At 41.6% G+C, this 71,456-nt stretch overlaps 5 protein-coding genes and 1 long non-coding RNA gene across 7 annotated transcripts in view; 4 read left to right on the plus strand and 2 right to left on the minus strand.

Annotated features, from left to right (window-relative positions):
- Positions 1-1,556, minus strand: part of fam241a (family with sequence similarity 241 member A) — a 6,842-nt gene extending 5,286 nt beyond the window's left edge. The window contains exon 1 of the mRNA XM_070842999.1: positions 1,214-1,556. Coding sequence (XP_070699100.1) covers positions 1,214-1,441 — 228 coding nt within the window. The 5' untranslated portion in view covers positions 1,442-1,556. The remainder of the gene's footprint in view (positions 1-1,213) is intronic.
- A 1,225-nt stretch (positions 1,557-2,781) lies between these two features.
- Positions 2,782-9,674, plus strand: lrit3b (leucine-rich repeat, immunoglobulin-like and transmembrane domains 3b). Its single transcript, XM_070842998.1, has 6 exons — positions 2,782-3,118; positions 6,631-7,005; positions 7,100-7,185; positions 8,297-8,590; positions 8,682-8,741; positions 8,886-9,674. Exons 1-6 carry the CDS (start codon positions 3,009-3,011, stop codon positions 9,347-9,349), a joined length of 1,389 nt encoding a protein of 462 aa, XP_070699099.1. The 5' UTR covers positions 2,782-3,008; the 3' UTR covers positions 9,350-9,674.
- Positions 9,675-16,738: 7,064 nt separating this feature from the next.
- enpep (glutamyl aminopeptidase) lies at positions 16,739-40,247 on the plus strand. 2 transcript variants are annotated; one of them, XM_070842474.1, is made up of 20 exons: positions 16,739-17,576; positions 20,551-20,692; positions 22,090-22,221; positions 22,375-22,495; positions 23,353-23,507; positions 24,897-25,010; positions 25,128-25,262; positions 25,408-25,473; positions 25,576-25,641; positions 27,458-27,618; positions 29,398-29,480; positions 29,664-29,800; positions 30,499-30,554; positions 30,636-30,786; positions 32,867-32,940; positions 33,086-33,190; positions 33,570-33,740; positions 35,222-35,362; positions 38,984-39,065; positions 39,499-40,247. In XM_070842474.1, the coding sequence occupies exons 1-20, from the start codon at positions 16,945-16,947 to the stop codon at positions 39,640-39,642; spliced, it is 2,868 nt and encodes a 955-aa protein (XP_070698575.1). In that variant the 5' UTR covers positions 16,739-16,944; the 3' UTR covers positions 39,643-40,247. The 2 variants fall into 2 exon arrangements, with proteins under 2 accessions (XP_070698575.1, XP_070698574.1); XM_070842473.1 differs by having other exon boundaries at positions 16,740-17,576; positions 33,567-33,740.
- Positions 40,248-40,803: 556 nt separating this feature from the next.
- rrh (retinal pigment epithelium-derived rhodopsin homolog) lies at positions 40,804-47,787 on the minus strand. Its single transcript, XM_070842958.1, has 7 exons — positions 47,676-47,787; positions 46,090-46,280; positions 44,575-44,674; positions 43,778-43,931; positions 42,987-43,155; positions 41,098-41,276; positions 40,804-40,909 (listed from the first exon to the last, which is right to left on the minus strand). Exons 1-7 carry the CDS (start codon positions 47,785-47,787, stop codon positions 40,804-40,806), a joined length of 1,011 nt encoding a protein of 336 aa, XP_070699059.1.
- Positions 47,788-52,015: 4,228 nt separating this feature from the next.
- On the plus strand, positions 52,016-53,995 carry LOC139212248 (uncharacterized). The gene is made up of 2 exons (XR_011585304.1): positions 52,016-52,161; positions 53,656-53,995. It is a non-coding gene; the product is annotated as an uncharacterized lncRNA (long non-coding RNA).
- A 1,485-nt stretch (positions 53,996-55,480) lies between these two features.
- LOC139211852 (glucosamine-6-phosphate isomerase 2) lies at positions 55,481-60,086 on the plus strand. Its single transcript, XM_070842267.1, has 7 exons — positions 55,481-55,535; positions 55,830-55,965; positions 56,083-56,184; positions 56,982-57,164; positions 57,318-57,502; positions 57,595-57,769; positions 58,901-60,086. The coding sequence occupies exons 2-7, from the start codon at positions 55,842-55,844 to the stop codon at positions 58,957-58,959; spliced, it is 828 nt and encodes a 275-aa protein (XP_070698368.1). The 5' UTR covers positions 55,481-55,535; positions 55,830-55,841; the 3' UTR covers positions 58,960-60,086.
- The last annotated feature ends 11,370 nt before the right edge of the window (positions 60,087-71,456 follow it).

The raw sequence follows: 71,456 nt of genomic DNA on the forward strand, positions 1-71,456 counted from the left end.
AGAAGCTAAGGAAAATATGCTTTTTAAAATGAGATGATAGTCGTGTTAACTATTCACGTGTCTACCCGCGCTGTATGATCTGAGACCCGACCTGGGGTCCCTACAGGTTGGGGGGCAGATTATATCATAGACGATCGAGTCCAGCTTCCACTTACATTGTATTAGCACAAATCCTGGGTCTGTTTATCATAATGTGCAATACTACACTGGATTCGAACACCCACGATCAGCTCTGGTCTCAAGAAAAAGTGATGTGTATTGGAAAGTCCTCCTGTTATTCTGATCTCTTTTTATTAGACCATCACATGTTGAGTCAGACATGATCAACATTCTGCTAGAACAGCAGCAGCTTTGGCAGCAATTTGAATGACTGGGTTTGAGATGTATACATGCAGTACTCCGGCGAACATATCTGGCTCTCTCAAATCCAGGGTGAGAGCTCGTGGCACTTCAAAACCTGATCACATCCAGAATGCTTACAATGGCTTTATCAGGTACTTGTAAAGCCCCTCTCAAAATAATATGAAAAAGTAATGCTGACTCCTAACACAAGCAGCAAAATCTGAAAGTCCCATTGTCATTTAATACCCCCCCCCCTCCTTTGTTGACTGTCAAATGATCAGTGAGCTCCTGATACAGATCACATGACGTTCTCCCCTGTGAGAGGAACATGCTGTAGAAGTCCAGTTTGAAGTTGCTGTGCTGTGCTGTGCTGTGCTACAGAGAAGGTTTAGAACACACAGCTGCTCTTTAAGCTGCTGTTATTCTACTGGAGGCATCACGCCAGGCCGCTATTGACTGTGGTTATTAACACGTCACCGGTCATTTATCTATGGAGCTCTCTCTCACACACACGCACGCGCACACGCAAACTAGCACGCACACACACCGATTTGAACAGTTACTGTGACTTCCTAATGTTACTTAGTCATGTTCTACCCGCTGTGCGTCGCGTGGCTTTGAAAAAGAAACCTGTATTTCGGAATGAAGTTTGGCTCACACGCGGGTGCTAATAGGACACCAGCTAACAGTGAACTGTTAGAAGTGAGCTCCAGGCAGTGAGGAGCTCCTCCACCAGCTCCCACGGGAGCGGAGCGCCGACACAGTGGAAGCACTCGCGGGTCTCGCTCGACGAGTGTCCCGTTTCACGGTTAAGGTTAGCACGGACTCTCATAAAAGGTCCCGGCTAGCTCGTCGGTGTACTTCCCCCTACCCGGTGTCGCTGGTGCGGTGCTGCGGCGGTCTGCCTCGCGCCGTGGACCGGTTGAGGAGTGTGCCATCTTCTCTGGCTGCCTGGCGGCGGCTCCTCGAGCTCAGGCCGGCGGAAAACAACCTGGTCGTTCACAGGCGGCGTCACGGCAGACATTTTCCACGTAGTCCTGGGACAGTAACTTTCAGGTACCACACCACGCGAGTGAACCGATTGATCGTCCACTCCCATAGCCCGCCCCCTCCTCCTCCCTCCTCCTCCTCGCGCCGCGCGTTCACGATAAATTCGCGAGAGCTCAAAGCCGCAGCGCCAGCAGTTTGAGGCACGCGCCACCTCCTGGCCAGGACAGGGATTACAGGGTGCACGTGTCCACTTCTCTGCACCCTCACACACATCTATAGATATAGATCTACAGATCTATAGATCTATAGATCTACAGATCTATAGATCTATAGATCTGTAGATCTATAGATAGAGAGATGTGGAGGAGAGAATATGAGGAATATGTCTTCACTAGTTTTGTTCATTTGACATGTTTGCGAAGATCATAGTTTAGATGTTAACTCCAAAAATGTGATCAATACAGAATCTCAACTAAACTTTAAGATCATGGTATTCGATCCTGTGTTAATAATCATAATCACACTTGTACAAGTTCTGCTACTACACCTTCACTTAAATACTATCAAGGAGCTATTTCCTGCATCCATGTTTACTTTGGACTGGCTTTATTATGTATCTTATATTCTACAAGCCTAATGTCTGTATAAGTGCTGTCGAGCTCCTTGAGCACTTATGTCAGTGGATTAGAAATGGGGGGATCTGCTGCACAGCTGGCGGGAACTTTAGTTTACTTTTAGTGCTGTTATTTAGCAGCTCCATGGACACCTCTTCTGTTGTGCCATTCTTCAGAACATTGTTTGGTCGCTTCAGGTAGGCACTCACAGAAAAATACAACTCAGACGAGCTTTCAAATGGTGCTATTCAGTGATGGAAGACATTTATTTATCTTTCAACACATTTTATTAGTTGTGTTTGTATCTTGTTATGTCTGCTTTCATTTCTATAACCTTACTGTTTCAGTCTTTAATTTCCCTCAATATTTGCTCTAAGACAAATAGCACATAAACATAATATTCTTAATAATAATAATACTGTTGCTTAAAGCTTAAAGTGGGACTGAACTCGTGCCATGTATTGCTACTTTATACTTCTTATCGACTATAGGCTACATATTTAAAGAAAATACTTTGACTTTCTACATTTTGCTGACAGTACTTCAGTACTTTAACCACTGAGTCCAATCATGAATGCAGAGCTTCTATTCGTAATGGAGTAAGGAGTATGTTTTAAATTGTGGTGTTGCTTTTTTGTCTTAAGTAAAGAATCTATATACTTTTCCCAGGGCTGTACTTCACTACGTCATTACTAGTGTTGCATTCCTAATGTTAACATGACTGTTAACTTTCAGCAATACTTCAAATAATAGTAAACACTGAGACGAAGGTTAACAGTACCATTTTTGTGGGACGTATAATGCGCGATATAACATCCTTCATAGGATGGGTGGTGGGGTGAAACTAACCTCACTGCCCAAAAGGCTCGGCCTGGCCCTGATGTTGTGATTTGTTTTTCTGACAGTGAAGCGTGGGATTACATGGTGTTTGTGAGCAGCGTAATCCCAGCTAATCTGGGATTCAGTTTAACTCTGCTCTTTGGACGCAACCTCAGACTGGAGAGGACTGGGAATATGGAGACACACGGGGCTCGTCTGTGCACAGGGTCTGTCTGATAAAGGATGTATCTGCTCGCCATCGTTCACATCTTGCAGTCCACTTTGTTGGCGGTCCACTCCTGTCCAGCTTTATGTGCCTGCTCGTATGGGAACAGTGGAACAGCGGAGCTCAGGTCGAGTGAGGCTGACTTCATTCTCATGTCTGTGTGTTTCTGTGTGCAAGTGATTTCTCTCTCTAGGAACATAAGTCATTGTATTTGTAGAATCATTGTACTATTGAAGAAACACAGTAGTGCTAATATGAGAAAAAACACAAGAGTCAACGCTGACTTAATATTTTCATTCAAACCATGATGTTTTCTTACACCTATGCAATTAGTTTTGGTGCCTAAACCTAAACCCAAATACGTTTACTCCCTAAACCTAACCAAGCTGTGACTGAAAACTGAAAATTATATTTTTAAAAAAGAAAATAATAAATCAAATAATTATAAAAATAAAAGGTCAGCGCTGACTTCACTCAAGACATAAACTCTAATCTCCTGGTCCTTTGTCATCCACCACAGCCTCCTCTCTACGTGGAGTCTTTATACTACACCACCTGATGTCCTAATGCTTTAAGGCTCTCTGCCAGAAAGCCCTGAGGACAAACTTATACCATGGACACAGTGCAGAATGTTATGTCACATCATATTCTGTTGATTTAGGAAGAAAACCTATCCAAAAGCAAAAGATTCCATTAATGACTCCAATTAGCAATTTTTCCATGCTGGACATCATCTTCACTTATGAAGGCTGGAAGGTGCCATAAGAAATGTTTCACAATTTACATATAAATGCATAGCAAATACATTGTTCATTTTTATCATAATTATTATTATTTCTTAAAATTCATTTAGTTTTGAGCATTTGGTGGTAATAATGTGGTGCAAAAGTATGGAGTCTAAAGAGAGCCACAGGAAGAATTAGACTTCAAAAGCATTTAGTCAATTAATACATTAACCAGTCAAATAAAGATTTATAAAGCTCCAAGTGAAGAACACATTTAAGAAACATTAAATGTATTACATGTAATTTTCACGTCAATCAGATGGTCTTTGTCACGTGAGTCCCTTTGTCTGTAGCTGTTCCTGTGATTACGAAGCAATGTGGGCACGTGGATGTCTGTTAAGCCTGGACTCTTATCCAGCATTTGATGTGTGGAAGAATTATTGAGTCGGTTAAAGAGATAAGATAAGATAGAGTCTGACAGCTGCTGGAAGGAAGGACCTGTGATATCGCTCCTTCACACACTGAGGGTGGAGGAGTCTGTCGCTGAAGGAGCTCTCCAGTGCTGTCAGTGTGTCCTTCATGGGGGGGGGGATTGGTTCTGTCTCATGGATGATAGCTTTGCCATCGTCCTACTCTCTCCCACCACCTCCACTGGGTCGAGGGGGAAACCCAGGACAGAGCTGGCCTTCTTGATGAACTTGTCCAGTCTCTTCCTGTCCACAGCTGTGATGCTGCTGAACCAGTCAACCACTCCATATAAAATGGCTGATGCCAGAACAGAGTCATAGAATGTGTCATTATAATTCTCTTATAGTGTGATACTATTAAATTATACAATATCAATAGCAAGTATAGAGAAGATTACACTGTACAATGCAAATTGGGGCTCAGCAGACAAAGGGCATAAGAGTGCTTTAATGGGCATTCATGAGGCTGACAGCTCTTCCACAGAGGTTTACATCCATTAGAAAGCCAGCACTGTCCTCTGGTGGCCCATGAAATAAGTGCAGAATAAATATAATAAGGAATATGATTTATAATTTCACCTCCCACGACCACACTGTTACACTGAAACAAAAAAGATTCAAAATGCAGCATTGTGAAGGATTTAAAGGTTAAAATAACCATAAATGAAGTCAGTGTAGTTAATCTGCTTGGAGGATTTCAGACAGGCATGGAGCCTCTTTTAAGACACTTAATTCAAAACAACGCTTTTTCTGTTGAGTTTAGTACATGGATCCAAGAGACTATTTTTTAGGTCTTGCCATGGGCCATATACACAGTGAATTTCATACATGTTGGGCAAACATAGCACGGGGACTGCTTCTATGGAATCTTACTGAAATTTTGAAGGGAGCGCCATTGAGCTGTTTTGACAAACCCAAACCCATAAACCAGATCAGATTGCGCAGTTTAGGCCTCTGGATGTGTGTGCCAATTGGTGAAGGTTCAACCATGCCTGGCCATTCTACAGCAACTCCCTGTTTGGGAAATTTGACGCTTGAGTTTTGCAAAGATCTCTGATAACTTTTTATCATTAAGGTGTTGGCCACACACTGACCAAGTTTGAGGTGGATCTGACTAACCCCCTCGAGGAGTTGACAATTTACTACCCCTTCACATGGCCAAAAATCCACCAAACTCTGACACTTATTTCAAAATGGCAGTCTTCCTGTTGGGTTTATGATATGGCTCCAAAAGACTTTTCTAGGTCTCAAAAAGCTCTATATACTCAGTGAATTTCATACATGTAGGTCAAACATAGTATGGAGGCTGCTTTGTTGAAGTATTGTAGGAGGCGCTGTAGAGCCGTTTTGACACATTCAAACCCATAAACCAGATCCGATTACTCATTTTACGCCTCCTGATGTGTGTGCCAAGTTTGGGGAGGATTTAATCATGCCTGGCCATTTTACAGCAGCTTCCTGTTTCATGGTGAACACGGCGTTGCCACAGTGACGAGCGACAGACGAAAACTCAAAAGCTTCATACATAGCATCATCAAAATCTTGGGAATGTTTTGACTAAATTTGAGGTGGCTGTGGTTAACCTGCTGGGAGGGAGACGTCCGAGAATAGAACACTTCCTCTCGCCAGGTGGTGCTATCACTATGATTCAAAATTGGCGTGTACATGTGTTCAGACCTGGACTGTCATCAAGCACGTGGAATTTGGTAAAGATAGGACCTTGTGGAGTCGAGTTACAACAGTTTGTCCATGGCAAAGGATCGAAATTCGCTGCGCTGCCGCACCCAGGCCCTCCTCACTCAGTATCAGTGAATATTGTCATATAGATCTGTTCAGGGCGGGACTCACATCAAAGCATGGGGAGACACCGAAATGCGAGGCCCTGCCACGTCCACGCTGCTTGAGTTCTGCACAGACCTTTGATAACTTCTCATCATTAGGTTCTCAACTACAGGCTGGCCAAGTTTGAGGTGGATTGGATAAACGGCCTTGGACTAGTCTGACCGTTTACGACCCCTACAAAAGGCCCAAAAAAGATTCCAAAATGGCCGACTTCCAGTTGGGTTTTATGTCTTCGCACCCACAGACTGTTTTTGTAGGTCTTGGAGAGATGGATATGCCTACTAAATTTGGTTCATGTAGGTCAAACGCAACCGGTGATCCCAAAATAGGTGGCGCTATAGAGGCATTTCGCTACACCCATGTCCATAACCCATAAAATCTGAGAGCCTTTAATGATTCAGAAATGCTTGCAAAGTTTCATGAGTTTTCGAGCACCATAAGCCCCTCAAAAACAGGAAAACATGGCAGAATAATTCTTTGAATTACAATAGGGTCCTCACTGAGCTTTTAAATGTAACTCTTTGATTCATGCTTATGCCTGCATCTTGTGAACTCATTCATATAAACACAGCTCATTTGTAAGCATTTGTAACCCTAACATGCAGGTTGGTGCAGTGCAGTGACTCTGGAATCTCAGCTGTTCCCATCAATGTCCCAGCTGACACAGTCAAATTGCGTTTAGAGAAGACCTGGATCTCCAGGGTGCCCCGAGCAGCCTTCTACAACCTGTCAGAGCTGCGGTTCTTGTGGCTGACCTACAACTCCATCACATCCATCCACCCCAGCAGCTTTGTCAACCTGAAGGCCCTGCGAGAATTACGTCTGGATGGAAACCTCTTGACATCCTTTCCCTGGGAGGGGCTCAGGGATATGCCCCACCTCCAGACTCTGAGTCTCCATAACAACCGTTTGTCTAGCCTTCCTGCGCACGCTTCACTCTTCCTCCCCAACATCACCTACCTCGACCTGTCCAGCAACAGGTACATCCAGATACCACAACAGAACCATTTAGCATTCAGTAGATATATTCTTCCCTCCTTCCCTCCTCTCTCCTCCTCTCTTTTCTCTCCTCAGGTTGACTATATTACCTGCTGAGATGCTGGACCTCTGGTTTCCTCTCCCAGGACAACAGGGAGGACCAGTTCAAAGAAGAATTTTAGGTACAATATGTTTTAGAGCAGTAGAGACACATTAGTGAACATCCATGGTGTTAAAGCTTTTCTTATAGAGTGAACTGGTTTACCTATTCATGTCAGATGTAAAAGTTGTTGTTTTACTTTATGTGTATGTATATGTTTGTGACATTATGCTGAACCCAGTCTTTGAGACTAGCTTGTTATACCACAGTTATGCTATTATCAAATGGAACTCTTGAATTCTGGTCTTGGTAAGTCAGTATTTGTAGGAGATGGTCGGTTTCGAGTAGAGTAGAGTACAGGTGACAACATTCTTCAATTCAAATGGTGACATTTTTAAAAACGGCAAAGCACAACAGCACTTAGTTGCCTTTGTGGTCCACTCTTGATCCTCCCATATTCTGTTAAAATGCAGAAAACGTTCAGTCTTTTAGTTTTTTAGATAAAACATTAAGTGTTTGTATTTGTCATCATATGATGTACATGACTTCTCATGTGCAAAAGAGCCCCCCCACATAACTTCCATTTGAAGGCAGCATAATCCTGTAAAGATGATTAAAAAGTCGTTTTATACAAACCATTCACATCAACTCTTCAGGGACTGGACGTCCGTCAGGGTGCTGAGAGAAACTCAGTCTATATATGACGTCATATATATGGCATAAGATTTTTGTGTTCATTTGAATAGCCAGGATAATTTACCGTGAATAGTTGTTAATACACCAAGTTTACTCCAAGATTATTCCACACTACGACAGACAGCAAACTTGAACACCAATATAATATATGTCAAAGAAACCACATACGCTAGTCTGGCAACAACATACTCTAGCTGTGGCTGACTGGACTGAACTCTTTCTAGGGGTCTGTCGCATCATTTTGACAGAAGTACTACAAACAGGCTAAACATATAACAGATGTGAAACTAAGTGAAACCTCTTTCCTGATACAAATATTGGTGTAAAACACATACAATATATCTCCCAGTAAAAAAGGGGGAAAGCATTATGTTAACTTTTAATTAAGGGATGGTTTTTATTCTTTGTCCGATTTTAGGGATTGCCATTACAGCCCCTTATACACACTTATCAAACATGACAATGATGTAACAAATCAAATTGTCCTGGATACCTAGGTCTTCATGACAACCCCTGGTTGTGTGACTGCCAGATCTCCATGCTGATGTCCTTGTCCTTGTCCCTGGGGAGTCCCGTAGTTCTCATGGACCAACTACTGATATGCAGCAGGTCTCTGGGTCAGTCAGGGATGCTGCTGACCCAGGTTGAGCTCTCCCGCTGTATGAGGCCCTCAGTCCAGCCTGCAGCCACCAGAGTCATCTCTCCACTGGGCAGCAACATAATCCTCCGCTGTGATGCCACCGGCTACCCAACACCAACCCTGACCTGGATCAAAACTTCAGCCTACAATGGTTAGCAATCCAGGGTCATTCTCAGGTGATGTAGTGATGTTACTAACTGAGCATCACTCAAGTCATGTTGATGATTTGGTTCTCTATACAGATTGTTGCCAAGAGGACATCGTGGAGAACTCTGAACAGCTACCCAAGCATTTGGACAGTTGTAAGTGGCACTAGCTTGTCTCTTTTAGGACAAAGGTTAAATAGGGAACAGGGTTCATGTTCACATACTCTAAGCTATACGTACAGGGCAAAGAGTGGTATTGTGTGCTGAAAGCTAAGATTGGGCACCTTTTTTATGTTCAAGTTATGCAGGAATCTCCTCGAGTGGGGGTTCGCTGGTCGATAATCAGCCTGAACGGATTATCATACAAGGATGCTGGTGAATATCGCTGCCAGGCACGGAACATGGCAGGAATATCTGAAGCCCAGATTAAACTGAAGGTGGCTGGCATCACAAGAATATTTCGTATTCCAAAGAGGAAATCCCAAAAGACTCCAGCCAAATCATCATCAAAATACAGGAAGCCAAACCAGTCTACAGCTACTACCAACACCCCCGCAGTGAAGGAAAACCAGATATTCCAAAATATCCCACCACCTCTCATTAACAAGACCCAGACTGCTTCTAATCTTGTGTCCAAAGCGTTTGCTATAGACAAAACATACAAAACGAACATAGCAGATGCAAAGAAAAATACCCAGACATCCATCAAGTCCAAGCCCCTAGAAAACTCTACAACCGCTCTGTTGTCAGAAACGCTTGTATGAAACACTGAAGCTGGTCTCGGTCAGTTGCTTGACAGACTTCAATGAGGGGATGGGATAGCAAAAACTATGTGTTCCAGGTTATGCACTGCAAAATAATATACAATTTGTCCTGTAAATTTAGTGTGCTTGTTAAAATAAAATGTATGCCATAGGAACTTGCATGTAGTGCCTGTAATGTGACTTAGTTTCTGAAAGGAAACAGTCCAGTTCATTCAGTTTGATTGTATCTATGAATTTTGCTTCCAAATAAGCAGTGTATGAAAACTGAAAACTGAATGACACTAAACATGTAGAGGGGAATGGTTGTTGCAACACAGAACAAAGGGAAGGATGAGTTGCTCATACTTTATGTGTATGCAACTGATACATACAGCTGACATACTGTTAACATGGGGGTTTCACGCAGCTCCTTTAGAAGAGGACGATCTGTTTGGCCAATCTATTTTACATGACTCTGAGCAAGAGATTTTTTGATGAATGTTTTTCTATGTAAGTTTCTATGTAAATGTAACATGACCAGTAGGTGGCACCAGCAGATACAATAGTTAACTTACTGAAACATGACATCATCACTGGACTTTATAACAAGTATGCACATATTACATGTATTTGCTTTGGAAAGATGGTCAAAAACTACTTGTCTGGTCATCTGACTAGTGAGCCATGTCTGCAGGAGCACCATGACATCTATCACACGTCTCGTCTAAATTAGGATATATAGTAGAGTGTGGCTTTGAATACTGCATATGACAGAGAACATCATATCACATTAAGCTCCGAGATATATTTGAATGACCCCTAAACAGCAAACCACCTTGGACTTGTTGGGTGCAGCTGATTAAGACCCTGACAACCAAAACCATCCAACAATGTTTGAACTTGGAACGTAGATTCCAATTGTAGATTCTGCACACACCTCCAAAGTAGTTTTTCTGGATACTCTTGGCTGGAAACCTCCAACTGTTAGTTGTGTCAGCTTCCATCAGTGTCTCTTGATTGCATATTTATGAGGTGAGTTCACCCTTTACGAAACTCTTAAACATTTTGGGAAATGTGTTTACTTGCTTGCTTTTTGAGAGTAAAATGAGAAAATGAGAATGTGCCTGTCTCTGTGTTAAGTAAAGAGTGTAGGTAGACTGGTTAGCATAGCTTAGCTGCTCTATTTTGCATGAGTCTCTCTCTCTTCCGGCTATACTGAACCGGAAGCCACGCCAAGGAGGAGGGGGGGCGAGGGCCTAAACCTGCCACAACTATCTCAAGATGTGCTCCTGTTCTCAGGTTAATTGTGCAAACCTGAGACACACGGTAGACCAACAAGTCGTTTTAACAAGACGTTGAGGTTAACCTAACTTTGTGCTAAGTTAATGTTTAGGCTTGTTTAATGTTAATGTTTAGGCTTTTCCACCGTTTCACTTCACCAAGTGACCACCACCAGGTGTCTCCATCTGGCTCAGAAAGTATCTGAGTTGGAAGCGAGAATATCCACCTTGTATCAAATTAGTGATGAAGAACGGATCCTGAACTCCCTGGTCAGTGTGGGACAAGCTGTCACTACATCGACGACTTCCATCGAGAACTGGACTAAACTGTCCCATGTCGGGATGCTGCCGCTGCCCGGGCTGCTGACCTCTGGACCGAGCTGGGAGCTAAGCCCAAGTCACTGCTTAGCTCCAGTCCGAGCCAGGAGAAGACATGGACATGGACTACTGCCCGTAAGGGTAAGCACTCTCAACGTCACACTCCCATTTCACAACCCAGCTGTGACTACAGTAATAGTTGGTGATTCAACGTGGTCACACACTGCTTCCGTGGTGCCACTGTCCTGGACATCCTGGTAAACTCCTGGGGCTGCTGCACACACTCCCGCCCACCATTACACGTGTACTAGTACATGTGGGGGTGTGTGATGTAGCTTGTCAGCAAGCTGAGCTGGCCAAAAATTGTTATTACGAACAGGGTCTCTGCCCCAGTGAGACGTTCTGCTGCGTGCATCGCAGACGGTCGATACCTGCATCCCTTAGCTCGGGTCCCTGCAGTTATAAACCGAGAGCCTGTGCCCCTCAGGATGGCACTGATAAATGCCTGCTCCATTGTAAACAAGTCATATTAGCAGTTACTTCTCTTCTAGAAGCCTGGATTTTCTGTTTCTGAGCATGGAAGACAGCCCCCTTGAACACTGTCTGCCAGATTGTTCTTTTATCAGTACTCCCAGGACCTTGGGCACTCGCTGTGGTCTTCAGGTTCCATTTCCCTAATCAGACAATGACCACTAGGGTTTTCTCTTCATTTGAGGTGCAGATGACTAAGGTTGGGCAGTCAAATCCATTTTATTGTATTTTAACTTATTATTATTGTTTAATTGCATTTTAATAGCTCCTTTATGTCTGATTTTACTGCTAGTTATTATGGTTGGAGATTTTAATATTCATTTGTGTAACTGAGTCTTTTAACTTCGTTCAACATGCCTGGGTCCACACACAAGGGTCATGCATTGGACTTTGTTTTTACGCATGGTTTAAATATTTACTCCATTTGGTCTGAGGAGCTGCATGTTTCTGACCATGATTGTGTCTTGTTGTCTTTTAAGTTTTATTCTCTACCCAGTAAACGTGTGTTGCTCCAGTATTTTAAACCACCTCTGCTGAGAAGTTCTCTGCAGCCTTTAACCCGAGTGTTGTACTGTCTATCTAAAATATCGATTGATCGATACCAACATTGGTATCGGTATTGATCGATACTTGCGTGATGAGATCGATACTTAAGCTTCAGTTTCTCTTCTTTACGTTCAGTACACAAAATAAATATATAAATAAATGAACAAACTAGTCCAAGGGGGTTGAACCGATTCACTTCAAACTTGGTCAGCTGGTAGAAGTTATTCAAAGTCTCTGAAACGGCGTGCCCGTGGCGAGCTGTCAAATTTCACTGTCTCGTCATGAAACAGGAAGTTGTTAATAATTAGACTCTACATGATCCAATCAGCACCAAACTTGACATGTTTGATAAAACTCGTGCCCTGAAGAAGTCTACATGTCAATATTTATTTACAGTCATAGCGCCACCTTGTGGTGACAGGAAATGCTATGTTTTACGCTATTAAGGGCTGATCATGGTTGACTCACCACATTTGGCTTACATGTCAGGAGGCCTAAAATGAGTAATCTGATTTGGTTCATAGGTTTGGGTGGGCCTAAATGACTCTACAAAACTTCGGCGAATTAGCCCCTGGGCTACATTTCACCTACATGTACAAAATTCAGTACACATATGAAGCATGATGAGACCTATAAAAAAGTCTCTTGGTGCCATGACCTATGAATTGTGCCATGAAGTGTTGACAACACCATGAAAATGTCATGCAAATCAAATGATGATTGCCACAGAAGTCATACTTCCTGTTGCCACTGGGTGGCGCAATGACTGTGGTCGCTAATTGGCATGTAGATGTCTTCAGGCCGGGACTCTTATTAAGCATGAGAAGTTTGAAACAGATTGGATAATGTGCACTGAAGTTACAAGGAATTCCTGTTTCATGGCAAACAAGGCGTCGCCATGGTGACAGTGTTTGACGAAACCTCAAGAGCTTCATAAGTTAGCATCATCCATGTTTTGGGAATGTTTTGACCAAATTTGAAGTGGCTGTGGCTAACCTGCTGGGATGGACACTCAGACTGTCATCAGATGTATTCAATTTGGTAAAGATAGGACCTTGCACAGTCGAGTTACAGCACTTCAAAATCTTCATGGCAAAGGGTCGAAATTCACCGCGCTGCCACGGCAAAGCCTTTCGACAAGGGCTGGTAGTTGTCACCGTGGAACATCATCAAGGTCTTGAGGCTTTTCTGACAAAACATGAGAAGTTTGACTTCCGGTGACCCCATGTTCTGAGATACACGCATGGAGTGTTGGCTCCTTCTAAACTCGGTGGTGTTTGGCTGTTTGTAAGAATATATAATATTCTGAAAGTAAATGAGATAAGTTAACTCCTAAGGGAAGACATGAGCACGTCCAGAGATACATGAAATGCAGGAAAACAGCAAAAAGTCCAAGAAGAGGCAAAAGGAAAAAAAAGGGCTGCCATTTAACATTACCCCTATCATGGCGAGTGGAAATGAGGGCGCAATGAACGTGGCAGAGATACTTCGAGAGCTGAGAGAATTAAGGAAAGAAAATAAAGAGTCATTTACCAACACCAAAGCTTCGTTATCTAGACTGGAAATGTCGGAAACAGATCTAAAACAACGGATGGAGAAACTGGAACAGAGAGCCGAAGAGACGGAGACCAGAGTCAGTGCAGCTGAAGACACTAGCCAGCGACATGAATGGGTGCTCTGACACCTGGTGAGACGCGAGGCGGCCCTCACTAACCTGTTTGACAATCTGCAGAACCGAATGCGCCACAACAATTTGAGAATCTATCAAGTCCCTGAAGAAAGTGAGAAAGACGACATGGTCTTTTGTTTAACAACTTATTAAAGCCACGCCGCAGCTATCACCGGAAATCAACATACAGATTGAGGGCACACAGATCTTTGGGGCTAAAACCAGACGACAACGCATCTCTGCGCTCTATTATTGTGAGATTTCTGGACTACACAGTGAAAGAGGCGGTGCTACAACAAGCCTGGGTGCAGAAACAAGTCAAGTTTCAAGGAAAAGTCATATACTTTGATCAAGATTACTCTCCGGAGGTACAGAGGAAAAGGGCGCGGGTGCGTGGAGTGATAAAGCAGCTGAAGGAGAAGGGGATCCAGGCCAGATGTCGCCTCCCTGCGCAGCTGAGACTTACCTTGGTGACTGGAGTGAAAACTTTCCCAACACTGGTCGAGGCTCTGCCGACTTTAGAGAAGTTGGGCATTGCGGTGCAGGTGAGCGAGAGAGAAAGATGGAACGTTTATGAGCCATTCTATTTATCCCTTACTTGAAATGGCTAATCACGCTGAATATAAGTGATAAGTATATGTGAGTGTTAATAAGGGTTGGAGGGAGTGAAAAACTCCATTTTCTTTGTTTTATGATGAAACCCAAGATGGGACTAAAACCTCACCAGGGAATTTGTTTTTTTCTGTGGTCTGTGGTTTGGTTGGCACTTTGTGCATGTTCCCCAGAGAGAGTTAGAGGTCACAACTCTCTGCCTATAATACAACAGGGGCTGGTGAACACATTTCTACAGCCAGCTGGGCTTTTGGAAGTCAAGTGTGTTTATTTGGTTAATTCAAATGTGTTTGTTCAAAGTTCTTATATCCCTGACATGTCTGCTGAGTCCACACAAGTTCATGAGGTAATTTCTGAAGTAGAGCTATTTATTTTAAATAAAGGGGAAATTAGGGGAAGGAAAAAAACAAGAAAGAAGTATACTTTATGTCTGATTTAGGGGTTATTAGCTATAATGTTAAAGGTATTAATCATCCCATAAAGAGGAAAAAGATTCTAGCTCTAGATGGGGGGCATGATGCATAGAATATCGTTGTTCGCGGACGACATTCTTTTATTTATAAGAAATGCATTGTCGTCTCTACCGGCGGTTATCTGCACGATGAGAGATGATATAGAATTATCAAGTATTTTTATTTACATTTTATCTTAAAAACTCTTACATAATATAATGGATGTTTCCCTTAAATGGTTCCATCATGAAAAACTATCAATTCAGCCTGCCATCAGTGGGAAAGATCATCACTGTCTGTCGGCTAAGACATTGGATCAGATTCACAAAGTTTTATTCAGTTAACCAACAGCTGTTAAAAGATCTAAGTAAATTGCTCTATTTTGAGAAATATTATATGTATATGTTTGTCTCCGGTGGGATTTCGGGGTTACTCTCCTGGCTCCAGTCTGCAGCTCCGCCCCCTCACCTGTCCCCAGGCCTACACCTGCTACCAGTCATCTTATCAGCCTGCAGTATATCTACCACTTGTCGTTTCAACCCTTCTAGCAGCACTTGCTCTCGGCTGCTCTATAAATTGTGCCTGTCAGAGCACAGATTACTTGCTTCTGACTAACCTGCTCTAAATCTGTGCCACCAGGAACACTCTCCATCTGCATGCCTGCGTCGCCAGCTCTCTCTCCATCCACGTTCATTAACTGGTCCGCCACTTCGCCTAATACACCAGCCACGTTCATTCCTTCATCTCCCTGCTTCGCCCCCTTGCAGCCCCTGCCTCACCTCCATTACCCAATCAACTGCAATGAATCTGCTTTGGAACTGTAAATCCGCCTAAGCAAAGGTTCATATATTGACAAATTAGCAATTTAAACTAACTTTAACCTAACTGTGAAATCGTTGGTGCTGAAAATGTAAAGTTTGTCCTGAGGATGGCACTAAAGGATAAAACATGGAATCATTAAGGTAAGAAGGGATTTTCCTGTTGGCAGCACTAATGTTCATCACCATTTGGCTAGTAGGCTCCTCAAAGTCAGCATGTTGAAGTGTTCTTCGGTGAGACACTGAACCCCAACTTGCTCCTGAAGCGTAGTTTCAGTGTGTGTGTATGAAAGAATAGTCTCCTCCAACTTAGACTCCTCCTGAATGAATGATGTGTGAATGGGTGAATGAGGATGTGATGGAAAAGTGCTTTGAGTGGTTGAAATGACTGGAGAGGAGCTGTACAGATACAGACCATTGACCATGTTCAACCTGACATTAGTACTGTGTGAGAAAATCAACTCCATTACCTTGGAATGACGTTCATATTGGACAGTTCCTCACCTCACAGTTTCTTCCAGTACCTTAACCACACCGTAGCTGGCATGCTCTGGAGGTGAGAATTTAGAAAACACTGGTATTGGACATACATTTAAAGAAAAACAAAAACGAAACAAAGCAAAAAAAATAAAAAAACTTGCCGTGATAATCATCACACGCACATCACACACCCAGGCCCTGCTGTGACTGAAACAAGGAGAGAATCCTTCTACTGTGGAGCAACACAATACACACTGTTTTGTTTTTCTGTTCCCATGACACTCGGTTGCAAATTTGGAAAACACACTCTATTGTGTTTGGCAAAGAGCAAATGTTACAGCAGGCAAATAATAGACCCATTACTCTTTGTATCTGCTGTCAGCGGGACAGTTTCCACTGCATCCTAACATACACACACACACACATACACACACACACTTATGTAACTGTTGGGAATATTACATATACTTAAAATCATTTCCTGGAAACTTACCCCAACACCATAATCACTACTTACTACTTGAGGACATGGCCTTTGTTCCCAATTCTGTGCCAATTTAACTGCATTCCATTTACATGAATGTACACAGGAAGCAATATATAGCATTTCTGAAACCGTACACACATAAAGTTGAACTTTAGTTGTTGATTTACAGGCAGACTGTAGATGTTTATCAGAGGGAGGACTTCACAGCACATAATAAATCTCTCGCTTAATGTGTGAGATTCTTAACACTGCCTGACAGATTTCCTGTGTTCACTTCTCCTTCGTCTTCTCCCCACCCCTCAGCACCACTGGGGCAAGCATTGGATCTGCTCACACAGCTAATGAGAAAAGCCTGCAGCTCTGACTTCAGGTCAGCTGTGTTTCTGTTTTAGTCCAGTGAAGTTTTCAGGTCTGGAAGTTACTATGGTTGACAGCATGGAGTTGGAGAAGCAACAGAAGCGTTACTGCATCCGCACTAAGCATGCAGTTATCATCTGTGTGACGGTGGTGGTGTGTTCTTTGGCAGTAGGCCTCGGGGTGGGCCTCTCCAGGCCGAACACCACCACCACTCCCTCTACGCCAACCCCAACAGAAGAGCCTACCCAGCCCCCGCTGCCAGGAAGAGGGCCCTGCATGCCTTCCACTGACTCCAGCGGGGACTGGAAGAATTTCCGTCTGCCCGGCTACGTGAACCCAGTCCACTATGACCTGCACCTGGAGCCAGACCTGGGTGATGACACCTATACAGGTACTGTTGACATCCATGTGGAAGTCAGCAAACCAACCCGCCACTTGTGGCTCCACATTAGGGAGACGTTTGTCAGCACCATGCCCAGGCTGAGGATGCTGAGCAGCCAGGTCGGTCACAGGGAGGTGGCAGTGAAAAGCTGTTTTGAATACAAAGATCAGCAGTATGTGGTGGTGGAGGCAACCAAGGACCTGCCCGCCACCAACCCAGGAGAGGTGTACGTGCTCAGCCTGGACTTCCAGGGCTGGCTCAACGGCTCTGTGGTGGGATTCTACAGGGTCATCTACACAGAGAACGGTGTCACCAAGTAAGTTCTTTGATTTGATTTCAGTGACTGCACACTATAAAATAGTAAGCATATTTATCCATAACATTATTATTATTATGCATGCACAGATAATGAATAATAACATGACATAAGATAGTAATAGTATATAATGGCATGTTTCCATGTGTTTTAAATTCATTTTAACAGTTTAAAATCCACCTGTGAATGATTTGTACATTTGTACAACAGCTGATAAACACTTTGGTCAAGAGTCAGTCTTATGTCTTTATACATGATGATGACTATGTTATACTATGCAACAATTATTGACTGTTTAAACAGAGGCTATGGATGCTTCAGTTGAGGAGTTGTCATTGTCAAGGTATTCAAAACATCTTATATATGTTAATGACTCTATAGTGGTACGGTAAAATTAAAATAATAACAAACAGAAACACCAAAAAATATGCAGAGTGAAATTCATAAAACTGAAATTTTTTGGACAAATCATTTAAGGTGAAATTGAATCTTTGTCAAACTACTCTTCAAGATCAAGAATGAACGGGCATGCTTGACTAAACTAAAGATCAAACAGACCTTTCTACGGAGAGATTTAACTTCTGGAACCCAACATTTCCCTCAAGTAACTTTCAAGGTAGAATAACAAACACTGACAGTATATTATGGTATCTGGCGGCATGTGATATAAGGTCTTAGGGGTTCAGTCAACGGCTGTGAATAATTGTCATTGTCCTATAGAATTACACATCTGATAAGAAAATGATGTGAATAGTAAAGGTTAATGTTTGCCATGAACAATAAAAGTTTATGTCTGTCATAAGCACTATGATAAGCAAAAAACCAAGCAACACTTCCTCTTCAATTTCCTCTGCAATGCACACAGCGCTGTGTATGCACAGTGTAGATCAGATGATACATGGACCCAACATCGGTAACAACAACAAGGGGGGAAACGGAGGCACAAGAATCAAGTCTGATCTGTTCAAGAACTCCACTAACACCATGTACAGCATTGAGTCAGATGCTCCATGGAGTGTACTGTCCTGAATTCATTCAGAGGTTTTGTGACAGTGTTTACTGATGTGTTTTCAGTGGCCAAGGGTTGAATCCCATCCTCACCATGTTTCCTGTCCTTTCTTTCTTTGCTCTCTCCGGTATATTTGATTCAAGGTAAAACAAAAGCTCAGCAAAGTTCAAAGCAAAGTTCAAAGTTCAATAATGATGCTCTGATCAGAGGAATCTTTGGAAGCCAGTTGCAATTCATTCTGTTATTAAAGTTAAACAAATTAAAAACAAATGAAAGTAATTCTGTCCCTGACAGAATTAGTCTGGGTGCCTAAACCAGACTTGTGTTCTGCACTTAATGAACAGAGTTTCTAGTTGGAAATGGCAGCACAGCATTTTCCCAGCTACCCTTAAAGACATAAATAACGCTGCTTACTGTATAAGCTTTGGAACAACAATCATTAACTTCCTGTCAACATATTAATAAACTGTTCTAATAAGTTAAGATAAGATAAGATAAACCTTTATTCGTCGTACATTGGGGAAATTTGCAAATTTGCAGCAGCAAAGAACAAGAACAACAGGTGCCTATAGAAGTAGAATATAATATAAATAGAGTAAAAAAGCTATGCAGTTTATACAAATATAACAAAGTGACTGCACTGTGTTTCATTTGGTGGCTATAAAATACAGTACATCCCACAAAACCACACATTTCCACAACATATTGAACAAAAAGTGACAGTCCAGTGTTTCAGTATTATACTGTTTCAGTCAAAGCTTGAAGCTTCATTCTTGACCTTGAAGATAGCAGTTTGACAAATAAACCCCACATACGCTTTTTGGCTTTTTCTGTCTCTGGTCTCCAAGAGCAAACAGATCTTGAGTTGGGGTTACATCACTTTTTGTTGCCCCTGGTGTATTAAATTGTAGCTAAGTCATATTTTGATAGAAGTGATCCTCTGAGAGAGAGACTAACACTCCTCAGCTTTAAGGTGAGGTGTCTGCAGAAGCTGGTGGCAGCAAAAAAAAACGGTGTAGTTTGCTTCTTCATGGTGAACAGCACGGCTCAGCTTGGATTTGTGTCTGTTACAATGGATTCCAACGCTGACAGGTGTTTAGACTGCAGAAAAAAATGAGCAACACATCCAATAAACTCTGCTCCACTCCAGAGACTTAACCCACTCGGTTCTTTAGATGTTAGACGCTCATTGTTTAAATAGCTACCTCATATTTAGTGAGCATGTGGACGAACAGCAGAGATGTGGATTACGCTGCAGAAGTGAAAACTCAACTGACGTCATTTGAAGCCACATTTAAGTCCTTGGGAGCGTTAAAATGACTCAGACACCATTTTTGTTCTGTATGGGGGACATGAGTCTGAAACCTTTGAGTCAAGCACCATTTATGCATTCTATTTGGGATTCAATTATTAAAGATATTTTGTTTGTGTTGTTTGTGTCCTCTGTGGGGGACAGTGGTCTAGTTTTTAACCATGGTCCAGACTTGAGGGAACAGAGTCCTGAGGGAGGCGGGAAAGATTTGGTTAAAACTGACTGAGGAGGAGTCAGATATTGAGCTGTCTGTAGAGTAGGACGAGGAGAGCAGGTGTTTCATTTTGTTTTATACTTGTCTAAAGTTCACCACAATGATAAATAAAAAATGTTTCCTTTTTGAGGAAAATCTGAGCCAATGTCCACTACAAGGGATGTGTCATAAAAAAATCATTTTTGAGAAAAGAATCTATGTGATTTGTTTCTTACATCTCAATTACTCGAATCATCTGAGAGAAGTCTACATAGTCAGAATTCTTCTCACGCAGGTCTCTGTCCTGGTTGAATCCTATTGGGTCTACAGTGTTCAGGGAAGAAGTCAGGGAAAGAACAACATCGAGATAAATGCCAGAGGGGGTGACAGTCAGAGATGAAAAACATCGGAAACTTGTTTCAAACACTTTCTGTCATTTGTTCTGTCATTTGTTCGTCAGAAAGATCGCTGCGACTGATCACGAGCCGACAGATGCTCGCAAGTCCTTTCCCTGCTTTGATGAACCTAACAAGAAAGCCACCTACAAAATCTCTATCACTCATGATGCTTCCTATGGAGCTCTATCCAACATGCCACAAGAGGTAGGACTCAAGTCAGCACTTGAATTGTATAGATGCTGTTTCATTTCAGAATACTCCATAGCCAAGTGGGGCGAGCTGTTAGCTTAACTTTGTCAAAAGTGAAAACTCCAGAGCTGCAAACTGATGTGGCTGGAAAGTAGAAGAGGTAAGATACTATTTGAAAGGCCAACGGGAGCTTTTCCTCACTCTGAGTGTGTGTCAGCAGGCACAGATGTTGTTGACTCTGATGTCACATCTGTGTGACACATCAGATGTGACTCTGAACGCCACGTCAGTGAGCCAGCATGATCGAAACCAGAGCTCTGAGACAGCAAATGTTTTATTCGCCTTCTTCACACACATTTAACCACTGGAGTGCTTTTGCAGTTCATGTTCATTTGTTGCATGTAGCCGAGGTCCAGACTCTGCAGACACAATGCGTGTGAAGCAGCCTCTAACTGCTCTCAGAATTCAGCAGGACTAATTCTTTTGTACATCTGTGTCAGAGATCATTCACTGAATCCCTCCCCAAGCAGTCAGAGTCCATTCTGTGCTTACCAGTAGTGACTCGACATGACAGGTCTGCCATGCTTTCTCTAATGCAAAAACATACTGTTTGGCAATACAATTTTGCCAAATGTCTGTCAAGACGGACTATCGCAAGACTAGAACAGCTTTTTAGCCTAAATCCTGACTAGGATTACATTTTACATTAAGTACATACAAGTCATTGTGCCAGGGATTCAGAATCAGAATCAGAATCAGAATCAGAATTACTTTAATAATCCCCAGGGGGAAATTGCTTTTTGTTACACACAGCTCCAAAAGAATAAGAATAAGAATAAGAATAAACTTCAAACACAAAGTAAAATATAAATATATAAAAGTATGAATAAAAAAAGATGTATTAAAAATTATTATTACAAATTATTACACAGAGGTAAATTACTGCACCAGGTGAGTCCAGAGTCTTATAATGATAATAATAATAATAACAATAATACCACTACTAATACTACTAAAAATACTACTACTAATAAAAACATATAACAACAATTAATATATTAATATATATTAATATTCACCAGCAGCCATGTGCTTCCTTAAACACACACAGCTCCAAAAAGAACTACTAATAACTACTGCTCGTCTGTCCAGAGTTACTTTGCCAATACAAACTGTCACACTCCCGTTGGCCTCTTGAATGGTTGCTGTAGGTGAAAGGAGCATCATTTCTCAAACATTCCCATGGTTGAAGGAAAAATAACAAAGAAAGAGAAAGCCAGGCTTGGAGTGAACACTTTGAATACTAAAAGCAGAGGAATCCATCTTGTGTTTTTGGGCCAGGGGATCCACTCAGCTCCATTCTCTGAGTCACATCCACATTAACCCATTAGCCTCTTCCTCTGCCTTTCCAGAGCTTCATCACACAGCCTGGCAATAAAATGAAGACCAGCTTCCAGAAGTCCATTCCAATGAGCACCTATTTGGTATGCTTTGCTGTGCACCAGTTTGCCTTTTTGGAAAGAACGTCTGCCCGAGGAATTCCTGTGAGTTTACATTATGTATCACCATCAAAGCTCAATCACTTTACAACATGTACTGATGAAAATATTTGAATGTGACTGATACTATTAGGCTGATCCTGTCATATATCAATATGTGCATATTTGCATTTTCTTTTGCTCCCTCTGCCTTTACAGTTGAGAATCTACGCCCAGCCAAGTCAGTTAGAAACTGCACAATACGCAGCCAACACAACCAAGATCATCTTTGACCATTTTGAGGAATATTTCAACATGACATACTCCATTTCAAAACTGGGTATGTTTAGGCAAATTCTTTCATAATCACCATGCTCCCCTTACCTACAGGATTTCCACACTATATTGCCTCTAGCTGCTATAATCAAAACAGCCAGGGATGGTCAGAGCACCACCCCAGAACTGCTATCTGGACTCTGGGCACAACCGACCAATATTATTCACAGTTGCATCTTAGTACATGCAATAGGATCAACTACAATGGTAGCATTAACGTGTGAGGGATCTGCTGTAATCACCATAGATGAAACATGGTGTTCATCCAGTAACATACTGGAATTGTTTCAGTAATCGTTTCAGGGAAAATAGTGAGCAGCTGTCCTAACTGAAGCAAAAATATATTCTATTGAAAACAGGTGGCTTATCAGTACCTCTGTGAGTTTACCCACGGTAAGAGCAACTGTAAGGACACAATGCATTTGAGACAACTAAAACCAAATCCAATGGAAGAAATCTGCCTGGGTAGAATTTAAATGAAAAGTTTAGCAGTCAGGGCTGTTGTCATAGGTGTGTTTTCCAGAGGAACCTTAAAAGATACATGAGAGAAAACACACATGCCTGTACGTCATCAGTGATCATCAGCATTGAAGTGATAAGATCAGCTTCATGATGTAGATTTTCTTCTTTCTTGTGTACACGAGGGAAGGTTGTTCTAGCGGAGGTGTTACAGGAAAGATCAGTTGGTCGCCTAAAGCCAGCTTTTAAATATTATCTAATACAATTGGGAATTCTCTGGGGATGAAGAATACCCATCCCAACTTTGATGGCAATATTGTGGATAGCTGTCTCAGGCAGTAATGTAACACAACATGTGATAAACGGTTACTTCAGTGGACTCTCTGTACCGTTCTGATCCAGATAAGATAGCCATCCCTGACTTTGGTACGGGTGCCATGGAGAACTGGGGCCTCATCACATACCGGGAGACAAACCTGCTGTACGATGAGAACCAGTCATCCTCCTACAATAAGCAGCGAGTGGCCAGTGTTATCGCCCACGAGTTAGTCCACCAGGTAATACTATCAAGTCGGTCATTACTTACTTTAACACATGCAGGATGTGTTTTCTTTATTTGTCATGTACATTCAAATGCAGTGGTGGAAAAAAAAAAAAAGAATAATAAAAGTCTCCACCAAGTCAAATCAAAAATGTGGGGGCCAGAGAGTAAGTCCAGAAAGTAAGTGTAAAGTCAAGGAGTTCAGTCCACCAGTTCATTTCACTTAAGATGAAAGCAAGATGGATCAATGGAAACGTAAGATGAACGCCTCAGTGTTTAATCTTCCAAATGAATGTAGACCCCATGTGGTGTCAAAAGAATCAAAATCGAGTTTGTCATATAGTTTACAGGTTTATTGTCTTGCGATGTCAGGACTCAGACCGATTAGGTCATATCCAGATAAGTGGATAAAAAATGTGAAGATTTGAAGGAGTGGTAGAAACATTCCCAACATAAAGCAGACCGTCATCAGAATACACAGATGTATGATGGTTAATATATAGTGTATAGCAACTGAATCATGCAGTGTTTGGATGCTTTATATCTGGTGCTTTATATCTAGTAGGGTTTTATCTTTATTTCACACATCGATGGATCACTCATTGTCTCCTGAAAGAGCTCAGAGTTCAGAACTGTAAATGTTTTATGATACACAATGCGGGAACAAATCCTTCCATGATGGGAGATAAGAGGCCTTGAGACAGTCCATAAAGTTTTATGAAGTGTTTCAAGTTACAGGGAAGCGGGATTAGGAATGGTTAGTTTTGAATATGATGGGTGGGCGATGGGGTTATAGATAGATAGATAGATAGATATTCCTTTATTTATCCCACAATGGGGAAATTTCAAGTCAGCAGCAGTTCTGATTCACACATACAAGATACAGTTCACACATACAAAGAAAGGGAATAAAAAAATATAAAATATATGTATGTTTATGAGGCCCTAATGATATACAATGAAAGAATGCGGTCTTGTATAGGTATCTAGTTGTAATATCATTATTCCTGTAATTCTTTAAGCAAAATTCTGCAGTCAAATAAAGGCAGAGTCACAAATCATAGCTGTGAAACATTTAAAGACTGGTCCCACTGAGGATGGAACTGATGGTGGAGCTGCATGTTCTCTAGTAGATCACCTAGTGAATTTAGTGTGTGATGCTCTGGAGAATAGTTGTGTGACATTTTTTAAGTCACATTGAAGCTCCTCTCACTGTCAGACATCATCAGACCAAAAGCCTGGAATGGATTATACTTAATGTAGAAGGTATGTGCAGTAATTATTGAGTTTCATTAAAGCTCTGTTTTTACCTTGGGGACCCCCAGCGGGTCAATCAGTCACCACACATTCTGTGTCATTTTTGTTCGTTTGGATCCCCAGAATCACATGAATTGTGTTTTTCCAGTGGTTTGGAAACATCGTGACCATGGATTGGTGGGATGACCTCTGGCTTAATGAGGGCTTTGCCAGCTTCTTTGAATACGTCGGTGTGGAGAAAGCTGAACCAGACTGGGGAATGGTGAGTTCTCTTTTAAAGGCCCAACAAAGGAGCATCGAACAGTCCGACTGACAGCGGGCCGGTTATTTTGAAGAGTTCAGTCCCCTGAAACTTGCCTTGTGTTCGGCTGTCGTACAGCGAGACATCATGATCATCAGTGATGTGCTTCCCGTCATGGTGGATGACGCCCTCCTTTCCTCTCACCCGATCATCGTGAACGTGGCGACCCCAGCAGAGATCACCTCTGTGTTTGACGCCATCTCATACAGCAAGGTACGACGACTGGAAGACCACACACAATAACGATTCATGCTCCCCATGGTAACAATGACATATGAGTTACATTACCAACAAAATACAGACCATTTATCATGGAACAGAATTCTATTGATAATGAAAATGATCCAACTTTATGCAGGGAGCATCCATTCTAAGGATGCTGGAGGACTGGATGGGTAAAGACAAGTTCAGAGATGGCTGTCGAGTAAGTCAGGCGCTATTACAGCTTCACGACACATATGTCACGATGGATGTAGCACTCTTCCTAAATGTTTGTTTTGCTTTCATTTTTTTCTTCTTTCCCCAGAAATATTTGAAGGACTACTTCTTCAATAATGCCAAAACAGCCAACTTCTGGGCGTCTCTTGCCAGTGTATGTTTTAACAGTATAAATGGGGCTAGTAAATAAGTAAATAAGGTTTGTGTAAAAACAACGTAATTTGGTTTCTTTCTGAAAGTGAGGTCAGAATAAGGATCATTCTGTCATGTCTGTCCGCAAAGCACAGTCCTAGAGTCATGATAATACAACACCTCTGAAGCTCTACAGCTCACTCATTAACACTTTTAAATCCACTTGGGTCAATCTTAATGTATATAATGTACATACACTACTCACAAAAAGTTAGGGATATTCGACTTTCAGGTGAAATATATGTAAAATGTAAAAAGTGAATGCTACAGTGATATTATATCATGAAAGTAGGGCATTTAAGTAGAAGCATGCAATGGTAATTTCTTCATTTTAAACAATGTATTTGAAGAAAATCTAACAACAGTGGTAGGTATACCACAACAAAAAATGTTCAGTGTCTCAATAAATTGGGATGTGGCCAAAGGACGTCCACTCCTCTCCTTTCTGTGACTCTTCCAGTCTCTGTATCACTGTTACAACCTCCTGATGACACTCTGTGACTCTCTAAGCTCAGTGAACACCTCCGTCTGAGGACTTCCTGTTTGAAGCCTTGCAATGGCGAAGTGCTGCTGATCAATAGTTAGGTGTCGTCTCGGCCTCATGATGTCAGAATGTGAACAGCATGATGAGGAGGACTGTTTAAATACCAATTCTAACTGAAGGAAATGTATTGGTGGATTCATGGATCAAACCTGTTGAATGTTGCTGTTAAGCTTCTTGTTAGAGAACAGCAACTTGTGCAGAAAGTACTGAAACACTGAACAGTTGGACATGTTCATTCAAAAGTTTAGAGAAGGTCACATTAAGTTCACCTGGAAAGGTTAGAATGCATTTTAGGTTCATCCTGAAATTTCACCTGAAAGCCGAATATCCCTAACTTTTTGTGAGTAGTGTATATATGAAAATGTCATTTTGTGGTTTTAAGCCATTTCTGTCTACTGAAAACCTCGAAATAGTAATTAATGCTTTTATATGATCATGGCTAGATTATTGCAATTCCCTTTTTTCAGTCTGCAGCAGAAAGTCTTCATTAATCCAGAATGCAGCCTCCAAATTTGAACAGGCAGCAGAACATTTAACACTTTACACTTATCCTTTCTAGAGTTGATTTTAAAATGTTACTTTTAAAGCCACGAACACTTTGGCCCCAACTAAATTTCCGACCTTATAGCTTCCGCCCTGAGGTCCTAAAATGTAGATCTCCTGATGGTCCCTAACTGTAGACTGCAAAACAAAGGTGACAGAGCGTTTATCATCAGGGCCCCAGACTCTGGAACAACCTTCCAGGGGTCAGGTTGGCTAAGTCTATTTATGTATTCTAATCTCTTAATATGCACTTTTATGGTCTTCACGTGATCCTTTATCTCATCTCCAACACCATTTCATTGTTTTATATCGTATTGTTATGTTTTATTACCATTGCTTTATGTGTGTGTGTATGCGAGCCCATTCTACGACTGGTTTTATTATGGTTTTATGATTAACAAGTTCCATACTCCTGTAAACACTTTCTAAACAGTGTTGTCAGATATGGTCAGTGAGCACAGATGTGGTAATCAGTGAGCTGTTGGTAGTTGTATTTCAAAACTTTGGACGGAGCCAGGCTAGCAGTTTCCCCCTGCTTCCACTCTTTATGCTAAACTAATCCAACTACTCTGTCTCTAGCTTTTAGACAAGGGTCTGATATCCATCTGAACATGTCACTTTCAGCAGGAAAACAAATAAGCATATTCACGAAAATGTTGAAGAAGTGCTTTAACAGCTTGTCTGTGTTTAGGTGAGTGGGTTACAGGTTGCAGAGGTAATGGATACATGGACCAAACAGATGGGTTATCCTGTGCTGGACCTTTCTGTCTCAGAGACAAATGCCAAGCTGACTCAAAGGCGTTTCCTCCTGGATCCTAAAGCTGATATAAACGCCCCTCCTTCACCTTATGGGTCAGTGATGCAAAGCAAGTGTTGTGGGAGGGAACTTGGGCCAGAGACTAAGTGTCAGTCTTCTCCTTCCAGGTTCAAAGTTAATCAAAGTTTCAAAAAAATCAAAGAGTCAATCTTCCAAATGGGAACCAGAAGACCTCAGGATTCAGCGCAGTAGAGGTTTATTGTCAACAACAAAGCCCAAGACCTGAGCAAGATCAAATCCTGAACAGTTCTAACAAACAATGCAAGGTCCCTTTTTTATAGCCCAAAATCAGCAGAATGATCTCATCTGCCTGCCCCCTTGCATCTGCACCCAGCCAATTAGAATATACCATACATGCCGGGGCGGGTAAGTCCCCCTGGGCAGTTATTATTTTTATCCTACAGCACACCCTGCAGACACCGTTAGGTTCCAATTCCTCCTCAATACATTTTTTAAAACAAAATATTCACTCCAATTTACACCATCAGATTCTGGTTTCTTCTTCTTCTGCATTTTTTTTAAAAACAAAAGTGTAAAATGTGATATTTGGTTACCTTCTGGTTACATTGATTCATTTTGATTGGTTACATGTTCCATCACACTTGTTATCTGATCAGCACACCTGTTATACTAAGTCATTGTGTTACATATCTTGATCAGTTCATACTAGATTAACTAGATCATTTAGTTTGCACATCTTAATCAACACTTAATCACATTATGTTTACATTATGTGATATCTCAATATTTGATACCACACAAGATAGAAAGCCCCCTTTCAAGTCTTAAATCCTCAGAGCTGTCTAAACTGGGTTAGGATGGCGTCGTCCTACAGTGGCATCATTACCCATCAACCACTACAAAAGGTCCAAAGGCCCCCAAAGCTCAGCTTCAGCTGAGTTCCTATTACCACCTAATCATTAGCTCATTTATAATTAACACATTTGATAGATTATTTCAAGGTAGCAAATGGTGCTCAAATCTATTATACTAATAGTATAATATTGGATTTAGATGCACTTCCTTTCTACTCTTTGTTCTGTTGTCTTTTGTATTGCAAGTAACTTGGATGGACCATGAAGTACAGAGTTACTAAGAGATGTAAGTTTAATTTGATAGCTTTTGGTAGTATTAGAAGTAGATTGGTAGTTCAGGATAATAAGCTTCAATACAAAATGCTTTTTGAGAATCATCTGATTGAGATACTGTTGTTTGACCATTTAGTTCAGAGAGTTACCATTGTCACCATCTGCTCATGTTGGAGTGTTGATGTACTAAAGGTCAAGTCTCTGGTTGTCTTACCACTGGTATCAAAACAGATCCATTAAAGCTGCGCAAATCAGGTTTTTATTTTAATAATGGGTCAAATGACTATGTGACGTGTGTGGTTCGTAGCAATGGGCACAGAGAGTTATGACCAAATCTGACATTCCACTCCGCTCTACCGAGTTTTAAAGAATATATTTGTCATTATTTCGTTTTTACAGCCTCCAGCTTTATGGTTTTGGGTCACCCTGAGTCAACCTGGTTCCAGCAGCAGCAGGCTGCTGTTTTCCTTCAAAAAAGCTCAAACGAATCCAGTGTACACCACCTGCCCAGTGTCAAACAGCAGACAGACAGAGTTTGACACTAGTTGGTGAACAGCTAGCAGCTAATAGCAGATATTTTTCTAAGGATGATGATGGAGAACAAAATGAGATTTGATAGGTGCAGCTTCAAGGAATCAAATAAAAATGTGTTTCATAAAGATGACTTCAAAATGAGTAGGTTTTGTATGTCTGTACATTCATAACTATGACTGTGTTTGGTTACAGGTACAAGTGGACAATTCCAGTCAAATGGCACTCTGTGAAAAGTGACAAGACTGTGTTGACGATGTTTGACAAGAGCAGCAGAGGTAGAAATACTCAAAACAGTGGATTAACACCCTGCCTTTCAGCTCTCTTATCCTTGTAGTGAGACACCTAACAGAAAAGTAGGGAATAAGAATGGACTCTTAGCAGAAGCGGACCAGTCTTCTCAGTGTTCACGTGCCTCACTTCCACACTAATGTACTCTCACTGACTGTGCTCACTTTCAGAGCACGTCATCAGTGACTACGTGGCCTCAGCTGACGGGCTGCTGAAGGTTAACAACGATCACATCGGATTCTACAGAGTCAACCATGCCGACCACATGTGGACCGCTATCAGTCAACAGCTGCAAAGCAACCACTCTGTAATGCTGTGTTCAGTGACTACACACTCTGCACATGTACACACGAGCTAGCACAATTCCAGGTTCAGCTGTCATTTAGTTCTCATAGTATCTGACAGTATGTCTCAGTGTGTCTGACTGCTGTTAACCTCGCTCACCATCAGCCTCTGTCGTGCTCTTTTAGAATTGTATGTAATTCTAAAAATAATGCCATAACACCTTTCTTTTCTTGTAATACCATGACTTTATATTTACCTTTTTTTAAATATTGTGCCCCATAAAATCACTACATTATTCTCATAATATTACATTTATTTCTGTTTTCTTGTTTTATTCTCACGACATCATGACTGTTTTATATTGCTACTTTATTCTTGGAATCTCTGTTAATTCTGTTTCACCGCAAGGAGATACTTCCTTGTACCTAGCCTAGATTAAGCATTTTCTTATCTATATTTAACCGACACTGAATGCACATTCAACCAATCTTACATTTAAAACTGCCAGACATATGAATGTCTTTTTTTCTTTTCTTTTTTTATCTTAGAGCTGAATTAGAGCTCTGAGAACCGGAGACACATGACACATAAATGCTTTGGTGTCTATGTTCTATGATTTCTTGGGGAGGTTTAGTAGCTCCATCGTATTGAATAGCTCATGGCTACTATTATGTTTTCTGTTATTATCTCATATTTGACTTAGATTTCTGTGTTAAACAGGAGTTTGATGCAGCTGATAGAGCAAGCTACATCGATGACGTTTTTGCTTTTGCAAGGTAAGATTGCACCCCAACACACACTGAACATTCATGTCACCAATCATATACAAGGGTTGTAAATTCTGTTTTATTTCACAGGGCAGACATAGTGGATTATGGTAATGCCTTTAACCTTACCGAGTACCTAACAAATGAGACTGAACACATCGTCTGGGACCGTGTGGCGACCTCTATCGCCTATGTTCGGAACATGCTCTCAGGCAATGATGCACTCTACCCAAAGTTTCAGGTAAGACGGCTGCTAATTCTTACACATATTAAGCTTTCAAATTTCAAATGTAAAATCTCATTCACTTTAAAGTTTATGTGTGGCCTTAACTTTCAGCTAGCCACCTCAGCAAAATCAGCACAAATGTCTTTTTTTGCACTTTTTTAACAACAAGCATTAATCAAGTCGATGATATAATGACGTGGTCGTGTGAAAAGCTCTCAGGGAATTACATTATGTATTGACTGAACACATTTTAAGAGAATTGAAAGGCAGAGGGATCTGTACTAAATACAATATACATAGGTAGGACATACAGTATACTTTGATATTTTCAGAATAACCTGGTAGGAACACTAGTGAGTTTAAGCATTTCTTGACGTCTGATTAAATTTGACCTTTTATCTTTTATCCAGAAAACATACAAAATTCTTCAAAGTTGTTATAGCCCATAGAATTCTGTTGTAGTGCTTCTTTTAACAGATAACTTAGATATTTGTAAATGTGGGCCCTATAGTATATAGTATAAGTAGTCCAATAGATCACCTCAGCTGGCATCAATCTTTGATTGATTAGCTATTTGGAGGATTGATAACACACTCGCTGTGCTTAGTTACAAAGAGAGGAGCAGGCAGTCTAATAGGTTTATATGTTGCAGCGTCATCATTCAGAAATCAGTCAGGTCACATGGAATGGAAAGTTTTTAGAATTGCTTTGGAAACTGGCATTTTGACACTGAAACATACATACTTAGACCAAAATTTGAATTTTCTAATTTGAATACATATTGAACACTGATGAGAAGCTATAGAATGATATAAAAAACAAAAAAATAATGTCTTTTCCCCATTAATTGTACTTATTACTAGTGCTTTTATTAATACTCATTATTTACTTAAGATTAGGCTTTGTGGATCACAAGCATTTAAAGAGTTTATACTTTATTTTTGTTTATACATTTTAACTCAGGCCATTCTGCTCTATATTGCATGTGTGATATCTATTCATCAAATCACACCTGATGACATATGGAACACAGCATACAGTGTCATGCTGGGATAGGCTGAAAGTCTTCTGATTGATGAGCTCATTTGTGAAATCTGTTATACATTAGCATTTGCCTCTGGAGAGTTGAGATGCTGTGCAGTGACTGGAAACAGGCTGTACATGCAAGAAAGCCCTCAAACATCTCACAGCTGAAAGAATTCTGTGTTGAGGAGTGGGGCAACCTTTCCTCAGACCGATGTCAGAGACTGGTAGATGGCTACAAGAAGCATCTCACTGAAGTTATTTCAGCCAAAGGGGGGTTTAACACTAGCTTTTAGGGGGTAGGGTGTCCTAACCTTTTCCTAAGTTAGACTACGCATTTTTGTTTAATGAGTAAAACAAGGTTCATTTTTGTTTTTTACCTGCAATTAAATCACTTTCTTTTCCAGAGATAAATAAAAACAAGATTAGACATCGATATGTGAACATTTCTTAATAAAGAACTGAATATTTAATGGGGTGTCCTCATTTTTTCACATGACTGTACATACTCTACTACTTTGGCCAAGTAACTGCTGATCCATTATACTGATATATATATATATATATATATATATATATATCCCTGCCACTGTTGCACTATATAAATAAAGATTAATTGATTGATTAACTCCAGGACTCATTGTTACATGAACTGAAATCGATCCAATAGATAGGACTTAATCCAGCTTAATGCAGTTCCTTTTATACCAATGAACTGTTCCAGTCTCTGTAACAGGATGTGATGGTCAATGGTGTCGAAAGCAGCACTCAGGTCCAACAAGACCAGGACAGAGAGAAGTCCTCTGTCTGATGCTATAAGGAGGTCGTTTGTAACCTTCACCAGTGTCTCTGTGCTATGGTTCGCTCTAAAACCTGACTGAAAATCCTCAAATAGACTATTAGAGTTTAGAAAATTACACAGCTGATTGGCTACAACACATTAAGCCCAACAGCTGTTTCCATGGTTTGAGGTTGAATTAGAACCTTCTTGTACCTTTAAAGAGACAAAGTGGTCAGCATGGTTCTGTATAGTTCCATGATGATTATTGAGAAACATGTTTGTTTTTTCTAGAAACTGTTCCAGGACCATGTTCATGCAATCTCAACAGAACTTGGATGGACTGATGAAGGGTCACAGACACAGAGGTACAGTAGGAATAATGGATCTCTCCCTGATTACTGTAATACTATTATTGATGTTGAACTACATTTTTGCTTTTTCTTGTATGCTAACCAATGTAGCATGGGTGGCTGGTGATCCTGTCATGTGACTGTTGGATGTGTTTGGCAGGTTACTGAGGGAGACTGTGCTCGGAATCGCTTGTCAGATGGGGAATCAGGGGGCTCTTGATGAAGCCTCTCGTATTTTCGACCAGTGGATTGATGGAAGTCTCAGGTATCACCAATCCAGTGGATTATTTGTGATCAATTTTCCTTACAGCCAGACAATAAAATATTCTAAAGTTACAAACCATCAGGTTAATTAGTGTATTTTTATCATTTATATGCATAACCAGCAGACTAGACATCAAGACTACATGACATCAAGATACAGTTTTAGAAACACTGCACCACTGGTGTTTCAAAGGGCAAATTTTTTGCTTTTAATTTCATTGTGTTGCAATATGATGACATGGTGAGAACAAGAAAGGTGACACCACTAAACATCATCTTTTTAAATGCAGTTTTTTTTTAATTTACTTTAGTTTTACAATAACATTTTACATCTCTGGAAATCTGACGTTAAAATGTCTTGACCTTTTGACTCGCAGCAGTGTAGCAGTGAACCTGAGGCTGCTGGTCTATCGATATGGAATGAAGAACTCAGGCACAGAAGCAAAATGGAACATAATGTTCCAGAGATACAAAGAAACTTCTTTGGCTCAAGAGAAGGACAAGCTGCTGTATGGACTGGCATCTGTGGAGAACGTGGCACTCCTTTACAGGTAATTAAAAAACATATCATCTTTACAGAATGTTTGACCTGATGGACTAACAAAAGCTGCATTACATCACTTTGGCTGTGATGAGATCACATATTGGTTAGACCCAAATCTGAGTAGCCACAGTGGAAACTAATTGCACTGCAACAGTGTGTATCTTTTCTCAGTTAGCACACCTCAGATGCAAACCTGTGTGAAGCCTGACATCTTGTTGAGACAAACTTAAGAAGTTGTTTTGCTGTTTTTTGTGTTATGCGATGTCTGTTTCTGTTACTTTCAAATAACGGTGCAACAGATGCAGGTGCCATCACCTGGTACCAGAGATTAGCCGACAGTAATTGGAAACGTTGACACCTTGCTTTCACCTGGAGATGTTAGGCGTCACACACATTTGAACTGAGATCTACAAGATCTGATATCTACACTAAACTGGGAACATTTGTGAAGCATAATTCAGAAGACCCAAACGCAGATTCACTGGACAGAAGCAGGAGTTAGGTCAGAAATCCAGGTGAGCAATCAATAGACAGACAGGCAAGCGAGATACAAAGCAGGCAACACACAAACAACCATCAGGCAAGGATCTAGACAAACTGACTGAGTGAGTGGCAGAGTGAACAGGCTGGCAGCTGACTGGCAGGCAGATGAAGCAGGAGGAGTGGCAGTGGATGTAGTAAACTGGAGGGAAAAAGCTGGCAGGGGCTAACTGGAAGATGTGCAGCAGGGTGGGGTTTAGGAGCAGGAGGCTCCAGCAGTGTCCATGATACTTTCAGCCTCCTATAGGAACTAAAAAAGAAATATTTCTTTCATTTTTCTTTCCAAGAAAGAACTTTTATTTTCTTTACAACCAACATTTGAAAATAATGAAGCACTTGTCATTGACAAGTTTATACAAACCCTACTTAGGATTTAGGAGGGTTGAGGACTTTCTGGCAGAAAAGTTCAACCTGAACTGTCACTACTTCATTACACAAGAAAACTATGCACACAAGTACAGTAACTACAGCCTATAAACTGTGATGGATGTTTACAACAGACAATTTGGGTAATCACTGTACTGACAACGTTATTTATTTCCTAACCTGAAGGTTTGTTTCCAACCAATTTGATCATCAGACTGCTCTTGTTCAGTCATAATTCTAATGATGTTTAATGAAAAAGAGCTAGGAAAGTAAAGCGTACGTTGCAATAAACCACTTTTTTCCTTTAAATCATGCTGTTGGCTGGGTGATGTGCTTGTGAAAAGAATGAGCCTCACAGAGGCCTTCTTTCATTTTGAATGTGTTATTAGAATTATGTAGAATTCCATTTGAACAGACAGGGCACATGTACATAGTTTATTTTCAGTGGGTGGGTGTGGGACACCACTTTTTGTTCTTGTTTGATAATATGAATGGATTTTACTAAAATCTTACCAAGTGCAGCTCCAAAATCATTATAAAGAGCACACACGTAGAGAGAATAAATGTTGTTCTGTCAAACAGGCTCCTGGAGGCTACTAAAGATGAGAGTGTGGTGAGGAGTCAGGATCTGTTCACTGTAGTGCGATATGTGTCCTACAACCCACTGGGGCAGGACATGGCGTGGGACTGGACCACACTCAACTGGGACTACCTGGTCAGCAGGTCAGTGCAACAAGGTGTCTACTGTCGATGCATCTGACGGTAGACATTTGTCAAGCAAGCAATCTTACCCCAAAATAAACGTAAGCTTAAAACTGCGTTGATTATTCTTTTGCCACTTAGGGCCACAAAGTATTATCACTGCAGTGGTCACATTACCATGCACCTTGGTCTGCAAGTATCTTAGCTTTGATTTGTGTTACATTCAACTAAATCTTTCTTGTGAAAACCCAGTGTACTTACGAGGCAGGGAATCACTGAATTCTTACCCAAAGTTACATCTTAAACCCTGGGATTGACATCCAACCATCGTCTATACCGGTTGCAGGGGGGCTGGAACTAATCTCAACTGACATTGGGCAAGAGGTGGGGTACACTTTGGACTGGTTGCCAGTCAATCACAGGGCCAATACATAGAGACAGACGACCATTCACACTCACACCTACGAGCAATTTAGAGAGACCAATTAACCTGCATGTCTTTGGACTTGAACCTGGAACCGTCTTGCTGTGCTTTGAGCACTCACAAAAGAGAAAATGTGGAAAAAAATATTTACTGGACTCCATTACATGTACATTACATATTGAAAAATGAACAGATATGGTCTGTAATAGACATGGACATTCTGTTGGACAAAGCCAAAAGTGAAAGCCAAAACTTTCCCCTGACATGTACTGTCTTACAGTAGTAGCAGGAAGTTCACAGACATCAATAGATAACTGTGGCTGAAAGTATTACAGGGTTTGGGGTGAAAAATTACCCACATATGCACTCCAGTTTAGACTGGTCCACTTCTGACTTGATGTTCTGTTCCTCCCTATACACTATGACACAGCACAACACATTAAATCCAAGTTTGAATCACTGTTGTTTGTCAATCAGCATAATTTCAGGTTGGTTAGCCATCACCAGTTTGTCAGTCTGGATCTGGAAGTCCCACAGGATCTTTGGTCGGTTATTCTCAACCACTTGGGGAGGTGTCTTCCATTCTGGCTGTGGGACTTCCAGCCCATACTCAGAGCAGATGTTCCTGTCCACTATGTCAACCACTTGGTTATGGGGTCCCATGGACACTGTTCCTGCCTGTATTCTTACACTTTCCCACTGGGTTTTTTGAGTTTTTCCTTCCCAAAGAAGGAGGGTCATAAAGGGCAGGTGATGCCTCAGACTGATCCATTGGCCTCATCGACTGCTGGACTCTTTATTAGATTGTTTGTTCGCTTACACTTGTTTATTTCAGTGAACTTTGTAAAGCACTGTGAGACACTCTGTTGTGATATTGGGCTATACAAAATAAATTGAATTGAATTGAATTACACCCTGCTACTATGTGCTGGTGTTTCAGGAGCATCTCTGCACAGCCTGCACCTGGGGTCCTGTCTGATGTGGTAGACCCCCCCCACCTCTATTGATCTTGTACTAAGTTCCTGCCCTTGTGCTGCCATGATTAGTGCTTCTGTGCTGTCTTTTAACCAGTCACTGGTAGGATGTCTTGATATCAGCCTCCTCTTCTGTCTGTCAGTGGTACATGCTGGGGGCTTGTCCCTCCAGGAAGGTTCATCCTCCTCCTCTGCATTATCAGGTTTCTGCTGCCTGAGGTTTTCACTTAGCAGCTCATCTTTCTGATGTATTTCTGGATCTTTGGTGTTTCGTCTTGGATATTGGCTCTAATGCTCTCACGTGCCTCCCTCGCTCTGCTTAGTGTACAGTCGCAGGGTGCTGGACATTTGATGAAACCCTCCATACACTGTGAGGAGCTTCCTTGTCTTGATATCAGTGGTCTCTATCTCCTCTTTTGGCCAGCTTACTATACCAGCAGGGTATCTGATGACTGACAGGGTGCATGTGTTTATGGCTCAGACCTTGTTCTTCCCATTCAGCTGACTTTTCAGGACCTGTCTTACTCTGTGGAGGTTTTCCTTGCAGCCTCCTCATGGCTCCCATTGGCCTGTGGGGTCCCAAGGTATTTTTTGCTGTCTTGAGCATCTGCAAAGCTGCCTTCTGGTAGTTCGACCCCGCTGGTTCTGATACAATCCAACCACACTTATCTAGTCCGAATGACATTCCGATGTCAATGCTGTGGATCCTGGTGATGTGGATCATTGAGTTGATGTCTTGCTCATTCCTGACATATAGCTTGATGTCATCCATGTAGTGGAGATAACTAATGGTTGCTCTGCTTCAGAAACGGTATCTGAAGTCACTCTTTGAGTTGATCTGGCAGAGGGGATTCAGATCTGTGCAGAACAGCAGCGGGGATAGTGCATCACATTGGTATATGCCACACTTGGAGGTAACTTGTGCTATTGGCACTGAGTTGGCCTCCCGAGTTGTTTTCCACAGCCCCATTGAGTTCTTGATGAAGGCTCATAGGGTCCTGTTGAACATGCATTCCAGTATCCATGTGTGTGGCACTGTGTAATCAATCCAGGCAGTGCACAGGTTGGTTGGCCTGGTCTTGTATTCTTGGGTGACAGCTGTATCGACCAGTAGCTGGTGTTTGGCTCCCCTTGTATTGCTACAATTCCTTTCTGGGCCTTGCTCAGATAAACCTCAATAGGAATGCCATCAATCCCAGGTAATTAACCAGAGGGTTAGGAATAGATGGCATCCAGTAACTCCCCTTCACGTCTTAATTACTGACATACTAAGAGTGTGTGATCATAGTTTACAGGAAAAGATCAGTCATCGAGAGAATCTGGCTCAGAAGAAAATAAGGGTTTGAAATAATCCACCTTCATTATTTTCAAAAATGTCTTACCCATTCATCCCAAGTCAACCCATTTACTTTTACTTTATCTAAATAGCTAATGATTAGAATTAGCTAATAGCAAAAGACAAAACTAAACAAACAAACAGTTGAGCATGAATTAAACCTATTATAGTTAAATAGGCACCATGATATTATGATACTCATTTAGCCTATACAAAACAGAGCAAATCCTTAGGATGTTTCTTTCCTATTATCCTGATCCAATACAATTTCAGTTGCAATCAGCAAACATGGACACATATGTACAATTGTTTTTCTCTCACTTAGTTCCAAGATTCCTCTCTGCCTCTTATACTAGTTTGATAATTGTGTGACTGATCCATTTGTTGTTGTCCCTTTTTTATTGTTGCTGCTGGGTGTCCTGGTCCATGGTCTGTGACTGTGTGATGTCAGGACACTAGTCCCCCCCGCTCTTCTCAGATTTCCAAATGTCAATGCATTCCCATTTTTACTGAAAACCTTCTGTTTGGCTCATAAACTGTATAAAAGAAGAGGATGTAGTTTCCACGTCTGAAAAGCGAAGCCAATTAGTGAGTTATGGACTACCTTGTGACTAACCAATCAGAGGCAGTTTTCATGGAATGAACGTCACTCCAGAAAACCAAAATGGCGAAGACCATGAAACCAAGATGGCAACACCCATGAAGTTACACTCGAGACTTCACAATAGCAGTCAAAAAACCAATGGTTGACATCACGATGGCTATGTCTAGTTTGTCAAATGCCAAGATGTGCAATGTTATTTCATTTTTTTACACAATTCATTTTCATCTACAGTCAAATGCCCCTCTAAAAACATGTGTTTTGTTGTATTTTGCTGATCATAGTAATGAATTTTCTTTTGTAACAGGTACACCATCAATGACAGAAACCTTGGTCGCTTACTAAATCGAATCACTACCACCTACAATACAGAGCTCCAGCTATGGAAGGTAAGCATTGGTCTTTGAGCAATTAACTCATTAACTCGTTTTTGCTGCAGGAAAAATGAATCAAAAGATCTACAGAAGCTTCTCAAACACCTCACAAAACTTTACAGACTTCGCAGCCGTTAGCTCAATATGTTCCAGATGGTTTTGCCAAAGTGTAGTTGAAAACACTACTTTCTGTCCTGGGCTGTTTTGGACCATATTTTGGAAAGGATTATGCTTTGAAAACACTGGACAATGTAGTACTTTTTCCTATTGTGAAAACTTGTTACGAGTTAAAAGCCTCAAAAGGGTTTGGATGGAGTATTAATTACTGCTTCCTAAAAAGTGGATGTAATGCTTTTTTTTTGTGATATGGTTTGAGTCTTGAGTTTGCAAGTAGAGATTAACAGTGTTCAGGTTTCCTGTAACACATTTCTGCATGGTGATCTTGCAGATGGAGCATTTCTTCAGTCTAACACCCAATGCAGGAGCTGGGGAGATGCCCCGGAAGCAGGCTCTGGAGACAGCGAGGAACAACATTGAGTGGGTCAGAAGGAATGAAGACGAGATCAGACAGTGGCTGGACAACTTTGCCTAAAACCTAAAACAACACTCCGCCAAAACACAGCAGGGCATACAGATGCTGTACGTGTACAGAGCCAGAGCAACCTTCAGTTATAGCCTCTTCCCATTCGACACATACTCTGTGGTCGTGGTTGGGCTGAGTTTGTGTTCTTTTTGAAGGACCAAAGCGCTGGGTTGCTTATCTGAATCAACATTGGAGAAAAGGAAATATAAAGAAATACTCCCATTCTCACATAGAAGCACTTCACATTACATAACCGTATCTCCGATATTTTGTGCTCATCATCAGACGGATTTTTATACAGCCTTTTCTCCTTTTTATTACAAATTCTTGAATATATTTTTGTTTAAATCTCAGGTGTTGCAATCCAGAAATGTTTGCTTCTATCATCACGTAAGTGCATTAAGCACAAGAGTGCGGCCACGATGGTCAGACTCATCTGGAATTTTCCAAATCTCTCCCTTGTTTCCTTGGTGCTCAACAACCAAGTACACACTACTGTCTGTGCATGGTGCTAACATAGCACCGCAGATGTTAGTTTGTATTTCTGAGCAATAATGGAAATGTAGCGTTGATGAAGACTTAATGTCTGAATAAATAATGTCTTACTAAAATGACCTTGTGGGCATCATTAGCTTTATTTTATGTTATTTTAGCCTTTAGCAATGGTAAAATGTCACATTTACTGTAGTGAAGTACAATTTTGAGGAATCTTAATGCAACAGTAATGCAGATTCAGTAACATGACAGGGACCATTATGCTGCCCAATAAATACTTTTGTTTATATATCTATCTATCTATCTATCTATCTATCTATCTATCTATCTATCTATCTATCTATCTAAAACTTAACATAGCTGACATAAAAAGGAGTAATTGGTTTTCCTATTCTTGTTTTGGCCTTTTCCAAGATATGGAAAAATGTAGTCAGTTCACAGAAAGATTTTCATTGCCAATTTGTAATTGAAGTAACTGGAACACAATGACTACAACAGTACAACAAGTGGAATTTACACAGTAAACACCACAGTGCATTGGTTATTCAACAGAAAAAAAGCTATAATAGAAAGAAAAGCACAGTGATTGGTGTTTCATTTCATCCTAACGATGTTCTACACATGGTTTTAAATCCAGGGTATATTAACACAATCTTATACTGATGCAATTTCACCTCACTGAGTCAAAGGTTGTTGGGAGGTTGTCATGGGAACCTGGGTATTGATGGTGATTCGCTGCCTGGTTTGACATCGAATCATCCCTATGATGGCTCTTCTGAACCTGCAGGAAAAGATTATTCATGTCTTTTAATGTACCATCTACTCAGAACAAAATGTGTAGTATAGCATTAAGAATGCTTTATTTCTGTAATTATTATAATAATAACAACCCGTGGCGCTCAGAAGCATCTTTACGAAGTACATGTGCACTACTACTCATCAAAGCATAATGAAGAGAAAGACACTCACTTTTTGTTGGCAATAACATAAATGCAGGGGTTGTAAAAGGTGGAGGACTTAGCAAAGAGTGGAGCGATGATAGCCATAGGAGCAGGGATAGTTGTGGGGTCACCAAATGATGCCCAGAGACACACCATGGAGTAGGGAGACCAAGCCACCAAGAACATGATGATCATCACTATGGACATCTGTGGGACACAAACACAGCAACACAACTTACAGGCAGAATGTTGTTTCTAGTGTAGAAGAGATGCAGTTAGTCAGCTAGTTTCATTTATGGAGATAGACATTAAGACGCAAAAACACATTTTAAAACTGGCAAAAATCATTGGGAAAAGGCTCAGTCATTCCTCTACTTTAGTTTTCCTGGCCAAGCAGGCCCACATTAAGGTTTTGCCAACTGTTTCACAACTGGGGATCTGCAGACCCTAGTGGTCTGATGTCTAATGTGTGTCTAACATTCAGCCCTCAAGCCTGGCAGTGATTATGCAAGCTTGGTGCTGAGCCTAATACTGCACCAGCAGTGTAGCAAAATCAGCTTGTTAGTAGCAGCTGCAGTCCAGAATCTACACTGGATCTGTCGAGGAACAACACAATGCCACAAGTCCACATTTTTGCAGTGCTCACAACCCATTGCACTTTATAGGAAAGGGAAGAGCAGACTCTATCTGCTCAGGAGGCTCAGGTCTTTTGGAGTGCAGGGGGCTCTGCTTAAGACCTTCTATGACTCTGTTGTGGCATCAGCCACCTTAAATGGAGTGGTCTGCTGGGGGGGCAGCATCGCAGCTGTGGACAGGAAGAGACTGGACAAGTTCATCAGCTCTGTCCTGGGTTTCCCCCTCAACCCAGTGGAGGTGGTGGGAGAGAGGAGCTTTGCCATCATCCATGAGACAGAACCAATTCCCCCCCCCCATGAAGGACACACTGACAGCACTGGAGGGCTCCTTCAGCGACAGACTCCTCCACTGCTCCCAGTAGACCTCACTGCTCCAGTAGACCACACTGCTCCCAGCAGACCTCACTGCTCCCAGTAGACCATACTGCTCCAGTAGACCTCACTGCTCCCAGCAGACCTCACTGCTCCAGTAGACCTCACTGCTCCCAGTAGACCACACTGCTCCAGTAGACCTCACTGCACCCAGTAGACCTCACTGCTCCAGTAGACCTCACTGCTCCCAGCAGACCTCACTGCTCCCACTAGATCTCACTGCTCCAGTAGACCTCACTGCACCCAGTAGACCTCACTGCTCCAGTAGACCTCACTGCTCCCAGTAGACCTCACTGCTCCAGTAGACCTCACTGCTCCCAGCAGACCTCACTGCTCCCACTAGATCTCACTGCTCCAGTAGACCTCACTGCACCCAGTAGACCTCACTGCTCCAGTAGACCTCACTGCTCCCAGTAGACCTCACTGCTCCCAGTAGACCTCACTGCTCCCAGCAGACCTCACTGCTCCAGTAGACCTCACTGCTCCAGTAGACCTTGCTGCTTCAAGTAGACCTCACTGCTCCCAGTAGACCTCACTGCTCCCAGTAGACCACACTGCTCCCAGTAGACCTCACATGCACCTACACTGACAATATGAGTGTATATGTATGTGTGTATTGTGCTGTGTGTATGACTGTGGATATGTTGTGGAGGTGTGCTGTGTCTGTACGTATTCTTGTGAGGCTGTGGAGAAACTGTGGAAACAGATTTCCTGTCAAGGACAATAAAGAATTCATCTATCTTCAAGCAATGCATGCAGAGAAATGACTGATTAATTGACTGATAGCCAACTGAGATGATGCACAACTTTGTCTAATCACTGAGATGATGAAAGCTGTGTGCCAGTGTAAGTGACACGCTAAGACAAAGAAGAAAGCCTGGATATGACTCCAGTGCGGCTCAGTTTTCACCTTGGTGACATCCATCTGATCTGACCAGTCGATGTTGATGCTGTCCAGGCAGTTGCTGGCTTTGTATCTCTTCACAGTGGCTGACACGTTGTAGTAGCAGTAAAACATGACGGACAAAGGCATCACAAAGTTCACTGCAATTACTGCCATAGTGTACGAGATGAAGGAGCTGTGGAGGAAAAGCTCAGTTAGTCCAATAAATCCAGCACAATAATATGCTGGATTCTGGAGGCTAGTGTGTGTTATTAAAAGAACAAAGTTTCTAATCCTAATAATTTAAATTCCATTCATTTTTTTACTTATTGCATTGAAAAGAGTTACATACAGTATTACCAAAGCAGTTGTTGGTTTTCAATGTAATAAATGAGAATGTGAGAAGAAGTGAACCAAAACACAGCAGTACAGCACACTATGTACAGCACACTATACAATCGACTACACTGTGCAACATTACATACATTACTACACCAGAGAGTATTCATATTTTATAAAGAATCATTGACAAATATTATAATTCTAAATCAAATAACTACACTGTAGTTCTAATCAAGTATCATTAAAATGCCTTCACTAACTTTTTTATCCTTTTAGTGACAACAATGAGGCACTATTGTGATATACTGTTGAATTATGAACGTTATTTATAATGTTATTATGAATGTACAATACCTTAAATCCTTCAGTTCCACTCTTTCATTCTCACTCATTGTGAGCAATTTTCTATTTTTAGAACGAGAGTTTTTTGTGACAGTCAAGAATGCTATAACATCTGCAGTCTATTGATAACTCACGCATCATTCTGTCTCCAATTGATAGTGCACGTAGCTCCAGTGGGGTCAGGGGCATAAGCAGCCCAGCCCACTATGGGCATTGAGGACCAGAACACAGCATTGAGCCATGCTGCCAGAATAAGAAGGTTGTATGATCGCACCGTCATTTTCTGCCCTGGAGAGAGAAAAGACGTGTGCATTCACAGTGAAGGTCATGAAAGTCAGTAGACTGTTAATCCAGGGTGGAGATGCTAGTTTCAGTCAAATGTATTCTCATTAGGTGCGTTACATATTCTAATTAGTTTCCCAACACATGCAACACACGTAGCAGGTTTGTATATCTATTGCAACTGCAAAAAAGTACGTATATGTTAGACTAAACTAAATATGTTGATAGCAGGCAAGTAAAAAAGATTTGGCTGAAAGGCCAGGAGTCATCAGTAACCCTGGGGATGAACTTATTCATTTACTAGATACATCTGTGTAAAACTAATACAGTCTATGACATTATAGTGGCAGGTGTATCTATTCTTTTGTCGACCACACTCTGCCACTAGCGGTAAAACATCTGCCTAATGTAAAGTGATGCAGTTCAACGGAAGCATGAACTGCAGCCACTAAAATGCCCACAAAGTTAAATCAACACCACTCGAAGCAGTTTCAACAAAAAGTGAACACTTTAACCATCATGAAACGAGGATGTGCTGCAGGACTGTGGTATTAGACTGCACTAGTTTTAGCTAGGTGAGCTGAATAAATGAATATCTGAGTGTATACTGTAGTTCAACATGCCTATATAGAGAGCAGTACATTTATACCTATGTCTGGTCTGCAGATGGTGAGGTAGCGATCAATGGCCACCACAGTCAGCAGGCCGATACTGGCCATGCCAAAGAAGATGTTGAGAGCTGCATAAATCTGGAGGAAAGAACAAACACATATTGACCCCTTTTTTTAACAGAGTTCACGATAATGGCCATTTAATGTAATGATAACAGGATTAAAGGTGCCTAGTATCTTTAGTGTCTTTAAAAGCATTTTTTTTCACTGCATAATAATCCATAATTTCAATGTGTCAAAAATCAGTTGAACATAGTGTTTGCTGCTGTTTGGCTATTGTATTGTAGTCGAAGTGTCCCTGACACTGAAGACACTGAACCCCGAGTTGCTCCTGAAGCAGCTTCAGTGTGTGAATGTGTGTGAAAGAACAGTCTCCTCCAATTTAGATTCCCCCTGAATGAATGCTGTGAATGAGAATGCAACGTAATACACAAATACAGACCATTTACCAGTAGGTACACTACATTCATGGTTGGTACAGGGTTGGATCTGTTTTTATTTTTTGAACATGTTCTAACCATCTTAACACGTTTGCTTGAAAAATAACTGATGGACAATTTCATTCTAATCATTTTAGCTCTTATTTCAACCATAGTAAAACAAACACATTTGTAGAGATTTGCAAGTTTGTATGGCACCACACAAGGGTACCAAAGTGCTAAACATTAGCAACAATAAGTGCAGCGTAGTGTGTTTACTGTAATGGAAGGCTACCTATGCTAACATTTTTCATAAATCACTCATGTAGATTAATATCACATAGTTCAATATCACTGTGCAACAACAAGGACTGGGGAAAAAAACATAATCTGCCATAGGAATCCAAATATGCTGCCTGCTGCAGTGCAGCAGCTGAAGTGCGTCAGCCTTCTCACAGGTTTAGTCTCATGGCCAGCTAAGAGTAAGTCTCATTAGTGAGTGGAACATTTTTAAAGGTTTTACAAAAAATTATGACACAGAGAACTGCAAGGTTGGTATTACTTCTGTCTGGATCTTAGTAACACGCACGGTTGTGTTTATTCTTATATTCTTGTATCTATATAATCGTAATCTATTTACACGCTTTGGTGGAATATGTGGATTATATGAATACATTCTTTCCAGAAAATACAGATTCAAGATACAAATTCATCCTTATAGGTTTTCACGTTACTGTGGTTGTGTGTCAAGCCTGTAAAGAAGCTACACACACACATGCACACACAGAACCTATAGACATGCAGTAGTGGACAGGTGATTTGACAACCATTTGCTGTGCTGCTGAAGCGCTTCACATTTGATAGGTCCACAGAACCTGCTTACACAAATGAATCAGGCTGCAATCATGGGAAGAATGCAGTGCAAGTGCATGATGGGACCTTTTAGGATGGGTCCTTGACAGCTGAAAAATATGGTGCCTTCCTGTAATTTTTCAAGAGTACTTCATTCATTATTATGTAGCGTGCTTCGTGTCATTGTCACGGTCATGTTATGCCATCACACATTCCACCCACCTGACAACCAGTGTAGCCGAATTTCCAGCTGCCGTGGATGTCTGAGGCAGCTGACATGGGGTAGCCGATACCAGCCACTCCGATGTCAGTAAAAGCGAGGTTGATTATAATGAAGTTGGTGGCAGTGCGGAGCTCCTTAAACTTCGCAAACATTAGCAGCACCACGATGTTGCTTGCTAAACTTATAACACCTGAGAAGAGAAAGGAAGATATAAAGTCCAGTGACACAGCATAGGGGGGGAATCCCCCCCCCCGTGACTGTAGTCACAGTGATTGATGGGTAAGAAAAAACACAAGACTTTTAAGCTGCATTTCCTCAGAGTTAATAACTCCCACACCCACAGTCAGTCTCCTGATACAACAACACACTTCTTCTAATAGAGCTAGTGGGTTTTAGAGTCTTTGCTTAGGCTGGTAAACAGAAGCATGCTGTATATTAAACAATAATTACTGAAACATAATGCCTCTGGCCATGGCTGTTGTGGAGGTATAGAGATTGAATTGATGACGTGCTGCCAGTAGCTGACCATGTACGGCCCACAGGCAGACATTATAACCTGTCAAACGTGGCACAAATAGCATTATTATTTGTTGCATTGCGTTTTAATAATTGCTGGGGCAGAGGCACCGTTAATGTTATTAGTTTCACCTTCTTTTCCTCCTTCGACAATTCAAATGTCTGCTGAGAATCTGAGAATCTGATTTATTTTGGGAGTTGCACAGCAGCAGCACAGAGGAAAACATCAAACTGAAACCCATGGTTAACATCTTTTCTACTGTTATTTTACCTTTTTAAAAAAGCTGTGATAAGACAAATGCAAAATGAGGGATCTTGGAACTATTTTAAACATACTGACTATCATCAGATGTTACAGAGTAACAGGAGTTTAACAAAAACACGTTCCAGTCAGTCTCAGTAAACATCAGACATAATACAGCCGACTGGCTAAGCCCAACTATTTGATACAGTTTTTTTTTTTAATGCTGTGAGCACCAGAAAACAAATTCCAGTCACCTGTTTTGACAGACATGTCACTTGTATAAAACTGTTGAAGGGTAGATAGTAATAAGTAATGAAAGTTGTAATTTAGGTGGACCAACCCTTTAATATTCGCTGGATACAAAACTTTGTCAGCATAATCAACTGATGCCGTACTTGACAACTACAGTGTAACTGGACTTATACTGTATACAAGTAAACAGCACTGATCCAGCCTTTTCTCCTAAACATCATTGACTAAACATAAACAGCAAATACTTTTGAAAGAAGCATATTATCAAATAATATCATATAACAAATCTATAAATGTTTTTTGTCATTTGTTTTCCCACAATTCATGTCATTATTTATGATTGATGTTCGCAGTTTGTTAGGCAGCCAATAGTGTGCTCTAAGCACACTACTTATAGTTTAAAACGTGTTCAGTGTATGTTTAAACAGTGACTGAATGTAGGCTCTTTTTAAATGCCACTGGCTCCTGAGTTAGATTGTTGGACTACACAGGCTTCTACAGAAGAACATTAAGCAGGAAAATCAAATCACACTGCAACACAATAGTCCCACACAGTGATCCACTCTTTGTTACCTGCGGTAATAAGATATCCAGCCACTATATTGTGCTCCAGTTGGGTGAAGGCACTTTTTCCCCCATAAGGTGCAACATCATCTGAAATATTGACTCCAGAGTCAATCCCCATTTCCTCAGATGTTAGAAGAGACCAAAAAAAAAAGACACTTGATTGCAGTAGACAGTCTTCCCACGTACAGATGGGGAAGGAGAACCAGAGAGGTAATAAAGACAATAACTCTAAACAAAAGAGTTGTAGAGAGTCAGCATGGCAAAATGCTTCGCCGAACTACGCTCTGTAGGGTATTGTTGTAGGGAAGTGGGGGGTGGACGTGGGGGGATGGGGTGAGGCGGATTACTACATACCACTGCTGCCCTGTCCCCAGTTGCAGGAGGCACCCTGTAAGTAAGATGGGCAGCAGGGCTGCACAAGAGGGGATTACCACTCACGTGGAGTTGCTTGCAGGTTGGGCTCTGGCCAACAAGCAAAACATTACAAAAGTGAAGTTGAGCTGATGCCTGAACTTCACCAGCAAGCCGTGACGGGCGCTGTCACAAATACACCACCACAAATGAGATCCATTCCTCTTCTGTGGCGGTAAACTGTCAAGCAATATTTCATCTGTAGAGAACAATTTGCCCCTGTGTGCTTTACAATAACATATGACACCCTCGAAAGACCTCCTCGTGACTGTCAAAGCACCACCAGACCTCCCCCATCTCTCCAGCAGACACAGTGTCCCAAACTCAACTGGGAAACATGGAGGGCTGGATAGAGTCCCATGGGCCTATTCGATCTTTGCCCCAGGAGTAACCAGGTTTGAGGTGGAGCTAGTCAACTACCTTAGGGACTGGACCCCACCCAGTGGTCACAAGAACTTTGTGAGAAGATTACTGTACTTTTCCTTCTTACATTTTCATTGTTTTTTTTGTGAAATAATGGATTCTTTGATCTTGTTGGGCCTCAAAGAGTTATTTAAATGAACGCTTTAAATGAAACCTATTCAGTCATGGCCATCAGTTCTTGGTGACATAATTCTATTATGATACAATTGCTGCGGTGGAGTGTGGGAGGGAGGCGGATTGGGGGGGGGTGAGAATTATAATTCATGAATGTCCCTCGAAGTGAACTGTCCCTCAATTCTCTCCTTGTGTGCTGCCTTTGCTGTCTTTTGAGGTTATGTACTGCACAGCTCCCTATTCCCAGATCTGTGGGTAGCATGGGTGTTGAAGAGCACAGTTGATATGTATTCCTCTAGGTTCTCCAGTCAGTGCGCTGGAAGCAGTCCTGCAGCTGTAAGGATGCTCCCTCTGGCCAGGTTTTAATTGTATAATTATGTGTTGGTGTTTCTCAATCATGGAGCAGTAAGCTGGGGTTAAAAACAGTGACAGTCTGAGGTGCAGCAGGGGAGGGGCTCTGCATGCCTTTGGGATGTAGAAATAAACACAATCCAGTGCTGTTCAAACCCTGGAAGCTCAGTCCTCAGATTGACACCATTATAGTCAGCAGCCACTATGAAAGCCGCCTGGATATAAGATCATAAACACCGTTACTGCGTCATAATGCCAGTGTGAAGTACGTTCAATTTCTCAGAGACTTCCATACAGTCAGATTTCTTGCGTCAGTTTGTAGCTTCTGTTGATAATGACTCGTTGTGTGTCCAGCAGCAGAGGCTTTGCATGAACATTTTCATGAACTGTGAGTTGTGATGCTGAAAAGTCTCCATTATCACTCTACAGTTTTTTACCACATGCTGAGCTGACCCACAACACCTGAAACAAATGTCATTTCCCCTTCATGAATGACTTCTGCTCTACAATTTCGTTTAACTCTGAAAGCTTCTTCGTTTTTCCAGGGGATGGGGCATTTGATTTACGACCCAGTCTAGGGGAGCTGGGACACAACATAAAAGAGTAAGAAAAAACAAACTTTGTCTCCAAATCAAATTTACCAATTTATTTGTAACAACAGAAAGAGGCCTGACGTGCAGGTAAAAAGATCCAAGAACAAAACCAAAATAGTGCAATATATGTACAGTCAAACAAATGAACAATCAAAACCACCACCCAAACTACAAACCTAATCAGAGCACCACTAGCAATCTACTACAAAACCGATCTGAGGACAAAGTTCACAATAAAGTTTACAATCTAGCTGCTGTTAAGCCGAGGTTCCCCCTGGTGACTGGAACTCCCTGGATTTAAATCCTTGGATGCTGCTGGAGGAACCAATCACACCTGTTCGCTGGTCGGAGGTGGGCAGGACCAACACAGCTGCTAAAAAAAAAGAAAACACTCACTCCGACACAACACAAGAACCAAACCAAAAGGACAACACAGGACCACACAGAAAACAAGAACACATAACAGAACAAAAACGTCCAGGGCCGTAACAGAAGGCATTATCAGAGTTACACTGGATGGTTAAATCTCAATCAATCAATCTTCATTTCATAGCACCTCAAAATGAAGGACCTGGCAGCTTTCTGTCGGGGTCTGTGTTGGGTGTTGGTGGGACAGAGACAGAGGGTGGTGGGTGGGAGGACAAACAACAAGCACAATAATAATAGGAACTACGTTACTGATAATAGGAATATAACTCATAATGAGCAATGTGGCAACAATGAACAGCCTGATAATAAGAAATATATGAATAATAATAACATGACGAATAGTAAAAAGTGAAAAGTGGTGGTGGCAGATGATCCATGGAAACCAGAGAACCACAGCCAGCCGGAACGGCAGCCACAATCCACAGGAACCTGAGAGATGAGAGTCTAGAGAATCTGCCCCCTGGACCCAGACTGGAAGAAGAATGAAGACACATGTGGAACATCTGTTCTGTGTACTTTTACAGACGCTCTGTTGGCGCTTTTCATGCCCTTGTGTTTTTGATCTGTGGTTGCTGGGAGGTGTAAAGGCAGAAGAGAACAAAATCACGACAGCACATGCAGATGCTGCGGCAGGTAGCACCTCCAACATTCGCTGCATTTTTGTTTTCATTCATTCCTTTTTTTGACTTGATAGCTTCCACATACAGTATGTTACCTTCGACAGAAATACACTCATCTGCACTGAAAACGAAGTGCCACATTGGACTCAGAGCAGACAACCTAAACATGATTATTGCCCAGCGTGATTATTATGTGAGCAGCCAGCCAGACTAACTGGACAGAGCGCTGCCACGGGTGGTGCGACCGCCCCCGGAGGAGAGGGAAGAGAGGCTGCTCCTGGTTAATGTCCAGTCGCTGGAAACTTGAATGAACAAAATGGGACTCAGGCTGGCCCAGGAATGGTTATGTCTGCGTCTTTAAAGACCGGCTCCATCCACAAGGTCAAGCTACTGCGCTTGATGGGGATAAATCTGAAATGATGAATGAAGTCTTGTTGATATTAATCTTCTCTTTAAAACTTCTTTCTATCTCTATCTCTTTCTCTCTGAATCGTACTTCTGGTGCTCACGTATGGATAATATATATAAATATATAAAGAGGGTTATTCAACTAAAATTCCAAAAGGTCCAGTCAGAGAAGATTTATTAAAGCAAAGGTCCAGGACATCATACTGTCTAACTTGAGTTAGTGTGATATATGGTGATGTAGCCTAGTAGTTATAGTATCAACGTCAGCATGTGATCAATAACTGACTGTCAAATCAAATAGATTCAGTATGATTCAAAAACATTTTGACAACATTTATTGTCACTTAACATTTAAGTGAACAGACACATAATACTGTAGAGAGGTAGAACGTTCTTGTCTCATTAAATCAAAGGGCTGCATTTAGAAAAAAGAGAAATAAATAAGATCGTTTTTGAATAATAAATAAAATAATAATATGCATCTTAAAATAAAGTTCAGAACTTGAGAAAAACAAAGTTTAGCAGCAGCTTGTCGTCTGTCCCTCGCCTCTGAACTTCTGTCTGAATGCAGAGCTGAAATGGTTAGCAAATGCAGAAACTTCTTTGGCTGAGTAGCGTCACGTGGGATGGCTCAACTCGAATGCAATTGGTCTGTGCAATGCCGTAAACACTAGAAAAGCTGCGCCGGTTAAAATAGAAGCGTCTCGTCCAAATTAAAATCTCCTTATAATTTATTGATAATAGGTCCGGGTCCGTGTAGAAAGGCGTCTGTGCCCGGACCCGGACCGCGGCCCGCCAGTTAGTGACCTATGGCCTAGAAAGAAGGATCTAGAACAAATGCGCAGTGATGGACTCGCTCCAGAGGGACGGAAACATCCGGGACAGCAGGTGGCACGATGCGACTCGTGCGGTAGTTATCTCCGGTAAGGAGAGGAAAGGAAACGACCTTTGCATTGATCCACTTCCTCTTCACACCGAACCAGATTCTACAGTCGACAAGGTCTGTCTTTACCCTAGCAGATAGTCATGTCGGGGCTTCTGAGGACTGTCGCTAGCCGTGCTGCTCCCGCCATTCGGGGATTCACCGTCATCCCGAAGGCTAACATCGCCTCTAGAGCACCCAAAGGAAAGCTGGGCGCACTCGTAAGTCTGTTGTTGTCCTCTAACCCAGCTTGGGCCCATGCTAACTGGATGGCTAAGCTAGCAGCTAGTGGCTGTCATTGGCCGACGAGGTCAAAGTGAGCGGGGAGTGTTTGCATGTGTTCAGTTCTACAGAGCAACAGATTTCATTAACCTCAGTAATCCACCTGAATGCCTGCACACTCCTAAAGCACCGTTAGTCACCGCTCACCACTTTAACATGAGCAGTTCCTCTCCGAGCTAACGGAAGCTAGGCTAGCTCTTCTCCTTCTGTCCTCACTGACATTAAACCGTGTTATCAAACTTTCGGTGTAATGGCGCCATTTTCAGGGACAGTTGGGACAGTTGGACGTACATGAGAGGTAAAGCCAGACATTTCAACACAAGAGCTGGAGAACTTTACTTCGTGGCCACTCTCGTTAGAATAGAAGTGTTAGCAGCTAATGGCGACAGTGATCACATCAACATCAGCACTTGTTCCTGACGGACACAGTGGGATGTTCAGTGTGTCAGTCTTATATGAATATCAGTTTAGTTACATCACCCATGTGTATGTCCAAAGACAGCCACTGACCCCCACCCCCACACACATATAACTGAACAGTGGTGGTGACGCCCCTCTCAAATGACCTTTGGCCCCACGGTTTGCTGAGAGCTCCTCAGTGAGCTGATGGGAGGTTGCCACTGGCAACGCTTGTTGTTTTGACTGAGGAAGTGATGTCAAGTGATGTTTCACACTCACACAAGTACTGGCACTGTATGACAGTAAGAGGCAGGGCTGCTGTATTAGCAGGCAGCAGAGAAAGGATCGGCTAATGTTCTTCAGGAGGTTGAGAATTTCATTCAGAAAGGATGACCTGTGAGAGGATGGGTCCTAACGCTTCTTCAGAAACTAATTACTCAGATATTAGAGCTGTAAGGACTGATTTTCATTATAGATTCATCCGTTTGTCTTTTAGTCAGTAAAATGGAGACAATGGGGAAAAATATCAGTCTCACTTTCCCAGAGTTCAAACTTGACGTCCTCATGTGTCTAGTTTTGTTGGACCAGCAGTCCAAAACCCAAAGATTCACTTTTAGGTTATAAATCCTCATACCTGAGGAACTGCAAATGGACATTGTTGGGACTTTTTGCTTGATCACTTTCGTCAATGTTAATTGATTAGCACCAGGCTTTATTAGTCTTAATCTTTATTAGTAACTAAATAGTTTATATTAGATTGATTCAACAGAGCACACAGTGAGTCAAGAATTTTATTTTCCCATATTCAAAGAGAGGCATTCAAATAGTTGGTAAAACCCTGTGTTCCCAGTCTGCTTATGGAAAAGCTACACATACAGCATGTCCAATAAAGTGAGCATGTGTCTAGATACAGATAAAACTCCACAAGTGTGGCTTCAAACACACTTTACACGGTGTGATTAATGTCTTGTTTTACGCAGTAGTGAAGATGCTGATTGGTTGTCAGCTGACTGAATCCTCTGTCTCCTGTCCAGGAAACAGCCATTGGACTCGGTGGGTTCTCCCTGGCCATCCTAGGACCATCCGGATGGGTCCTGGCACACTTGGAGGACTACAAGAAGAGAGAGTAGACATTTTAACAGTCTCATACCTGGTGTATCCTGTCTCCAGCAACAACCTGGGACCATCATCACTATGTTCCACTGCAGAGAAGGCTATGGAACAAGTTTTACCTTCACTCTTCTACCTCTCTACGATTCCACTCCACATCCTAGGCAGAAACCAACTGTTTTCAAAAACACTGACTCTGAAACATTGAATACCTTAAACTGTATTCCTAAATGAGTATGTTACAAGATTAAATTTTAAAACAACTGTCTTGCTTGTTATGTGTATATTGTGTCCTCTGGATAAGGTTTTTATTTGGAACATTACTGACTCTGTTAAACAGGATCCATTGGTTGTGCTCAAAATAACTTCAGCTAATAAGGAAGAACAAATACTAAGAATACAGAGCAAAGATGTTCTGAGAATGCTGAAGATTAACCACAACCTCTAGAAAGAAAAACACAAGTAGACTGATCTGCAGTGGTGAAAAAAGAAATTGTTCATGTTGCTTTGTAAAATCTTTATAAGCTATCAACTAAAGTAAATGTAGAGAAGTTGAAGTATAAAGTAACTTAACACACACCCTCCCAGGTGCATGCTGGTCCTATACCTGCCTACCCACAAAATCTGAGGTTCCCATAGTGCTGCCCAACTCTTACATGCCAAAACAAATTGTAGACTAAACACAAACACTAAGCCTAGTCTAAATCTAATTCAGAGTAATCAATAACTCAAAATGCACACTTAAAGAAACTAACAGACACTGATTATTGTCTGAGGGCAGACCTCCGCATGTGGCTGATACAAGCTCTAGGAATAATATGTAATAATATATAATATAATAAGGACTGAAGATCTTATGACAGGAGTTCTTGCTAATTTACCATTTGCATATTAATGGTCTCTCAGTAACGGAGGCACATCCAGACGATCATTAACCTGCTAGTATTTATTAGTCAACTCATGGTGTTTAAGTTAGCAGCCTGTTCGTCCATATTAATATGCACATTAGACTTGTTCCATCATTATCTGGGAAGAGCACCACTTTATGCAAAGGTACTGGGAACACCGTCACCTCCCCACCTCTGACCAAGATACAGTCCCCTGTAGCAGTATCAGCTGTAAAAGGCAGCACAGATGTTAAAATGAAAGAGTCGAAGGCACCAGAATCTCTCAAGACTAACTGGAACTCTTTTATCCCTTCCTATCAAGGATACAAACCCATCACTGACATATTTCCAGTAGCCTGGATCAATTGACTTCTCCAGACTCAGGACGGAGAGCAGATGCAAGATGCAGATGCAAAACAGCATCTTAGAAGCCCAAAACATTCCTCATGTACCAAAATGTGGCCAAGCATACCGGGAAGAACCTGGGCGGCTTAACTGACACCTCATCGCTCCTTCCATCTCTTAGTGGGCTTAACACAACACTATTAAAGAATCCTTAAATATTAATAATAATAATAATGGAAAGCAAGACATTTTATCATAGTTTGGTGATAGTGAATACAAATATGTGAAAGAAAATGTGTTCATGAAATCAAAAGGAATGAAATAGGTAACTAACATGTTAATATGCTGGACTCATCAAGAGCAATCATTATTATCATTAGTTAGTAGTAGCAAAGATACTGGAGAACTATGTGACTCAACCACTTCTGGAAACCGTGTTTGGCAGCAGTGGCATTTTTGGTCCAAACGGACTTCCGTACATTCCAGATCACTTGACCGGTAGTTGATCATGTGACAAAACAGACGTCTGGCAGCGCTTGACTTCTCTTCAGATAACCAGCGGAGTTTAGCAGGTAAAAACACGTCATTGTTGAATCATTTACTTCATGTTCACCTCCAGGTTAGCTGAGTGACGTTAGCTCACCTGTACATCCAGCTAAACTTGAACCAACCCGCTCCTGTTATAAAGTTGCCCCGCTGGCTAACGTTAGCCACCAAACTCCACTGGGAAATCTGACCATTTACCAGAGTCACGCGGACCATTTGCGTCTGCCTTCATAGTTTAATAGTGTTTGGGGATTTATTTTCTATAAAATCATTATACTGTAACAGCTTTGATACAGATATAGTTCTTAATATGTGCTCAGGCTGACGGTACAATGAGGCTGGTCATCCTGGACGACTATGACCTGGCCAGTGAGTGGGCAGCTAAATACATCCGCAACAGAATCATCCAGTTCCAGCCCTCCGCTGACAGATACTTCACCCTGGGCCTGCCCACAGGTCAGTCCCTGTCTCAGGAACACTGGTGTTCTGGTTCTGGTGAGGCCAGTGTGTGAACTATGTCTGTGACCTCATCGGTGTTTAATGCTGTCTAATGACGTCTCTCGTGTCTTTCAGGAAGCACTCCGTTCGGCTGTTACCAGAATTTAATTGAATATTACAGAAAAGGAGACATTTCATTCAAATATGTGAAAACCTTCAACATGGATGAATATGTAGGTGAGTTACAGGCTGAATGATTAGATTCATTCCATTCATCTTCAGAGTGAAGCATTATGGGTTAGTAAGCCATTTTGAAGTGTTTTATTATATTTAACACCTGACAGAAAGTAATCTGGCATTAAATCGGAGGTAGTCCATCACCCCCAGTCCTCTTGTGCTGTTATTGTCAGTCTTATTCTGGGCAGCACATCCCACTAATGCTTTAGATGACCTGTGTACTAACTGCATTCCGAACTGTTGCATGACCATACACCTAAGTTTGTTTCATTGTTTCCCAGAAAGTCTTGCAACCTTGTACATGAGAAGAGTGATAGAATGTTGAGGGCGAGCCCCCCGGGAGCACTTCTGGCACTGTGCAATGATCTAAGGCCCCCATACACTGTGAAAACAGGTTTATTTCACACAGAAATGGTCAAGGAATCACTGCGCACTGTCTCGCATGATATAAGTTTTGCCGCGTATTAGACAGTGTGACAAAAGTATAGAAATATGCAGATTCACATCATTAGTAATCCTCACGCTGCTTCATTTCAACAAGCAGTCAAAGTCAAATTTAGATGATGTCATCACTCAGGAATCATGTCATGTGACATTAGTAAACAGCAGCGGCTTCTTAGTAATGTGTGGAGAGATGAAAGAGTTTACTTCAGTTAGTTCTGGACATACTTTAATGTCCCGAGGGCTCCGCAGCAGTTTGCTTTGTTGTTCATGCATATCTCCATATATCTGTTGCCATGAATCCAGCAGGCAGCGTTCAGGTCAAAAAAAAAAAGGGTGTCCCTCTTTTTCTCCAGGCCTCCCTCGTGCTCATCCGGAGAGCTATCACTCCTACATGTGGAACAACTTCTTCAAGCACATTGACATCGATCCAGCCAACGCCCACGTCCTGGATGGAAATGCACAAGACCTGGAGGCAGAGTGCCAGGCCTACGAGCAGAAGATTGCAGAAGCCGGAGGAATCGAGTTGTTCGTAGGAGGTCAGGCACATTAATATTAATATTGATATCGTTTTGTGTCATGGGTCAAACGGCCAGTAGCAGATGTCAAGGGGTTCACTTCGTCTCTTGTGTGATATAAAGCTTCCTCCTTTTTCCAGTCTCCGTCAGGCTCCTCTCATTGTTTTGCTGCAGGTATCGGTCCTGACGGTCACATCGCGTTCAATGAGCCAGGCTCCAGCCTTGTTTCCAGGACCAGAGTGAAAACCCTGGCAAAGGACACGATTTTGGCCAATGCTCGTTTTTTTGGCAATGACCTCTCTAAGGTTCCCACCATGGCTCTGACTGTGGGTGTAGGGACTGTCACGGACGCCAAGGAGGTCAGACTGAAAGGCAGTTAATTTAGTCCTCCTAATGCTCCTACTGTCCTGGGTTCACAGCAAGTATAACACTGTTGTCGTCCTCTGCTCAGGTCATGATTCTGATCACAGGAGCACACAAAGCCTTTGCTTTGTATAAAGCCATAGAGGAGGGAGTGAACCACATGTGGACCGTGTCGGCCTTCCAGCAGCATCCCCGCACCATCTTTGTTTGCGATGAAGACGCCACCCTGGAGCTACGAGTCAAAACAGTCAAATACTTCAAAGGTACTCACTACACCGATGCCCTCCTTAAAACCTGAATCCACCTCGCTGCCTGCCACTGCCATGCAGCTAATGCTAGCTCGGGTAATAAGCCATGTCCTTCCCCCCCCATCCGAGGAGTTCACGACCGGAGGATTTATTTGAATTTGGATGAACTTGTGATGTAAACAACACAATGTTTTACTGGGGATGGCTTTCTGAGATGCTACAAGCTCGAGGATGGATTGGTACTGGCTGTTTGTGACTCGACTTCAGAGTTGGAAGCTTTAAGTTTTGTTCACGATGGCAACAGGCTAAGCAGGGCGCTCCAGAGCCCTTCTCCAGCCCCTCCTGGGAGACCCCAAGCCATTTCCATGCCAGATTTAATATATAACCCCGCTGGTGAGTTCTGGGTCCGCCCCGGGGTCTCTGTAGTTTATGTCTTTTGCTGTTTATTTGGAGGGTTATCCTGTTGACTTTGCTGTTAGCATTTTGCTTGGCTAATGTGGCTCGGCTTTGGAGAGCAGACAGTGCTCTGGATAGGGCAGCGCTGACATGGAGGTGGGTGGTCGGTGCCTGCTCAGTCCTGAGGGAGCCGACCGATCAGAGCAGACAAGGAGTGGCCATTAAAGAGCAGCATGTACAGTACGAGATGAATCATGCGTGTACTGAAAATGACAGCGTGTAAACCCCCAAAATACAAGCACGACGCTGAAAATGAGCAGAACGCGTCCTCTGTAAAGAAGGTAAGACTCTTTTTAGGATTATTGGATTAGACTGCATTACATAGACTGCAACCCCACTTTGACACCTTTCATTGTTCAGGTCTGTTTGGACTGGCATTAAAGCTGTCTGGTGCAGACCAAACAACCAGACCAGAACCTGGTGCAGTTGTCTGTCTGTGTGTGAAAGACAATCAGACCAAACCTCGTGGGGTGGTGATGACATGACTTCACAGATCACAGTGGACACATGCATTCTAATTTCTCATCATTCTCTAAAACTGATGTGTGTTGTGTGATCCAGTGCACTGCAGATGAGGAAAGGCAATTCTGAAGGGTCTGTTTTTTTATTTTACATTCTGTGCACTAACTAGAGTCCTAACTTAGAGCTGTTAGTCTGCCCATAGCAACATCTGCTTTCCTTTCATTGTAGGTTTAATGCATGTCCATAATAAACTGGTGGACCCATTGCTCAGCATAAAGGAGCAGTAACACCAAGGAAGAGAACCAGGAGAGCTGAAGGTGTGAAGAACGGTCAGAGACCCCCGGATCCAACAGCCTCCTTACTCTGGTGTTCTGCCCCCCCCGAGGAGCTGCTGAGCCAGCGTTTGAGTGACTGTCCTGTTCTGTGCGTACTGTTCATTCATGAACTGCCTTTGGATAACGTGAGCTTCAGATTGTTCCGATCATCAACGAGAGGGACATGATCGAGGCGTTTCGCATTTTAGATGTAATCATGAAATGTCTGGACTCATCAGCGGCGGAGATCACCCCACGGAGTTTCTTTGTTTCCCATTTAAAAGGATAGTACCAGCACCAGGTCTAGGCTGGCCCTCTTTGTTTTTGTTCAGGGTGAGAACTTTGAGGGCTACATTTAAAGTCATGGCAGTAAACATTAAGCCTTAATTTTGATTGGTGTGTGAAATGAAGCCAGTCTGCCTCTGTTCTCTGTGAATGTAACAATACTGTATATACATTTGATAACTTTTCTTTATGTTAGCTTTGGTTGTTCATAAATCCACAGGGCGCAAACACCACATCTGTATTGCTGATAACTGTTAAAACCATTACATTTGGAACTTGCTAAACACAAATTAATGTAATCAAAAGAGACCCTTGGCAGTGGATACACATACACGTGAACTGTGTGTTGCCCAGCATATCCTCAGTGTACCAGTACCAAGTGCCAAGCATTCAAATACTCTCAAGTCAAGGGTCACTTATTAGTTTCGTACTGTGTCTTGAGGTTTTCATCAGTGGATGGAGTTTTCCCGCTCATTATCAGACAGTATGAAACTTCAGTCACATGATAACAGGGGGCTGTCTTTGTTCAGAGACGGTGGTGTCTGGTGTGACGTGAGTGTCCGCTGACACATGGTCGATGACCTTTGACCTCTTCGCTGTAGATTCTGTTTTGGTCTGTTCACACAGCTGATGTCTGAGTGTCTCAAGATGGTGAGATCTAGTTTTGGGTTCCAACATTCCTTCCTGCGTTTTCTCTTCTCCTGACGCCACTGTTTCTCAGCCTGTTACAGTTTTGACTCCCAGTCTGTGTTTTTGCACATATACCCTAGTTTGTAACTCCTTATTTTCTAATGACAATAAAACTTTGTTAAGAAGCCTTCACACTCGTCTTTAATGAAATATGTATTTAAAGGGGAGGTGGGGAACTTTTATCCTTCTATGCTGTGATGTAGTTTGTTGGTTCCCCACAGTGGGGCGGTCACTCACAAGATTTGAAGCCAGTGGCGAGACGTGTGGACTCCCATGACGTGCAGTGGTTTGAATGAAACAAAGGCATTATAATGGCACTGTTAGATAAGAGACTTACAGTGAAATAGAGGATAACACCAAATTCATAGGATAGATGAGTAACCTTAATATGTAAATGATGTGTGTCACTGTGCTAACCCGTGCCATATAAGACTAGGTAGCACACGGTCCCAGTGTAGCCCAGCCCTCAGTGGCACAGTTATGATAGCATAGTGAGCACATGTAGGTTCAGTATTCTAATCTGAGAACATCTAATTTTTTATCTAAAATGAAATCATTCTTATTGTGATACTGATCCTTAATTTGAACATAATCCAAAATCACTGTGAGTATTGTTAGTCTTTGGCTTTAGAAAGACTGCAGCTCCGACACACTGCTTCCTGCATGTCCACAGTTACGCTGCCTGGTTGAATCAGGGTCATGAGTTCAGTGTGGCTCACAGTAGCAGTCTAACAGTAAATAGTGCTGTGTTTGCATTTCAGCACCTGGAATTCATGCTGCTGATTAAATATGACGTATAAGTAATGAGTAATTACTTAATTTTAATGCAGTGAGGCCTGATTAAACAGGCAGCAGGATGAGAGCAGCCAACCCTCTGTGACTTCTCGAATCCGTGAATCTTCTTTTTATTTTCTTCGCTGATGGAACAATGTGACAGCTGTTTTTTTACTTCTCTAATTTGAATGTAAGAGGCAGAACGTCTAAAGGTTCTAACCCTTTGGTAGTGAAACAAGAGTGGCCTGAGAGTAGGCCAGGGTGTGTAGACACGAGGGAGTTCAGAAGGGGGCTCAATACTCTGGGGCACCAGTAAATATTGGTTTGCACTATTTCTGGGGCAATTTGGCTACTGGAAATAATTGATAATTATTAAAAAAGGAAGGAAAAAGAGCCAATTTGAATGATTTTGTCTCAAAATACTAAACTATCAATTTGGTGTTATGATTAATAATTAATAACTACTACCAAAATGACCATATTAACAGCTATTGAGGGATTATTTATTATTATTATTATTGTTAGGATTAGTTATTGACAGAGTAGAGGTTAGCAGTTTTCACTCTTGTACATTTATTAAAACATGACAAAACCAGACCCCTGGTGTGTGGGGCAGAGGCAGACAAAAGAAAACCATGTGCTGTAGCTGTTAGCTTAGCTTTGTCTCCCTGTCGACGCCTATTTGTAAGACTGCTTGTGTGAGTGTGTAGGATAAAGGTGGGAAGGTCCATTTTTGATTGGCCCGCAGGAAATTCTAAAAATACAATGGAATATGGCCCACACATGAAACCTGCGCTTGACTGTATTGTACTTCTTAGTTTTACCACTAGGTGGAGTAACTGTCTTGAACGAGGCAGCTTCTCTATAAAATGAGTAATCAAAGAAGAAATTTGCTACAGGTGACCAAAAATGGCAGAATTAACCCTTGTATGTTGTTCAGGTCTGTGGGACCCATTTTTTTTTTATCAAGAGCAAAATAATATGATTAATTATTTTTTCAAACTCAGACTCATTGGCCTTGGCTCATATTGATGAGTCTGAGTTTGAAAAAATGATTAATTGTATAATTTTTCTTTTGATGAAGAACATTAGAAAGGATGAAATTGGAGACCACAAACCCGAACACTGTACAAGGGTTAAAGAAACGTAAAACAGCAAGTGAGTGTAGAACATTTCAGACACGGTGGGAAAATGAATATTTCTTCATAGAAATCAAGGGGAAGTGCGTCTGCCTGATTTGCAATGAGACTGTTGCAGTGATGAAAGAATATAATGTGCGACAACACTACGAAACCAAACGTCAGACCTACACGTCCCACACGTTTGCTGAGCGCAAACAGAAGGTTAAAGCAACTGACAGCTGGCCTGCTGGCTCAACAACAGTATTTGTTCAGTGCTTGCAAAACACAAGAAAATGCTACAGTGGCCAGCTACGAGGTGGTTCAGCTCACTGCCCGACACGGGAAACCTTTCTCAGATGGTGACTTTATAAAACAGTGCCTCACTAAAATCGCAGGAATTGTGTGCCCGGGAAAAAATGCAGGAATTCAACAGCGTCAGCACGTCCAGAAACACAGTGGTGCGGCGGACCGAAGACTTGTCAGCTAACCTAAAACATCAAGTGTCAGATAAAGCTTTTGATTTTTATTCGATGGCATGTGATGAGAGCACAGGCGCCACAGACACAACACAGCTGTTCATTTTTTTTTGTAAGGAGCTGACGATAACTTTTGCATTACGGAGGAGCTGCTTGATCTTAGGAGTCTAAAGAGCACAACAATGGGTGAGGATGTTTTTGAAGCTGTGTCAGATGCAGTTGGTATGATGGGACTTAAAAGGGACGAGCTGTGCGGAGTTACGACGGATGGGGCTCCAGCTGGGACAGGCGAGCGCAAAGGAATGGCCTCTATGGTGTGCGCCAAGGTGAAAGAAAGTGGAGGTGAGGCTGTTAAAATGCCCTGTATCGTCCACCAAGAAGCCCTCTGTGCCAAGACAGTCCAGTGTGGCGACGTGATGAACACTGTTGTGAAAACTGTTGACGTACAGACAGTTTCAAGCTTTCCTCTCTGTATATGACGCTGAATATGGGGACCTAAGAAAAAGGTGGTCTGCTCTGGTACAGGCCACACTGAGGCTGGGGCTGGAGGAGGAAGCTGCAGGCCCGGAACTGGACTCTGAGGGGTCTCGGTGAGATGAAGTGCAGCGCTGCCCTGGTCTCCAGCAGAGCCCAAGGTGAAACAGAGCTGGTCCAGAGGAGAACTGGGAGGGCCAAGCTGGACCCTCAGGGGTCCAGAGGAGAGGTGAGAGAGAGCAGAGCCCAGCTGGACCCTCAGGGGTGTGAGAGAGCTCTGGGAGAAGAGCTGGACTCTCCACAGTCCAGATGAGAGACCAGAGAGAGAGGCCTGAGGTTGTGGGGTCTTGTGTCACACACTGGCCAATGGTGGCTGTACATTTGGGTCCAGGGGTGCATTTAGCACATATGTGTGAAACTAAAGGACTCTGGGAAACTGAGTTCAGAGAATTTTATGTTTAGAAACAGTTTGTTGTTACAGAGGCTATGTTCTCTATTGAATGTCTCCAAGCTTTTATTATAATTTGTTCAAAATACCAGACATCAGCAGACCGGTATTTGAACAGTTTTGTCAGACTTTAAATATGATCAATCAATCAATCAATCAATCAATCAATCTTTATTTATAGAGCGCCAATTCATAACAGTGTTATCTCAAGACGCTTTACATAAAGAGCAGGTCTAGACCAAACTCTTTAATTAGAGAGAGACCCAACGATTCAGGAATTCAACATTAAGGATTCAAGAATCCCCACATGAGCAGCATCAGATATTATATTAGTGGCAGGAAGAACTCCCCTTTAACAGGAAGAAACCTGGAACAGAACCAGGCTCAGAGGGGGGGGGCGCCTTTCTGTCAGGGTCCATGTTGGGTGGAGGTTGGACAGAGAGAGAGAGACAGAGACAACACAAACAGCAACCAAAATACTAACAGTGACTATAGCACTGACAATAAGAGTGTGACTAAAAAATTAGCATTAGCAATATGATATATGACTAGCAGTGGTAGTAACTGGGCCACTCAAGCCTGTATCAATCTTTAGATAAATATCTGTTACTATTGTGATATTCAAGTACATAAATATCCAGGGGTATAAACAGGAATTTGTAATAAGACGTATCACAGCCTGCCATCGCCTTTATTTACCAGTAGACACCTGGTTTACTTGATGGGGAGATGATGAGAACATAGACTGATAAAGCTTCATTCATCAGTATGTAAAATATGTCCTCACAGTTTCACACTATCAGAAGTTAAAATGCCTTCTGCCTTTAAAGTCTCATCAGTCTCATCCATATGTAACTCAGAATCAGCTCTCGCAGGTCATGTTCCCACACAGAATTGATAAGCTCCTCTAGTATCTTCTTCTCGAGTATCACAGCATGCAGATCTCATCAAGGATCCATCACAGACAAATATGGCAGAGATGGCAGACTTCCTGATCACATCATACTGTATAAAGCATGATGGGAAAACCTGTTGAAAAAATCCTACAATATATCAATCAACTCTTTGAAGTTTCAGTACAGTTTAGATAAGGTTAAAATGTTGATTTAATCATTGAAACACAGACAGTTCACTAAAAAGAAAAACTTTTCTTAGTGGAAACAAGTTTTTATTTTATTTTATATTTTTCTCAAACCATCCTAGAGAAGCTTAAGAAGTGTTAATGGGTATTTTTGGCCCAGATTATTGAATATGTATATCTTTTTATTACTGTTATGCTTTTTTCTGTCTTACTTGCCATATCTGTTTTTCTCTCCACCTTTCTTTTTATTTCCACCAGAGCACGAAGGCTGGAGCGGGTTCATGTGTGTCTGTTGTGAGTCTGGCTAAGCTTGAAAAAGGTGTTTTTGGTGCACATTCATGCCTGTATGCTGAACGCCCTCTCACGGTTACATCGACTAACAATTTTTGAAAAACGTATTTTATTGACTGTTTTACAAAGTGCTGACTCTTCATTCCTCTTAACTGATTGGTAGGTGCCACCAAATGATCTGCTTCTAAACAAGAAAAGTACACAGTAGAGTGCAGATCTCCACCAGGTGATTAACAGGTTTTAGAGTTATTCAGCATACAGGCATAAATGTGCCCAATAAATATTAGGCTGATCAGGACTGTATTTTTTGAGATGCGTGACTTTATGTCCTTAAGGCGGACTTGGAGTTTAGCCAACTAATTGGATTCATCTGGTTTTATTGATTAGTATAATTGTGTATCATCTGCAGAACAGTGGAAATTTATCGATTGTTTCCTGATAATATTACCCAGAGGAAGCATATATAAGGTAAAAAGTATTGGTCCAAGCACCGAACCTTGTGGAACTCCATGTCTAACCTTAGTGTGGACAGAGGACTCATTGTTAACATGTACAAACTGAAATCGATCTAATAAATAGGACTTAAACCAGCTTAATGCAGTTCCTTTTATACCAATGAACTGTTCCAGTCTCTGTAACAGGATGTGATGGTCAATGGTGTCGAAAGCAGCACTCAGGTCCAACAAGACCAGGACAGAGAGGAGTCCTCTGTCTGATGCCATAAGGAGGTGGTTTGTAACCTTCACCAGTGCTGTCTCTGTGCTGTGGTTCGCTCTAAAACCTGACTGAAAATCCTCAAATAGACTTAATTCAATTCAATTTTTTCAATTTATTTTTGTATAGCCATCACAGTTAATCTTAATCTTAACTCATGGTCCTCTCATTACCTTTGTCAGGAACTTTCAAATTGCGTGTCACGGTCATCATTAGCATATTCAGTCATCATATGATGACAACTGAGGAAGGTAATAAGTTAAGATTATTGTAAGATAATAGATCAACAATGTACTTTCAAGCTCAAATGAACAGAAACAGAAATGATAGTTGTTAACAGAACTTGTATTTTTGTCCAGTGTCAGCCCCTTTATTAACCTGACAGCCCAGTCCTTTCATCACATTTGGAGCTTGGATTTTGCTGTGAAAGAGTGAGGGGGTTGTCAGAAATGTTACATCTGTAACCCCACCCAAAAGTGATGTCTCTCTAAGAGGCCTCTGACATTAGTCTTACAGTCATGGATGAGCCTCAGGTCATTCCCAGGAAACTGCTCGCTTGACTGAGCCTAAAAGTGAATCCAAAGGTCTGGCCTGCTGCAGAACTGGATCTGTGGCAGCAGTGGGAGGTTGCAGATGAAGAGTGGCAGTCAGATGAGTTTTACTGGCATGTCAGATAATGTCAGCATCCTCTCTGATCACTGATGCAACAGGAGACTCCTCCATCCCAGTCCAGTACTATCTATGCAGCTGAAAACAGACACTGTTCATTTAACATATGTGCACAAAGAGCTTCTAGAAAACACATAAGAGCATAAGAACCAGATTCCAGAGAGGAATACAAACCCTTAAATGCTCAGTAAGCTTGACAGACTAAATTCACACACTTTGAAAAAGGGCAGCAGCAACACAGAAGGACATTTTCATGATGTTTTGTTTCAAAGAACCACAGGAAATGTAGCCATGGAGGTAAAAAAAGAAACAGTATTTCTGCTTTTGCTGAGAATTATTTTAAAATTACAAGTAATTTGTAAATTACTTTGTAATTTGGGTTAAGATACAAAAAGAGCAACACTATTTACAGTACAAAAGGACTTGCAAGTGTGACTTTAGTGAGGTGTGACGTTGCTTCGAGTTTAGGTTTTTAACTTGGAATGACTAAGATCATAGAATATTGTATAAAAAAGTAAAGCACTCAATTCTACATTTTCCTGACTTCCAATTCCAATTGATCATTCCAGTTTTGCCAATCACATTGCACAAGCAGGAGGGAAGGATGTCTTGAGACATCACGGCCCCGTTGTCCAGACGTAATCTGATTGGATCAATTGAAGAGATTGATCAAATCGTGAAAATGGGTTGTTCAAAAAACAAAAAGGATTCTGAAATCAGATTGGATCATGTAATCCTGCTTTGATTGTGATCTGGATCAAACCTTTGCGATGTGGTGCTCAATCTAAGTCTTTTTGTGGGTTGTTTTGTTATTTTGAGTTGTCATACTGCGGTTGAGAAGATCTTAGAGAGTATGTGAGTGCAGATAGGAATCAGCTGTGGAAAGAAGTCTACAGGAAAGACCAGGTGTTAGGGCATGGGATCAGATTGGTGAACGTCACAAATAAAATGAAATATGACTTTTAAATTGGACAAGAAATCCAACATTCGTATTGTGTGGTGTGCATACATTTATCTGCACTTGATTTGTTTGCATTTGTTTGTCACAATGACAAAGTAGATAAAGTAGACATTATACCTCTTTTGCCTTTCAGGTTTGTTTTGCCATACAATAAAAAAAATAGCTCACCAAGATACACCTGATCACTTTAAAGGTCCTCAGGTTTATTTTGAAAGTATTAAAGTATTATGTTTTTTTTTTAAACTATTTCTGTACATTTCTATGAACTTTTACTTTAAACCTTAAAACTTTAAATTGGCAATGTATTTGTTGAAGGTGCTTAATAACTTAATTAGATCTCTGAAGTTAGGGCTTGACTTGAGAATAGTTGGTCTTGACTTGGGACTGATTTCACCCAGAAGTGAAAAAGCTGAGCTGAACCATCAGATTTCAGTGTGTAGTAACAGGTAGTAACAGAACCTTGAACGACCTGTGTTGTTTAGCTTTGGAGCACGTGCCATTTATGATCCTCATGACTGGACTCGTTACGTGATCAAAGCCCATCGCTTTGGCACACATCATCTGCTGGTGAGTGATGCACTGCTAATGTAGACATTTTCTTTGGAAATCTGAGTCAACTTTGCATCGTGTGACGTTTGCCCAACGTTTCTTTTTTTTTTCTCACTACTTTTTCTTCATTACATCATAGATATCAGCCCTCTTTGTTGCTGTCTTCAGGGGCAGTGGTGTCAGGAGTTCCTCTCTTGTGGAGAAGTCATGGAACTCTATCACTGACTCTAGCACGATCAGCTGTTTCATACTGCTGGTGTCCACTGATTGGATGCTAAATCACCTGCATGCACTCAGATCAAGATGTCAGGATGCTTTGTCAGGTTCTCTGGTATGTCTTACACTCCTCTGGTGATCGTACTTCAGTACATCAGAGAGAGACGACTTCCAGCCTACTGTTCTCGCCTTTCAACAAGTTGTTTGTGATCACCATCATCGCATCTTTCAGTACGTTACTCAGTCGATCCATTTCTTTATTGTCACTTTTAAGCGCAACACAAAAACTAAACAGCATATCACAAAACCCATTTAAATCATTTAGGGCAACATACATTCAAAAGTTTCTTTGTTCTTTGTCATAAAAAAGGTGCAAACAGAAGAGGTATAATTCTTAGCAATACAGACTCTGTTCTGTAAAATATGTCTTGGGGGAAGCTGCCCATTTCTAGCTATAACCAAAAATAATAAATAATAATAATAAATGAAATAATAATATTGCCGAGGGCATATATAGGTGTAAGAAGTGAAATAAAGTTAAAAGAAATAAATTATCCTTGAGGATTGGTGGAGAGAAAATGTATTGAATGTTGTATTGCGTTCTCTACGAGTCAATGAAACCCAAGCAGCTTAAAAAAGCCTCATAAAGCCCCTTTATATGATTCATCCAGACAGGAAAGAGACAGCAGTTTAAAGTAACAACAGAAGCTTCCACATGTCCAGAACAGACTGGTGGGGCAGACACATTTGAATAAGAGACACTGTCATCATACAGTGCCCCAATGATCATAACATAGCGCCCCAATTTATCCCCCCTGACTTCCTTTTCATTCACTGGCAAGGCTTTATGATTTAGAATACTACGAAACTCCTTGATATAAAGGAGAAATAAAAGATCTAGCCAACCCAATCTGTTTTAAATTTTGGGTGCTTCACTGAACTGAGACATCTGAATGAAAGCTATCTGATCCTTTTCAATCTTCACAAACTGAAGAATATCCCTCAAAAAAGTTTCATTGTTGAGTTATCAACAATAGTCCAGTTGACACGAGTACGCCTGTGCATGGCAGTTCTCAGAAGTCACCAGCAGACTTCAGGATTCAGCGCAGTAGAGGTTTATTGTCGACAACAAAGCCCGAGACCCACTGAAGATCAGCTCGTGAACAGCTCTGCCACACAATACATGATCACTCCTTTCATAGCCCAAAGTCAGCTGGGTTTGCAAAATGATGTAATTTACCTGCCCACTGGATCATCTTTCCATTTACACTATTAGATCAAACTCATCTCAACTTGCCCAGGCATGTTTTTTACTCTACAGTACTCCAGTGGACACCATTATGTTCTAATGTCTTTTAAAAACAGTGTATCTACTCAAGTTGACACCATTAGATTTTGATATGTGGTTACGTTTCATCACACTTGTTATTTGGTTAGTCTGGGTTACAGCATTATAAATAAACCTTCATTTTATACCACCTTATCTGCATGTTCCTGATGTGAGCCACTTTCTCCTGTCATTTTCAAGTCTTTCCTGGCAAAATACAGAATATGTGGGAGAGCAAATACGTTGTTTGTTGCATTTTAACCAAAAATGCCAGTACTGATCAAGTGACTCCCTAATCCGTGCTCCGCAGCATCCCATAAGGAATCATTTTAAAAGCACAAGTTTACCTATTTTGAATCCACCCTGAAATATGAGCACCATGAGCTGTCTTAATTTATCTTACAACTGCCCTATGAATGCATAGTGAGTACCTGTCAAGGTCAGTCAAGGTCAGGAAATATCTAAAGAATCTAAAATAATTAAAGAAAAGAGACACGCTCCCTGGTGTCATTCCCAGACCTGCAAAATTCATTCTTGTGACCCTTTAGAGCTCAGTAGCAACGACTTCATGAGCTTCTTTAATGATAAAATTCTAACTATTAGAGACGAAATTCATCACCTCCTGGCCTCAACAGGCTCTGATTCAACCTCAAACTCAGGAACTATGGAAACTATCTGTTGAGCTCAGTGTGCATTTGGACTCATTGGGCTGTTGCCATGTTCTTCTGAATTAAAAAAGTCAATACTTTAAATTCTGAGTTCTTAGTGACAGAAGAAAAAGTAGAAATTGTCAACCACTTTAAGTAGTTAGATCTGATTATTGGTTATTGGTTAATTCAATTTAGAATTTATACATATATATATATATATAACTGTGCATCACAAGATTCACCTAAACTGCTTTTCTAACAGCAAAGAAACAGTGGAATGATATCCCAATTAACACTGGAGAGAGCATTAGCTTTATTGTAGTTTAAAACTAATGTTATAAATGGAGATGACCAGATTACCATTATATTATGTATAATTATTATCATATTTATATTTCTATAAATGCATCATCATATGAAAGTCCAGGACAGAAACAACAGAGAGAAATGAGCAGCATGCAGTATCTGGTTCAACTTATTATGTAAGTAAGTAAGCCAATAAACGAACACACAGTGGCCCTTGAAAAAACTAAAAAGTCAGTCCAGCTGTTGGAACGAATTATGATTCTTGACATTATAGGTCATCATACATTGCTTTTTAATGTGTTATAAGCACTCATAAACAGCCATAATGCTTCATAACAATAACTGTAATTGAACAGGGCTCTAAGCTGATGACACTGATAAGCTGATGACACTGATAAACTGATGACACTGATAAACTGATGACACTGATAAGCTGATGACACTGATAAGCTATCAGTATGCTCATAATGCGTTACAGACCTGGGCGTCATAGAAAGTGTTACACAAATTTCACTTCACTATTTATTAGACACAGTGAAGGTCGAACATTGTTGATCTGACTGATGAACCACAGGTTCATTTACAGTCACAGTCACAAGGTCATCAGTAGTTCAATGGTAAATGCTCTGTATTTGTACAAAACCTTTCTGCTCATTTAAACCACTCAAAGCGCTTTTCCATCACATCCTCATTCCCTCATTCACACATCATTCATTCAGGAGGAATCTAAGTTGGAGGAGACTGTTCGGGGCAGCTGTGGCTCAGTGGTAGAGTGGGTTGTCCCTCAATCAGAAGGTCGGGGGTTCGATCCCCAGCTCCTATGGGTCAACTTGCTCCTGAAGCAGCTTCAGTGTGTGGATGAGTATGAAACAATAGTCTCCTCCAACTTAGATTCCTCCTGTATGAATGATGTGTGAATGGGTGAATGAGGATGTCATGTAAAGCGCTTTGAGTAGTTGAAATAACTAGAAAGGAGCTATACAAATACAGACCATTTACCATTTACTGTTCTTTCACACACATTCACACACTGAAGCTACTTCAGTCGGGGTTCAGTGTCTTGCCCAAGGACACTTCGACATGTTGATCCATAGGAGCTGGGGATCGAACCACCGACCTTCCGATTGAGGGACGAGCCACTCTACCTCTGTAGTAGAGCAGTTACTTATCACTCACCCTTGAGCAAAGAGGGACACCGTTGTGGTTTGCACATGATCATGCTGTGCCACCAAGCCACCAGTAGACTCTACACTTGTCACCTACCCCTGTATACTGAGTCTTCATTGTGATCCTGATCCAGCCTCCCTCCCCCCTCACTCCTCCCCCCACACTCCTCTCTCTGCATCTCACTCACTGATTGTGCATGATTAGGATTCCCTTTAGATGGGGCTTTGGACATCCCCTTGGCAAAGTGTGGGCACTGTTACCATGGAAACTG

The sequence above is a fragment of the Pempheris klunzingeri genome, chromosome 13, assembly GCF_042242105.1.
Source record: "Pempheris klunzingeri isolate RE-2024b chromosome 13, fPemKlu1.hap1, whole genome shotgun sequence".
NCBI classification, from domain to species: Eukaryota; Metazoa; Chordata; class Actinopteri; order Acropomatiformes; family Pempheridae; genus Pempheris; species Pempheris klunzingeri.

Bases quoted from the DNA above. Each gene is read 5' to 3' on its own strand.
- lrit3b (XM_070842998.1), top strand. From the start codon at position 3,009: ATGTATCTGCTCGCCATCGTTCACATCTTGCAGTCCACTTTGTTGGCG. The intron at 7,186-8,296 runs GTACAATATGTT...CTGGATACCTAG, and splicing joins AGTTCAAAGAAGAATTTTAG to GTCTTCATGACAACCCCTGG. The intron at 8,742-8,885 runs GTAAGTGGCACT...TTTATGTTCAAG, and splicing joins ACCCAAGCATTTGGACAGTT to TTATGCAGGAATCTCCTCGA.
- enpep (XM_070842473.1), top strand. From the start codon at position 16,945: ATGGTTGACAGCATGGAGTTGGAGAAGCAACAGAAGCGTTACTGCATC. The intron at 17,577-20,550 runs GTAAGTTCTTTG...TTTGTTCGTCAG, and splicing joins ACAGAGAACGGTGTCACCAA to AAAGATCGCTGCGACTGATC. The intron at 22,222-22,374 runs GTGAGTTTACAT...CTGCCTTTACAG, and splicing joins CGTCTGCCCGAGGAATTCCT to TTGAGAATCTACGCCCAGCC.
- rrh (XM_070842958.1), bottom strand. From the start codon at position 47,787: ATGGGGATTGACTCTGGAGTCAATATTTCAGATGATGTTGCACCTTAT. The intron at 43,932-44,574 runs GTATAAATGTAC...TTCTCTCTCCAG, and splicing joins CATCTGCAGACCAGACATAG to GGCAGAAAATGACGGTGCGA. The intron at 41,277-42,986 runs GTGAAAACTGAG...TGTGTCCCACAG, and splicing joins ATCAGATGGATGTCACCAAG to ATGTCCATAGTGATGATCAT.
- LOC139211852 (XM_070842267.1), top strand. From the start codon at position 55,842: ATGAGGCTGGTCATCCTGGACGACTATGACCTGGCCAGTGAGTGGGCA. The intron at 56,185-56,981 runs GTGAGTTACAGG...CTTTTTCTCCAG, and splicing joins CAACATGGATGAATATGTAG to GCCTCCCTCGTGCTCATCCG. The intron at 57,770-58,900 runs GTACTCACTACA...CTTTCATTGTAG, and splicing joins AACAGTCAAATACTTCAAAG to GTTTAATGCATGTCCATAAT.